The sequence below is a fragment of the Orcinus orca genome, chromosome 3 (assembly GCF_937001465.1).
Source record: "Orcinus orca chromosome 3, mOrcOrc1.1, whole genome shotgun sequence".
NCBI lineage: Eukaryota > Metazoa > Chordata > Mammalia > Artiodactyla > Delphinidae > Orcinus > Orcinus orca.
In genome coordinates this window covers 72283805-72354038 of record NC_064561.1, presented here as the reverse complement: position 1 = coordinate 72354038, position 70234 = coordinate 72283805, and the positions used below count along the sequence as shown (strand labels likewise).

General features: G+C 50.0%; 2 protein-coding genes and 1 long non-coding RNA gene across 12 annotated transcripts; 2 read left to right on the top strand and 1 right to left on the bottom strand.

Moving 5' to 3' along the window:
* The first annotated feature begins 2453 nt into the window (after positions 1–2453).
* LOC117197563 (uncharacterized) lies at positions 2454–8463 on the top strand. Its single transcript, XM_049708381.1, has 3 exons — positions 2454–3923; positions 6181–6624; positions 7309–8463. Exons 1-3 carry the CDS (start codon positions 3912–3914, stop codon positions 7822–7824), a joined length of 972 nt encoding a protein of 323 aa, XP_049564338.1. The 5' UTR covers positions 2454–3911; the 3' UTR covers positions 7825–8463.
* A 6867-nt stretch (positions 8464–15330) lies between these two features.
* Positions 15331–62557, top strand: SLC25A48 (solute carrier family 25 member 48). 10 transcript variants are annotated; one of them, XM_049708378.1, is made up of 8 exons: positions 18587–18945; positions 23385–23428; positions 26872–26943; positions 28927–29185; positions 45123–45380; positions 47909–48067; positions 58082–58211; positions 61352–62557. In XM_049708378.1, exons 1-8 carry the CDS (start codon positions 18900–18902, stop codon positions 61365–61367), a joined length of 984 nt encoding a protein of 327 aa, XP_049564335.1. In that variant the 5' UTR covers positions 18587–18899; the 3' UTR covers positions 61368–62557. The 10 variants fall into 10 exon arrangements, with proteins under 10 accessions (XP_033265748.1, XP_033265743.1, XP_033265746.1 ...); XM_004282099.3 differs by having other exon boundaries at positions 18593–18945; positions 47909–48042; XM_033409852.2 differs by lacking the exons at positions 58082–58211; positions 61352–62557 and adding an exon at positions 15362–16092 and having other exon boundaries at positions 18586–18980; positions 47909–53731.
* On the bottom strand, positions 38140–41269 carry LOC125964081 (uncharacterized). Its single transcript, XR_007476703.1, has 3 exons — positions 40727–41269; positions 39631–39718; positions 38140–38266 (listed from the first exon to the last, which is right to left on the bottom strand). It is a non-coding gene; the product is annotated as an uncharacterized LOC125964081 (long non-coding RNA).
* Positions 62558–70234: the final 7677 nt, after the last annotated feature.

Sequence of the window (70234 nt, the reverse complement as noted above, 5' to 3'; positions counted from 1 at the left end):
GCAGATGAAACAGGTTGTGGAGGAGAGTCAAAACTTGGACAAGTGATCCATGCAGGGGTAGTTTTACTAGGTTCCTTCTTTTTCTCTCTGTGTCTCTGTGTCTGTCTGTCTGTCTCTCTGCTTTGCCTAGAGGGCCAACTCCATGGCCACAGTATCAAAAGCAACAGTGAAAGGAAGGGGACCCTGGAAGGACAGAAAGTGTGGGGGAAATCCAGGAGGAGAGAGAGCCAGAAAAGAGGTCCCTTAACTCTTCAAACCTGCATACAAGTGTTGACCTAACCCCTGAGCTACACATGAGTGGGACAGACCCAAACCAGCACAGCCAAGCTTTGAGAACCAAAATCAGGTTTAAACCGTGTGCATAAAAACTTTTTTAAATGAGTTGTATGATTTCAGAGACCCATATTTTTAGCCTAATCACTAAATAATGTAAGTTCAGGACAGACCCAAACCACCACTACAACACAACACAGCAAAGGCTTAGAAAACTGAACTCAGATTTGAACCACTGCATACGGAAGGTAAGACAGAACGTGCAGCTTGAACCTAACAGAGTTGATTGCCTTCTAAAACAAAAACATCAACTGTCTCCAGAGGATGCTATACAGGACCCAAATCTACACAACATAATAGTCACGATGTCCAGGACATTTCAAAATTACCCAGCATACAAAGAACCAGAAAAATGTGGCCACTTCTCAAGGGAAAAAACAAGAGATGCCAGCTTCAAGGTAACCCATGTGTTGGAATTATCAAAGACTTCAAAGAAGCTTTTATAACCATGCTCCATCAGGTTAAAAAAAAAATTCAGAATGAATAAAAGGGTAGAAGTTCTCAGCAGAGAAATAAAAACTATAAAAAAGAACCAGATGGAATTATTAGAACTGAAAAATACAAAATCTGAAATTAAAAAGTTCACTGGATGATTTCAACAGCAGACTGGTGATGACCAGAGGAAAAACCTGTAAACTTGAAGAAATGAATAGAAATTACACAATCTGAGGATCAGAGAAAAAAGAAAATTAGAAAAAAAATGAGCAGAGCCCCAGGGATCTGTGGGAAAATATATATTTTAAAAATAACATATGTGTCATTGGAGTCCCAGAGGGAGAGGAGAAGTAAACTGGGAAAAAAATACTTGAAGAATATTTGGCCTAAAGCTCCCCAAATATGGTGAAAGACATAAATTGATATATTCAAGAGGCTCTACCAACTCCCCAAAGGGTAAGGATATGAAAAATAATCTCTAGTGACAGCAGGTCGTAGTTGCCTGGGGATGGACCTGGAGGGAAAGAGAGATTACAGAAGTGCCAGAGGAAATTTGGGGGGGTTGATAAAAATATTTGTTAACCTGACTGTGGTAATGGCTTCTCAGGTGTGGACATAAGTGAAGACTTATCAAATTGTACTTTGAATAGATGCAGTTTATAGTACTTTAATGATAATAAAGTTGTTAAAATTGGCAAAACATTTGGACGCTTGCAAATGAAGATACATAAATTGACAACATGCACGTGAAAAGATGCTAAGTGTCGTTAGTAATTAATGCAAATTAAAACCATAATAACATACCACTATATACCCACTAGAATGGCAAAAATTTTAAAGTGATGGCAAGAATGTGAAGCAACTAGAATGTTCATACATTGCTGTTGAGAATGTAAAAATGGTACAACCATTTTGGAAATAGTGTGGCAGTGTCTTATTTAGTTAAACATGCACTTACCATGTGATCAAGCTACGCGCATCCAAGGTATTTACCTAAGAGAAATGAAGACTATGCCCACATAAAGTCCTGTACCTATTCAGAGCATCTTTATAATGGAAATGACGGAAACGCCTCTACACAGATGACTGGATAAACACACTGTTATGCCGTACGATGGTGTACTGCTCATTGATAAAAAGGAGCGAACAGTGCCACAACAGGGATGAATCTTCAAATGTGGAATAAAAAGCTTCACACAAAAGAATATGTATTGTGTGATTCCAAAATGAATCAGTAGCATCAAAAAGCAAATCAGTGGTTGCTTGGGGTTGGGAAGCAGAGAGAGGATTACCTGAAAAGAAGTACTTCTGTATATTAATTCTGGGGTTGTTACATTAGTGTATAGATTGATTGGTATTGGTGAACCATATACTTTTTTTTTTTTTTTTTTTTTTGCGGTATGCGGGCCTCTCACTGTTGTGGCCTCTCCCGTTGCGGAGCACAGGCTCCGGCCGCTCCGCGGCATGTGGGATCTTCCCGGACCGCGGCACGAACCCGTGTCCCCTGCATCGGCAGGCGGACTCTCAACCACTGCGCCACCAGGGAAGCCCGAACCATATACTTTTTTAGTGTATGTAAATTAGACCTTGATAAAGTTGATGTTTTAAAAGATGACTGTATAACATGAATTGAAATTATGATAAAACTAAAGAGATCAAAACAATATGGTATTGGGACAAAGAGAGGGACAGAGCAATAAATTCGAGAAACTGACTTGTGTTTGAAATAGTTAAGAACTTAGAATGTAGGTTTACTTTGTTATTTCAAATCAGGTTGGGGGAGAAATAAATTATTCATAAATGATGTTGAGTCAACTGACTAACCATTCAAAAGATAAAATAAAATTAGAGCCTTATCTATTACCACTTACAAAAAATCACTTCCACATGGATTTGAGAGTTAAGTCTATTAAAAGAGAAAAGTGGGCTTAAATGGCCCAGCAGCCCATGGGTCCCAGGGCAGAGAGATGGGGGAGACCCGCCTGGGCCCCGGGGGGTCTGCTGGGTCACGCTTTGCCTGGAATCCTGCACTGCGGAAGCCTGAGGTCCTGGAGACGCCCAGACCTTGTGGCTTCCCCATGGTGGGCTGGGGCTGTCCTGTCTTGAGCCCTCAGGCTAAAGTGTAACTCTGAAGTCCTCTTCTCCAGGCTGTCCTAGTGCTGAGGCTCAACTCTCCAATCTGTAAAATGGCCTAACAGTGATGCACTTTCTGACTTGAAAGTCTGTAGTGAGGACTGCATGTGGGAATCACCCAGTGGGTGGGACACTTGGGAGGTGACCTGGGAGAGAAGCTGGGGCTGCTGGCTTCATGGGAGAAAGCAGGCATTTGGCGTAATCAGTCCTTCCACAGCCGTCTCACGTCGTGCTCACTGGTGACCAGGGAAGGACAACACAGGAGGGGCTGCTGGGATGGAGAGCAGAGATCCAGGTCTCGGCTGCATCCCCGAGGGGACTGGGGCCCCCAAGTAAGGAGACGTCCAGACGCTCTGGGCGGCAGTCCTTGGGACTCCTCCTCACCTCCTGCCAGAGGCCCTGGGGGACTCTACAAGTCTCGGGGCACAAGGCCCTGAGCAAGCTCACTGGCCCCGTCGTGGAGAACTGATCTGATTACAGAAGATGTCCGCCTTCCCTTTGTCCCCCTGAGTCTCTGGGGGAGAGCTGGATTAAGCTGAATTAAGAGGCAGGTGATGAGCCCAGGTGTTGGGCGCTTGGGCAGGAGTCTCCATGGTAACAGAGCCATCTGGCTTTCTTGCCTGGCACCAGGCCTTGTGACTTCACGATGGAATCTTCTCTGACAGGCAGAGGGGGATTTGCTAGGGGGAAGGGGAGGTCAGGAGGAAGGCACCTGCTGAGGAGGCTCTGTCTTTTCAGCCCGACTGTGAAGATGAGACTTGATCTTGTCATGAGTCGGGGCTACTGCTGACTCTGGAACGGCCTCTGGAGGCGGCGTCCCAGGGACAGGGCAAGCAGCATTGTGCGTGTGCCATTTTGCTGAGCCCCTCTGGGGACCTGGAGGCACACCTGGCCTCCTTCAATCCAGGCCTGGATGGTGAAGTGGAGCCAGGACCCAGGCGGGAAAGGCTGCGGTTCAGGAGAGCTGCTGGCCCCCGGCAGGGAGGTCCACGCTGGGCCAGCACTACCACATGGCAGGAAGGGTAAGGCCTAGGTGAGCCCAGCCCACAGAGGGGGCTGCCATCATGGCGATGGGCCTCTCCCCACAAGCTGCTCGCCAGGTGGGGCTGAGAGAGTGCTGCCAGTCTCCACCCTTAGGCCAGATCCCTTCATCCACGCAACCAGCCATCCAGCCAACCTGCGTGAACTAGTGTCCTAGGGCTGCAGAAGCAAGTCACCACAAGCTGGGTGGCTTCACACAACGCAGATTTATCCTCTCACAGTTCTGAGGTCTAGGAGCGAAAATCAAGGTGTGGGCGGGGTTCCTTCCTCGGGGCTCAGAGGGAGCACCTGCTCCTTGCCTCCCTCCTGGCTTCTGATGGCTGCTGGCGATCCTTGGCATTTCCTGGCTTGTGGCAGCGTCTCTTCAGTCTCTGCCTCCATTGTCACGTGACATTCTCCCTGTGTCTGTGTCCAAATTCCCCTCCTCTTATCAGGACACCAGTCATTGGATTTAGGGTCCACTCTAATCCAGGATGACCTCATCTTAACTGGGTTCCATCTGCAGAGAGCCTATTTCCAAATAAGGTGTCATTCACAGGCACCAGGGGTTAGGACCTCATTTCCTGTGGGGGACACGGTTCAACCCACGATACCGTGTAGGTCACAGTGAGAAGACCACAGGCTTCAGAGCAGGGCAGACTCGGGCTCAAACCCCAGCACTGCTGCTAGTCTCTCCTGTCTCTTTGGCACAACAGAGCTGGAAAGGCAAGTCTCTCCTCACAGGCCTCTTTAGGATTCCCGGAGAGAGAGGACTGCACAGCGCAGTGCCCATGGGGTGTCTGGGGAGTGGTAGAAACTCAGCAAAGGTGGCGTGAGCGAGACACGTGGAACTCAGAAGAGGGCCTGGTGCCCACTCTCCAGGAAGTTGCAGTCAGCAGGACAGCAGGCATTTAGCAAGGGTTAAGACTTACGATGGGGACCGTGGGCTCAAGCTGCCCACAGGAGTGTGTGCCACCACGTGGCCTCTGGTGAGGGAGGGGCACTCAGGCCCAGAGTCCCCATCAAGGATCAAGAAGGCCTCGGCCAGAACACAGTAGGTCCCTCCTATTGGGAGGGTCCTCCAATAGGGGCCCAGAGGCCACGCATATACCCCAGGGACCCCACCATGTACTCGTGGCCCTGACAGGCAAAGGTGGAGCATGGGCTGGCTTTTCACTGACAGGTGCTCTGGGTCCCTATGTTCCCTCAGGGCCTGGGAAGTAATTCCTCGTTCTCCACCCTACCCTCCCCACAAGAAATGGCTTCTCCCTCCTGTCGACATTGAGTCTGGCAAAGACTTTGTTCCTGGCCAAGCCCAGTTCAGTACTCTTTCTTTCTTCCTCTTTCCTTCCCTCCAACCTTCCTTTCATTTCTTCCAATATTTGGTATCTACTGTACGCCAGGGCTCTTCTAGGCTCCAGGGATATGGAAGACAGATGGGCTTTGCCTTGGTGGACTTTATAAATTGTAGGATGAAAGGCATTAATCAAGTAATCATGCAGACAAATGTTTCACAGCAGAGGACTGGGTGCCTTGAATGAGAGGAATCAGGATGGGGGGAGTCAATGGTAGAGTGATGCAACCAGACCAGGGGACTACAGGAAGAGACCTTAAGCCAAGAGCTGGAGAAGTTGTCAACTAGGAAGAAGGAGAGGGGAGAGATTCCAAGCAGGAGCATTAGCAAGTGCAAAGGCCCTGTGGCAAGAGGATGCTTGGCAAGTAAGAAGCACCTAGAGAAGGTCTATGTGGCTGAACTGGACAGAGGGAAGGGCCTATGAGATGCACTGAGAGCAGACTAGACTGATCATTTGTTGCAAAAGCATAGGCTGAGTGCCTACAATGAGCCAGGAACACCAGACAAAGACCACCGCACACACGGAGCAGGCAGACCACTGACTAAGAGAAATGCTTCAGTGCAGAAGTGAAGGGCGAAGTGATCCGGAGTCACGTGGGGGAGGCAGGGGCTGGGAAGGCTCCTCTGAGCTGAGAGTCTAAGAGAGTCTTTAGAGCACAGGCTCTAAAGCGGGACCTGCGTGGTGTGACTGACGAAGGGCAAGAAGGCTGGTGTGTCCCGCGGGGACCTTGCAGGTGAGGCTTGTGGGTAAGCCGACCCTGGATGGGAGCCACCCTGGGTTGTAACGAGGACAGCCGCATTTGGAAAACCCCTCTGGCCTCCAATGTAGGCAGGAGCTGGGGTGGGAGCTGGAGAGGCTGGGGGAGTTGGGTGCAGTGACAGATGGAACTCCCTTCTCTTCCCAGACGTCCCAGAAGAGCTGCGAGGCTGAGCCCAGAGTCTTGCCCTCTCAGAGCCTCCTGCAGGAGGACGACCCAGAGCCCCCGTCCCAGCAACTGCAGGCCACCGGTTCAAGGGGCAGTGAGCCCCGCAGCAACCTTGACCTCTCCCGTGGGCCCCTGGTGGCCTTGGAGTACCTGCCCTTCTTTCGCACCTACGGGCAGCTCCTGGCTGAGGAGGAGCTGGCCCCGCGGCCCGAGGTTTGCAGGGACCGAGGAGGAGACCAGAGTATCAGAGAGGAGGACTCAGAACCACCCAGTGGCTTCTTCCCTTACTACCGCTCCAAGGAGGAGCGTTTTCCCAGCCTGGCCCTTCCTGGCAGGTGGTGTGCAGGCTCCCGTGACCCGCCCGCCAGGAGGGAGCTGCAGGCTTGCTGCTACTGCAGGACGACAGTCAGCGGCAGGTGTTCCGTGAGTTGGGGAGGCCACAGAGGGTGCAGGGTGCAGGGTGCACTGTCCCAGGGCCCCACACCCCAGGAGGCTTGACCAGGCCCCCGAGGTCGGCTGGGGCTCCTGGAGCAGCGTGTTAGATAAGGGCACAGAGCCTGGAGGCAGGCTGCCTCAATCCCAGCTCGGCCACTTGCTCAGAGAATGTGTTTTAAGCCTCATGACCCTCAGTTTCCTTATAAAAGACAGAAAGTAATAGTAGCTACATTTGTTTAGTCCTTAGGCTCCCAGACAAATGATTCGTGTGTGTCATTTCACTTTTCCTAGTAATAGTCCTATGAGGTAGGTCTTGTTATTTATTCCCATTTTATGGAATGAGCCTTGGAGAAGTTAAGCGACTTGGCCAAAGACACTGCTAGCAAGAGCAATCCTGGGATTTGACCCAAAGCCCGTGCCCTCCAGAGTTCCTAAAGCCACTCCAGCCCCACAAAGCCGGCAACTTGCCCTGTGACTGCAGGATGGAGGAGGTGGGATGCGTGGGTTCTAATCCCAGCTGGGAGCCCTGGGAGGGCTGAGTGACATCACATCGCCGAGTGCTTCCCTTCTGTAGAAGGTACGGCCCTGGCTTCTTCCCCTACGCTACTGTGGAGTGGAGGCACAGGCCAATCCTGGGAGCCTGGCTGACCATCTTGTCTCCTGCTGACCCAGGCTGGCCCGGCAGGCCCAGACCTCATCTCTGGGCTCTCTCGCTCACCGACTCGCTGCCCCACCCTGCTGGTCTCGGCAGGGCACTCCCGTGACAGCGGCTTGGATGCGCTTGTCTCCAGCGACGTCGCCTTCGGGGGCCAGGCCCTGTGTGCTCCAGGATTCGTGCCTTACTACAGAAGCCCTGAGGAGTGTCTGCGCACGAGCCCTGGGCCTCCCGCCTGTCCAGTTTGGGGCCAGGAGTCCACAGGGAAGCTGCCCGGGCCTGGTGCAGCCTCACTGCGCCGGAGCAGGTGCTGGGGGCGGCAGGGACGACCGAAGAATGGCCCCCAGCACCTGATGATTAGCACACAGGCCGTGAAATGGCTGGCGGTGAGTTACCAGAGCTCAGTTCGCCCTGGACCTGGAGCTGGCCTGGGACTGCAGCCTTCAGGCCTTCATTTTCCCTCCCGGCGGGAGGACTCCAAGCCCCGGCAGGCTCCCCTGTTGGGCTGGAAAGAAGACCCTGCACCCTGCTAGCCAGTGGCTCTACCCTGGGGTGTGACTCAGCAGAGGGGAGACCTCAGCCTGTACCCTACGTTCAGCCCCACCCCCAGGAAGTGACCCTCCCACCCCAGCTGCTTCCACTCAGCTATCCTAGCTGGGAAACCTGCCCAGTGGAGAGCAGCTGCCCCAAAAGTGCCTCCACTAAGCAGAAGGGGCAGGGCTGGCTGGACACCTGGGAGGCGCAGAGACCAGAGACGAGTTTGTAAATAAATCATTCGACTACAAGGGTTGGCGTTGGTGCACTAATTTGATGCTTTGAAGTAATACCTGTGGCTTCTGTGTATTGAGCATTTACTATGGACTAGGCACCTCACAGAGACCGTCTCCATAATCCTTAGGGGCATACACTTGTGTCATCGCCATTCTACAGTTGAAAACACAGGCTCAGAGAGGTTAAGTAACATGCCCGAGCTCACACAGCTCACCAACAGAGGAGCTGGGAGTCACACCCAGGTCTGTCTGACCGGGGGTGGGTTGGGGGGGCTGAGTGCTTGAGCCCTTCCCCACATGCCCCTCCTCCGTGAGTCTTTACACGGCAAGGACAGAGCCAGCTGCTGCCTGCCAGGCTCCCTTGGACCCACCCCCAGCTCTCCTTTCCTCACTGCCCCTCTGCCTTTCCTTCCCCAGCTTCCTCCTCTTTGGAGCAGCAGGCAGGACACAGCGACACAGCACACATCTACCGAGGCCCTGCCTTCTTGGACTTCGCGCATGTGCTGTCTGGTGCCCCAACTCCAGGTTCCCCCCACGCACCACAGCAGAGGGCCCTGAGGCTGAAGCACGTGGGATGAGGACACATGGGTGTGTCCGCCCACCCCACCCACTCCTGGGACTGAGCACACGGACGTCAGCTTCTGTTTGACACTGTCCTCGAGTGCCCAGTCATACACGTCATGTCCCACCTTCACAGCCAGTCTGTCCCGCGGCGCTGATTCCATGACCCACACGCCCCTGATGGCTGATTCCTGTTCCTGTACCAGGGCAATGCCTGCACCTCCTCCCCACTCTTCCTGAGGATGAGGAAGTTGAGGAGGAGGGGAAATAAATCAGTCGGTCACACTTCAGGTACGTGGAAGAATTTCTTCTAAAAAAATCCACTTTTTGATTATTTCCTGCGACTTCCCTTTGGGCTGGGGGACTTGGGGTTGGGAGTATGATGGACGAAATCTAGGTGCCCTTGCTGGAAGACTCCTTGGCTTTGCTCTTGGAGTGGGGGAATTGGCCTGGTCCCTTGTGTGTTCCTCAGGGCCGAGTCTGGGCTGGGTCTGTGCTGGCTGGCATCCTTGAGCCCTCACTGCCCTCAAACAGTTGGGAGGTGTCTGGGTGTGAGTTAGAAACCAGGGCGGGGTGCCACTCTTTGTGTTCTCCGAGCTGAGTCCCAGGTACGGCTCCCTCGGTCCGTGTGTGGGGCTGGTAGAGAGCACAGGTAGGGCTGGGAGCCCTGCAGCCAAGTGCCAGGGCTGAAGAGACCCTGGAGCTTTTCAAGACCGAGAGCTCTCTTGAGGGAGTGGTTTGCAGGAAGGATCTGGGGCAGAGAGGTCCTGGGTAAGCGGATGGGCTTCTCTGCAAGAGCAATTTGCTTCTCATCCATTCATCTGGCACTGGCCAGGAGCTGCTCTGTGCCGACTCAGACGTGAGCACACGTGAGGACGCAGAGGCCGGAACAATGGTGAGAGTTAACTTCTGTTGAGCGTTTACTGTGCACCAACCACAGTGCTGAGCACTGTACATGATTTAACACACTGATTTTGACTTTGCTTAGGTACAGTTAGCAGCCCCATTTTACAGAGGAGGATGTCCAGGCACAGGGAGATTAAACGGCCAACCAAAGACTACAGAGATGGAAAGCTTTAGAGCTAGGATCTAAACACTATCTAGCTCTGGAGTCCATGCTCTTCACTATTATGCTTGTATTAGATGTCTATTTCCTTGTAATAAATTATCTCAAAACTTGGGGGCTTAACATAACAATGAACACAATTTCTCACAGCATTAAGGTTCAGGAATCTGGGAGCAGCTTGGCTGGGTGATTGTGGCTTGAGATCGCTCGTGAAGCTGCAGTTAAGGGGTTGGCCAGGGCTGCAGTCATCTGAAGGCTTGACTGGGCCTGGAGGATCTGCTTCCTCCCTCACATGGCTGGCAAATCGGTGCCGGTTCCTGGCAGGAGGCCTCAGCTCCTCACCTCGTGGGCCCCTCCACAAGGCTGCTTGAGCAGCCGCGCAACATGGTAACTGGCTTCCCCAGAGCAAGTGATCCCAGAGACCAAGACAGAAGCTGTAATGCCTATTAACAGCTGAGCCTCAGAAGTCACCTATTTCTACCTCTGCCATATTCTGTTGGCCACACAGGTGAGCTCTAATTCAGTATAGAAAGAGACCCCACAGGGCATGAATGGTGAGAAGCATTGGGGACCGTCCTGGAAGATGGGCTACCATATGCTCTAATATAAGGTATAGTGCCAAATTCTGGGGATTCGTGGGGAGAGAGGGCTCATTCACCAAAGCAGGCCCTGGAGTCGGGGTGCGGCATCAGAGGGAAGTGGCATTAACACTGTACTTGGGAGGGATGTGCTAAGATAACAGGGCTGTATCCCCAGAACCCAGCATTATGCCTAGTTCACGGGAGATACTCAAGCGTTCATGGTTGGATGAATGGATGAGGCATCAATAAGGGCAGAAAAGGGGGCACATTCTGGTTTTATGGGGCCTAAACTTAGGGGAGGAGTGGAGGAAGGGGGATGGAAGCCTCCTTGGTCATTCTGAGGCAACTTCGGAGGCTGCATGCAAGAGGAAAAAGGTGGAGCTCCTCAGGAGAAGGTGGAGAGGGGGCTGGAAGAAGTGACAGGCAGGGGCAGAGCCAGAGCTCGGCTGCTCTGCTGGGAGACCCGGCTGCAGCAGAACCGTGTAAGGCATGAGGCAGTGGGCAATTTCCCTTCTGCACGCCCCTCCCCAAGTGGACTGGTACCTCATTTAAGGCTGGTTCTCCTCAGCCTCTCCCTGGCTACAGATTTGTCACTTAGGAAATCTCTACTTTGGAGAAAATTGAATCCACATGGTTTTGAGATTTTGTTCTTTTAAGTTTTTGCTTTGTACTTGCATCAAAAATGAGATGTCCTTGGAGTCCTTTAAATCATCCCTCTCTTAAAAACAGGAAGTTCCTCTTTGCCATGTTCATACTGACCCTGGAGCAGAGAGCAGTGGTTTGGGGTGGGTTCCAAGCTGAGAGTTTTGTCACCCCGTCTCTTTCTTTGAGGTGTGGGGTCTTAAGTCTGGCCTTTCTTTTAATAGATGGAGAAACTGAGGTCGGGAAGGCAGAGTGCATCCAGAGACACAGAGCAAGTGGGAGGACCTGTGCCATCTCTGCGGACGGAACGTGTTGCTGGTTCTCGTGCCCACGCCCCACCCTCACCCAGAGGCTGATGAGTGTGCTGTGCGTGTGCTGGGTGAGGGGAGCGAAGGGACACCACAGCCCTTCTGAGAGGCTGGACCAGCACAGGCCTCAGCCTCCCCAGGCAAGCCCGCCAGGTTCCCAGAGAAAGCAAGGCTGGTGTGCAAGGAGCCCAGGCCTGCCTCGGGGTGGGCCAGGGAGGTCTGTCCAGGTGAGATGCAGCTAGCCCCCAGATGGGTCCTCCGTCCACTCACAGGGGCAGCAGGAGGACTGCGGACCGCCGATAGACAGCAGATGCCACCGCCCACAGAGGCACCTGGCCAGCCAGGGCCCTGGAGCTCAGACTCCAAGCCTTCAGCCTCCTCTCCCACAGCAGGCGAGCTCTTTTGGCTCCCGTGCTCTCCCCTGCCTGGGGTCACTCCGCTCTGCCCTCTGCCTGTGATGTGATGGATGCCCTCTCTACTGCCTCCGCAGGCCAAAATCCAGATCGTCTTTTTAGGACCAGCTCCTTCCTGAGACTTCAGAGTCTGGCTCCTTTTCTTTTCAGCTCAGGCATGAGAGGAGGTTTCCTGGTCTCCCTCAGAGTTCTGCCCCTGAAGTTTGAGCCGGCTGGTGGAGGAGACTCGCCACACAGCGGCAGAGATGGGGCCGCCATTCCCAACACAGACTCCTCTCTCACCATCCGAGTCACCAGCTCTCTGCACCCCAGGCAGTTCAGCACACAGCAGTGCTCAGCAGGGGCCGCCGGATGTGACCTCAAGAGCTGCAGTGGAGTCCCCCGGCCATCGCCCACCTCACGCCCCTCTTCTCCTGCGGAAATCCCTCAATCCCAGATTTCCTGGTCCCCGACTTGCCCGGCCTCCGCTTGTCCTCAGCACAAGCCCGCTTATGCCCATCAGCTGAGAAGGAAAGGGCAGGCTTGCCTTGTTCTCAGATGTGCACAGAGCCGTCTCAGCCCACAGGACCCTGGCAGGGAGGCAAGGACTGAGGGCAGCCCGGGGCGCTCCCCTTGATTCCTGAGACATCTGCTCCAGCAACTCTAAGAATGTGAGCGTAGTTGGCAAAGGTTAATACCATCTCCCTGATGGTGGAGAAGCTGAGTCAGAGAAGTTAGGACATTTATGCACAGGGGCCAGGGCAGGGAGGGGGCAGGGCTTTGGGGAAAGTCACCTCCACTTTCTGAGGCTTGACCAGGAGGCAGCACCTCGGTTATGCGCTGGGTCCTGGAGTCAAACAAAAGGTGTGAAGCCTTAATCCTCCACTCACGGAGGTTTTGTGTGGTTTTGGAGAAATTGCTTAACTAATCTGAACTTCATTCTTCTCACCTGCAAAGTGGGGAATTGCCTCACAGAATTTGATGAGCTAGTGTAGGAGGAACATATAGCACTGGCCCAGCTTGGAGCCCTGAGGTGGAAAAGAACCTGGTAAATCTGAGGCCTGGATGAGTCAAGGCAGGTGAAGAGATGGAGGTGTCACCTGTCCTTACTGGGGCCTCTCCCTCCAAGTACAGAGTCAGCTCCCAGGAAGCCTCAGATGGGTCCACATCAAGCCCCTCAGAGGTCCGCTCTGGCACCCTCAGACTCCTCCTGAGCCTCCCGTGTCAGCGCATCTTCCGTTGCCCAAGTGTATACTGGCTCTGACTCTGCCAGCCCAGTGCCAGGGAAACTGGGCCAGGAACCTCTCCCCCTACTGCAGCCAAGCCTGTCCTTTCCTCCTGGGAGTTCCAAGTGCTGTGCAGCAGCGCCCTCTGCTGACAGATCTTAAGAAGACGCCCACAGCCGGCATCTCCATGGCCCAGAATTTTAGACTTCTCTGGACACTGAGGAGGCCCGTCTCTACTCTACAAAAAGCAGAGGGGAAATTGAGCCCTGGACTTGCCCAAGGTGCCCAGTGAGCAGCAGCACCAGAAGCAGAGCCCAGGCAGCCCAGCCTCCCAGCCTCCCAGCAGCTGCTTTGCCCCCTCACTTCACAGCCACTCGCCTCTGTTACTTGACTTGGAGCATCAAATTGAAGGGGCACTGGACCAAATACAGAACATGCTCTGAACAGACTCTGTCAAAGAACTGTCAGTAAAAGAAGGAATCCTGCCCCAAATGAGAAACTCCAGTGGCACCTTCAAAATCACTCATCAGAGTCAGGGAAGGGACCCCAGAGCTCCCATTGTCTGAGGCCAGCACAGGAGTGATGCAGCAGGTACAAACACCCAAAGAAGAAAGACAAGACATGCATGTGTCCCACTTCATTCATTCATTCGCACTCAATCATTAGTCATTACCGTTCATCTGCTCTGCAGCAGAGGCTTAGAATGCAGCAGCAGTGGACAAGGCGGACAGCTCCTACCCTCCTGGGCCTCCCAGGCATTGCACAAAGACTGACCAACACGGTGAGGGCTGGAAGGAGAAGCAGGGAGCCTCGAGAGGGGCAATGAGAGAGCCCTCTCTGCAGAGGATGTTTCAGCTTAGTCCTGAGGGAGGTAGAGCTGGCCTTGAGGATGGCAAGAGGAGGGAGCTGCAAGCAGAGGGAGCGATTAGTGCAAAGGCCCTGAGCTGGAAAAGCATCTGGAACTTTTGAGGGCCTGCAAGGAGCCGGGCTTCTGTGACATGCCAAGAAAGACCCTGGTCTCTTCTGCTCTGCCTTGTATCTAGACTCCTTCTTTGACTGCCAGCAGTCAGCAGGCCCTTCAGACTTGGTCTCCATGGCCTCCCCTTTTAAGGCCCGCTGAGCAGTGATGTCCACCAGGCCTCTGCCAGGCTCTGCAGGTCCAGAGGAGAATAAGGCAGTGCCCTCTTCTCAGTGTGTCCACAGTCCTGATGGGAAGGCAGACTATAATCCGTAGAGCGTGACGGCAGTGCTATTCATATGCCTGGAATGTTCTGGAAATACAGTTGAAAGATAGCAGATCCAGCATGGAGTGGGCCGTGCTTCAAGGAAGGCCTATCAGGAGAAGCTGAGCTGAGTTTCAAAGGAGTAAGGTGTGAGGGTTAGCTAGAGAAGAAGTGGGGAAAAGGGCGTTCCCGGCAAGGGAACATGTGGGCGGGCACACATGTGAAAAGCATGTGGGGCGTGCAGCACATACTACGCAGCTGGGGCTTTGGCCCGAGGGGAGGGCTGGGGTGGTAGGAGGTGAGAAGTGGAAAGGCAGCCGGACCCAGGCCCACAGACCCTCACATGCCAAGCTAAGGAAGTGGAACTAGACTCAAGGCCGTGGGGAGTCATTGGAGGTCTGTCAGCCGGAGAGCAGGAACAGATTCAAGGTCTCAGAAGCTCACTGTGGCAGCTGCTGGAGGGACAGAGGATCGGGGCAGAGGGACCCAGGGGCTTCTGTCCACCATGATCCAGACAGGCAGAGGCACAGGGCTGGGCTGAGCCACATTGGGAGACATCAGAGAGGGATGGATGTTGGGGCCAGGGAGGAGATGGACCCTGGACTTCACAGCTGATGGAATGAGGCCTTGGGGGAGAGAGCTGAATCGAGGGTGATGCCCAGCGTCTGGTTTGGGTGGCCAGCTGGGTGGGGCACTGGAGGGATAGTTAGAGAGTTAGTTAAACAGAGAGTCCATAAAAGGATGTGCTGAGTTAGAGATGACATGGGGCCATCTACTCCTCAAGTAGAGGAGTTGAGGAGAGGAGAGACAGGTAGGAGATGAGGTGTCGAGGTTGTGATCTGAGAGGTGATGGGTGTGGCTGGGAGACGGTCCAGGTGAGGGCCCTGAGAGTCCCCAAACAGAACGAGGGGCAGGAAGTGAGTACTGCGGACAGAGAGAAGGAGGGAGAGCGCAGTAGTCAGGGAGAAAGGCCGCCCCACCGGGTGAGGGCAAGCTTCCAGAAGCCAGAGGAGAGCAGGGAGCAGGGCCGGGTCTCTGCCGTGGGGTGTCAGTTGGGAGCACCTGGCCCAGGTGTAGCAGGTGGGGGACCTGGGCTTGGCCAAGGAGGTGGAGCCATGGGGCTGGAGAGACTCAGGGTGCAGCCAGGAGGCTGCAGGCCGGGAGTCGGGGGCCGGGGGGAGTAGGGGGCCTTCCCTGACTGCTGACTGACACTTGACTCCCCTCAGTGCTCTCACAGCCGCCCCCATGTGGCATCTCAGGCAAAGGTCCCCTCGCTGCCAGAGCCCTTCCCAAGAGCAGAGACTGACACAGAGTAGGTGCTTGGGAAACTCTTTACCTGAAAGGGCAAATGAGAAATGGGAAATGCGCCACTCATCATCAAAGACTGTCAGCATCGCCCATCTGCCGATCCCAGCTGCGGCGGAAGATGCTCTGGGGGTTATCTTCGGGGAAGGAGCTGAAGGAGAAAGGAAATTGGGTTTCCTTCTGACCCTAGCAACCGAGGGAGTTGATCTCCTGTGCCTCAGTTGCTTTACCTGCTCTCTCCAAAGGGCGGAATACAAGTGTGCATGGCAGCACTACAAATGCTGCTCCAAAGCGGGGAAGCCAGGCACACGTAGCGGCTCAGAGCCCTCCCCAGAGCCAGCGTTCTGCTGGGTCTAGGATCCTCTGGCCGGGCCGTTGGCTGCCACGAGACCAGACCTGGGTCCTCCCCCTACCTCCCTTGTAGGTGTGCCTGCTGGGCAGATCTGTGGCCCACATTTGGGAATGGAGCCCAGAGATGCCTTCTGGAAAGGAGCCCACACCCTCCGCTCTGCTGCAGCTCATTAGCAGTTCAAGCAGCCGCTCTCTGGGCCCAGGAGGCTGTCCCAGGGCTCCGGAGCCTCTGCCTGCCAACTCAAGGCTTTCTTACTTGGTGCCAACACAGGACTGAGGGAACGACAGTCCGCCTGGCACCCTCTAGGTGGTCCTCCAAAAGAGCAGGCAGGCCTTGGTGAACTGGCAGACTCTCCACCTGTGGACTGGCTTCAAGGTGAGTTCACACAATGACCTCTCTCTGGAGACCTTTCATTTCTCATAACTGTCCTGGCACACGTCCCAAGCATGGCAGGGCACAGCATGGTGAGGGGGGAGAGGTGCTGCTGGTAGCCCCACTCCTCTCAGCCCTTTTCGGATCAAGCCTCAGTGGCAAACTTTGTCTTGCTTTGGAAGAAGGAGCCCTGGGCAGCTTCCACACCATGATGGTCTTGATGATGTGACATAAATGTGCCAGTGGGAGAGGCCCCTTCCTTCAGACATTACCCCTCACCATTTTTTGCAATCCCAGGTGCTAAGGCTGGGTCCCTGCTGGAAACTAGCAGGACACTGAGGTACACCAGTCCTCCTCCTTCTTGGAGGGAGGCCAGGGAGCTCTCACTGGACCAAAAGCACCTCCATGTAGCCAGGTCACATTTCCCAGCAAGCATGGACCTCCAGCTGGGACCTGGCTGGGTGCAGGGCTGCCTACAGAGAGGAAGTCTGAGAGAGAGGTGACCGCCCCTCTGCCTTCCTTCCGGGCTGGCTCAGGCTGAGCCTGGGCCTGGAGGGAGCTGGGCCCCTGCAGAGTCAGACCCTGGCCTTCCAGGTCTTGCCTGCTCTGGGGCCAGGGCCTAGGATGTGGCTGGAATGTCAATAAGCATCACTGCCTGGGGGTGAGACAGGGAAGAGAGAGCCCGTGGCTGACGGGGGTCAGCACAGGCTCAGGGAGACATGGGCACACCGTGAAGCACCATTTCAGGACAAGGGGCGGGATAGGAAAGTGGAGGGCGGGCTGAGAAGTGTGTGGAGAGAGGTCCAGAGCAAGGCTGTCCCTAGAATTCCTCCACCAGCTCACAGCTGGGGGGCATGAGACCCCCTGACTGGTTAGGGTTTCATGAAACCTCCCTGAGTCTCCTACGAGCCGCCTCGTCTCTATTTTACAGGTGTACACAGTTAGGGTTCTACCAGAGAAACAGAAGCAGAGGGAGATTCTATGTTACATAATTGTAGGGTCCGGCTGGGCAAGTGTGACATCTGGAGGGCAGGCTGGCAGGCTGGAAATGCTCATCCCACAGGTGGCATTTCTTTCTCAGGGAAACGTCCATTTTGCTCTAAAGGCTTTCGGCTGACTGGACGAAGCTGACCCAGATTATCAAGGATGAGCTCCCAGACTTAAAATCAGTTGGTCGTCACCTCCACAGAATCCCTTCCCGGCAACACCTGGATGAGCGTTTGATCAAATCACTGGGTAGTGTCACGCAGCCAAGTTGACACATAAAAGTGACCATCGCCGGGATGACCCCCAGTGCCTGCTCACAGCTGCTGTTAGGGGGAGTGAGGAAGTAAGACTTTGCACAGACTCTGGCTTGAAAACATCCTCAGGGCAAGGCAGCTCTGGCTCCCTGTGCTTGTCTGGGGCGTGCGGGGAGTGCGTTTGCAGGCTGGTCAGAAGTGTTCGAGCCAAGGAGGCTGAGCTGGGTTTGGCTCTGCTTGTCCTCAGGGGGTGGGGACTGGCTCAGAGAGCCCTGGGGGCTTTGTGGGTGGGGCATCAGCGGCTTCGGGGAGCTTCAAGGCAGGCACTTCCAGAGGCACAGCGTGCTGCCTGGCCACCCAGACCTCACGCCCAGGCAGCTCTCAGAGGAAATTTCCAGGCTAGCCTCATCCCTCCTGAAAGCCTGGCCAGGGGCAGGCTGAGAGTTTTCAGGGCTCTGGAAATTCCCACCTGGCCCGGGGTGCTCTCAGCAGGGGGCTGGGTGCCCTCAGCCGGGGGTGCTGCAGGACCTTCAAGTCTGGGTGGGGTCTCCCCTGGGCTCTCCACCGTGGCAGCTGGATCTCCTGGGAAAAAGCTCAAAACTGTCCTCACACAGCTAAACCTACAACTCAGGTGCGACAAGTTTCGTCTCCTAATCTGGACCAGTTTTCTAAAAGATTAAAATCTATTGTCATGCAATCATTTCCCTAGGAATGAGGATAATAATAACACCCATCTCACAGGGCTGCTGTGAGGGGTAAGCCCAGGTACAGTGAAGGGGGCCCGATGTCAGTGCCCAGGAAATGTGGCACATTATTAAGAGCGAGTACTTAGCGCTGATTTGGAGACTGCCCCTGGGCTAGGTGCTTTCCACACATTATTTCAGTAATTCAGGAATAGATAGGGTTTTGAAACCTGGGGGCTAGAGAAAGGTGTGGAGTGCAGGCGGAAGAAGAGCCCCTGACCACTAAAGTTGTTATGGAAGATTGTGTGTCCTTTGTATTTTATAGAGAAACTGTCCATGGCTTTCAATCAGCTCAAAGAATTAAGAACTTCTGGTTTAGTTGATAGTTGGACATTCAATTATAATTATTTCAGCTCTGTTTTCGCTAAAAAGAGGATGTGTCCACCCAGCTAAATAATCCTATCACAGAGAGACCTTGGTGTTTGTAATCAAATACTTCTGGACTTCGGATAAAGCCTTCCTCTGTACCTCTTGTCATGAACTTTGAGAAATGTCCCTGAAATCATTTCCAGTGTCTCGGAGGAGATGTGAAGAACTACCATAACTACCGGTGGACACTCCCTCGCCCGGCCCGCGCGCTGCGCCTTTAAGGTCTACTGGGGGCGTGATGTCAGCTGCCCGCGGGCACTTGGAGCGCGAGCCCGGCGGCCCGCGCGCTTCGGCGATTCCGAGCCATTCCGAACCCGTTGTGGAGAAGGACCTGCCTGCCGGTAGCTCCGCGTCCCTGACTTCGCCCGTCCGGCGCGCTCGCCCGTGGGCCATGACCAGCAGACCCTGAACGGGCACCGACCCGGCTCCGGGAACGCGAGGCTCCGCGGCCCCGGCCATGGGCAACTTCCAGCTGGAAGACTTTGTGGCGGGCTGGATCGGAGGTGAGCGCATCCCCGGATGGGAGGGACCCCCAGAGGTGAGTGCGCTGACGGGACAGCCCGGCCCGAGAGGAAGAGAGCGAGTCAGCCGGGAGTTGCGCAGGCGGAGTTTCCACGCTGTGCCGGGTCAGGGAGCTCCGCGCCCGGGCGCTGCCCACACGCGCCCTGGGTGCTCGCTGCCCGCCGCCCGGCTGGTCTTGCCGCTCCTCGCCTGCTGCCGCGACCCCGGGGGAGATTCATCCCGAGCCTGCGATTTGCCTCAAAGTTTGGGTCCGCGGAACTTGATCCTGTAATGATTAAACCAATGGTCAAAGCGGACAGCCAATGGAACGTCCCGGCGCGTACACACCCTTCGGCGCCCTGGTGCGCACTTGAGTCTGGGGACTCTGGGCTCACAGGAACTCGTGTGTGAGGGTGGCGTTTGACCGCCGCCCGCCCCCGCGCGCGGGATGCGGAGCCCGGCCTGGCGCTCAGGCCGGCCCTTGTGGCGTCCGGCTGCGGGGAGCGGAGCGCAGAGCTGGGAGCCCAGCACCGGCTGCAGGTGTCCGCTGCCAGATAGGAGGAACCCTTCACGTTTTCAGCCACAGCCAACTGTCATGCCTCTCCTCGGGCACTGTTGGGCCCGCCGGTCCCTTCCTACCACTCCTGGAGACGCTCTCTGCTGAGCCTGGGGTGTGTTTGCTTGGGCAATAGTCGCATCCATTGCCTTGCTTCTCCATTATTCTCTTTCCAATAGGTCTGTCCCTCCTCTTTGCTCAGCTATTGGGGGGGGCGGGGGTGAGGGACTTTGCTTATTGTCAGATATAGCCTTTCTTTTGGCTCCATCTAAGAGGACCATCAGAAAAGAGCTGTTGGCGAATGCAGTCCCTCCCCAATGTAAAATCCTGAGACGCTCGCTCAGGTAGAGGCTATGGCTAGCATGTTTGTGCCCCACTAAGTGTTCTAGGTATGGAGACCAGGAGATTTGTAGGAAAGGAAAAAAAAACAAAAAAAGCAACTAACCAGCTAGGATCCCGGGTGGTTCCCCTTCTGGTGGCACCCTCCCACCTCCTAGCAGGAGTCCATGTCTGTCCCCCACAGGTGACAGGTGGCTGCAGGGCCCCTGCTTCTCACCCTCCCAAGCAAAGGTGATTCCTCTCCCTGGGGGCAGTTCCGTTGCACAGGCTCCCTTGGGTAGGGCTGAGACCTGCCTCTCCTAACTTTGCCAGTCAGGGGACTGTGCCCAGGGACCTACCAGGCACATCCAGACGCTCTTCGGACAACCTTTCAGCCGTCCGGAGGGAGAGGCTTTCCCCGGCTGCCCTTTAAATAGTCAGACCAACTTCAGTAGGGCTGCCAGGGGCTTGGTTTGAGAAATGTCCTGGAGGGTAAGACTGTCAGAGCAGCTCAAAATCTCTGATGACACAGAGACCCTCCCCAACTCACACAGCAAGTAGTGGGTTGTCCTTTATTCTGAGATTGCCCTTACTTTGTTGATGTCAACATGGTTTTGTTTGTTTTTGTTTTCGCTTCCATGAAATGAACACGAATGTAGTAGCAGTGAATGCTTCATAAGTGTCAGGTGCTGTTTAAATGCTACATGGATACTTCTAAAGCAACTTTATTGAGGTTATTTTACATATCATAAAATCCACTCATTTCAAGTGTACAATTTAGGGATTTTTAGTAATTTTACCAAGTGTTGCAACCATTACCATAAACTAGTTTTAAAACATTTCATCCCCCAGTAAGATCCCTCATGCCCATTTACAATTAAACCCCATCCCCTCCCTCTCTCTCTGGGCAACCACTTTCAGGCTCTATAAATTAGTGTTTTCTGGACACTTTATATAAACAGAATCATACAATATGTGGTCTCATGTCTACGTATATTTCTTTATAGCTCTAATGAGGTAGCTACTATCATTACATCCCCATTTGACAGATGAGGAAATGGATACTCAGAGAAATTCAATGACTTTCCCCAAACCATACATCTAGGATGAACACGAGGATTCCAACCCAGACAGTCTGGTACCAGGGCCATTTTAAGCCCTGCACTCATCTATAGCTGTTTTCTCTCTCAGTGACCTGTCATGATAAACTTTCACCATTACATCCTTCACATTTTGCTTGAAATTTTACTGGTCTGTAATATCCCAAGGTCTGGAAACCACTGACCTGATAATTCTGTTTCTTATCTTGTATCCCTGCTTTCAGATGCGTGGACTAATGAGTGTGCAGGGAGATAATGGCCCAAGGCTGGGTCTGGGGCTGCTGCCCTGGGCTGAGGGATACAGCCAGAGCCTGAGGACCAGAGCTCCTTCCTTCCCCTGCAGGGAGGGGTTCCTGTAGAGTGAATGGCCCGGCTTTCCGCCGCCCACCATCTTTCTGCCTCTGCCCCGTTCTGTGGGAAGGAGGGGTTGAGAGGGGCCTGGAGGTTCTAGACCAAGGGAACATTTGTTCCGGAATAGCTGGTTTCTCTGCCCTGTAGATATCTAATGTTCCAGGACCCCTGATCTGCCCTACCTGGTGCAGTCACTCCTGCTGGCAGAGACACTGCTTCCTCATCAGCATGATGGGGAATGGGTCTCAGAAGGATGGCTCCTGCTTCAATCTCACAATCATTGCCTTCTGCGGTACGGCCTCAGGGCAATCTTGCTTGCCTCCAAAATCATTCTGGCCTTGTGAAGGTGTGTGTGGATGGGCATTTTTCATTGAAAAGATCCGGAGTATCCATCACCTTTCCAAAGAGGCCTTCTTAAAAAAAAATCAATAGGGATGGCAGCCCCTCTGAGCATCCTGTAAGTGCCAAGCTCTGCTGGCCCTTTACCTTTTCTACTTCAGTTCATTCTTAAAATGGAACCGTGAGGTAGGTGCTAATGTTATTCCCACTACACATGCTACAAGGGAGGCGTAGAAAAGCTAAATAACCTGCAGGTACCTGAAAAGTTTCTGGGTTTTCTCTTCATACCCTCCCTCTTTTTTTTTGAGGTGAGAGTCACATAACAAAATGAATCATTTGAAAGTATACAATTCAGTGACATTTAGTACATTCACGGTGTTGTGCAACCATCTATCTAGTTCCAAAACATTTTTCTCACGCCCAAAGAAGTTTCTGGACCCATTAAGCAGGTACCCCCATTTCCCCTCCTCCAAACCCTGGCGATCACTAACCTGCTCTCTGTCTCTACGGATTTACCTATCCTGGATAATTCCTATAAATGGAATCACACAGGATGTGACCTTTTGTGTCTGGCCTCTTTCGCTTTGCACAATGTTTTCCACGTTCATCCACACTGCAGCACGTATCAGTACTTCATTCCTATTTATGTCTAGGAATATTCCATCGTATGGATACACCACATTTTATTTAGCCATTCATCCAGCAGTGGACATTGGGCTGTTTTTACCTTTTGGCTTTTTTGCATAGTGCTGCTATAAACATGTGTGAACATGTACTTGTTTGAGTGCCTGTTTTCAGTTCTTTTAGGTATATTTCTAACAGTGGAATCCCTGGGTTATAGGGTAATCCTATGTTTAACTTTGTAATAAGCCAAACCGTTTTCTACGGCAGCTGCACCATTTTACATTTCCACCAGCAATATATACGAGTTCCAATTTCTCTATATCATCACGAATACTTGTTATTTTCCTTTCCTTTTCTTTTTTTTTTTTTATTATAACCATCCTAGTGGGTGTGAAGCAGAATCTCACTGTGCTTTTGACTTGCATTTCCTTAATGACCAATAATGTTGAGCATCTTTTCATGTACTTGGCCGTTTGTATATCTTCTTTGGAAAAATGTCTATTCAAGTCCTTTGCCCTTAAAAAAGTTTTTTTTTTTCTTTTTAGTTGTTAGAGTTCTTTACATATTCTGGATATTTGACCCTTATCAAATGTTCGATTTGCAAATATTCCCCCCCCCCGTAGGTTTCTGTACCTTCCTGAGAGTGTTCTTTTATGCACAAACGTTTTTAATTTTTATGACATCCAGTTTATCCAATTTTTCTTATGTTGCTTGTACTTTTGTTGTCATATGTAAGAATCTGTTGCAAATCTCCATTCGTGGAGATTTCCCCCTATATTTTAGCGTATGATTTCTGTAGTTGCAGTGCTTCCATTCAGGTCTTTGGTTTCTTTTAACTTTTGTATATAGTATGAGGTAGAGGTCTATTTATTCTTTTGCATGTGGGTACCCAGTTATCCCAGCACCTTTACCTCCCTTTTTTTAGGGTACTTGTTTCCTGAGGCAGGGCCCAGGTTTTACTCCATTTTCTTGCCTTCCTCCATGCGTGAGCCTGTGCCTAACACACTGGGTGGGGGTTGTCCCCTCTGGTGACTGGGCATTGACTGAATAAGTGAATGTAAGTGTCTGAGTCCTCTGTTCTGTCCTAAGAACCAGCCAGTACAAGCGAGGAGTCCAGGGACTGAGTAACCAGGACATCCTCTTTGATCCACAGGTGCAGCGAGCGTCATCGTCGGCCACCCTCTGGACACAGTCAAGGTACGGTAGCCATGTTGCCATTACCTTTTGGAAAGGGGCCTGGAGTGAGTCTGACTCCGGGAATGTGCCTGCTGTTTCTGACCCCCAGAAAGCCACCAGCGCAGGGCAGGCTCTCTGTGCCAGTCCACGGGGGCGGAGCGCTAGGAGGCCCAGTTGGAATGCTCCCCCGTCCTTGCTGGGCAGTGATTTTGTTTTTGTGAAGCTCCATTTCTGCCTCCAGGCTCTCATGAGCTGCAGGGGAGGGATGGGGCACTGTGAGTGCTCTCCTGCAAGCCTCTATGGAGCGAAGGAACCAGAATCTGGGCCCATAATCTAAGGTTGGGCCATTGGAAAAGATACTCCAGGCACAGAGAACGGCACAGGCAAAGACAGTGAGGTGGGGACACCACCGGGGGGGCCATGCTTTGGAAGGGCCAACACGGCCACTTCTGCTGATGCATCAGGTTTCTGAAAGCAGCTACGGATCAGAATCCAGGACTGGTAGGTCGGCACTCAGTCCTTGGAGGCCTTGACCTTCAGGTTAGGACTCTAGACTTAGGTTGGGAATGGGAAGCCGTTATAACTTGACGGAGCCAGCAAAGCCACCTGGCATTGGGGTCATCCACGCTTCTTGTTCTACACGTGTGGAAACTGGCCCAGAAAGGGGAAGGGTGTCACCTCAGGTCATACAACAAATCGAAGCATTGAGGAGTGAGATGTTACAAAGGGACATTCTTTGGGTCCACCCCTACCCCTGCCACCTGTCCCCATGGTGACCAGCACTCACAGCTGTACCCTGAGAACGTGGCTGCAAATGGCGCCTCCTCACCCTGACTTCCACATTTGTATCTAACGCTGTGCCAGGATCGTGCGCAAAGAGGACCTGCCAGGCCCTTCTCCAGTGGTCACTGTGGTCCCCTTTCTCCCCATCTTCCTCCCTGCATGGCCGTGGGCCCCTCCTCAGTCAGAGCCCACGCCTGCTCTCTTCTTGATGGGGAGGTCAGCCTATGTGTCTAAATAGTTAAAGGTACTTCCTGGCCCCTCACACAGGCCCAGCCTTCTGCTCATACCTCAGATGCATCTTGGATGCTTTCTCTGTGCAGGCACTGTGGGGCTGGCAGGGCAGCAGCGGTGGACAAAGCAAGTCCAGTCCTTGCCCCGGCAGGCCTAACAGCCACATTTCTGACCCAGGCAACCAGTGTCTCTCCCTGGTAGAGCATCCTTCCCTCACCTGCAGCTTGGTTAGGGGAGGGTAGAGCTTGTTGGAACCCCCATCCTCGTCCCCTGCCCCTGGCACAGGCAAGCCTGGCCGCTCTTTGCCTGGCCACATGTCACCTGTAAAGACCAGGACTCTCCTTCTTTTCTCCACTCTGCCCCCTGAGCCTCTGCAGGGAACCTTTCCTGATACATAAAATCTTGTCTCTGTTCAGCCTGAGAACCTCTCTGCTGAGGGTCCCAGCCTAAAGCTGCTGGCTTACATGGCTGGCCTCTGGGTCCAGCTCGGGGCTGTGGCCTGGGGCCCTTGTTTCTCTCCAGAACATCCTCCTTCATTCTGGCTGGCATTTTCTCTAGAGTTCCTGTTCACTGAGAAAGGTCTGGGCAAGAGCCTCAGAGTCAGAATAACCTGGAGTACAGCTCCAGCCTCCCACATACTCTCCTATGCCTAGGGCACAGCACTTAACCTCCCCAAGCCTCGGTTTCCTCGTCTGTAAAATGGGCAAAGAGCACCTCCCTGGTGGGGCTGTCATGAGGATTGTCAAGTGGCAGTGAGGATAGAGCAGTGAGCGATCCCCTCCTGTCCTGAAGAATACACACATTAGAGTGTGGGGAGGCAGATGAGTGACTTGTTCCTGGTTCCCAGGCTCGCCCCTGGGAGAGCCAATCTAGAAGGATCTGGGCTGCTGACCTGGGTCAAAGACTCATTCCCTGCCTGCAGCTGCCTCACCACAGGTGGGAGAGCCAGCACTGGCTACTTGGTGGCAGTAGAGCTGGGGTCAGGATGCACTGCTGGCTCCAGGCACAGCTGGTGCATTTAAAGTTTATGTTTGATGCAATGTGACCAGGGTTTTCCACTCAGGGCTCAGCTCTCTACAGCCCAGCTAGAGCACTATAAGAGAATACATTTGCATTGTTTTAAGCCACTGAATTTATCGTAATTTGTTACAGCAGCAATCGGAAACATGTACAGGGAATCAGCTTTCTTCATCTGTGAAGTGGGGATAGTATCCATGCCTCAGAGCATTTGTGGGATTCTGTGAGAAAAGTTCCATAAGATTTCCAGTGTTTTCCCAAGTATGCAGTTGGTGCATACTAAATGCTAGCTCCTGTTGCAATTGGAGTCCTTAGAGGCTTGAGCTGTGCTGCTGGCCTCGGTGGCAGCTTCCTCAAGAGCTGACAGACTTTTGCTCTGGTCTAGACCCAGAGTGAGGTGTGCCCTGGGCTCTTCTGTGGCTTTTCTCAGACCCTCTGCCTGTCTACGGATGCCCCCAGTCACCAGAGCCAGCCTCCATTAGAGGATGCCACAGTTTCACCTTCCGGCCCCTCGGTTAGCCAGTGCAAAGGGCCGAGTGCCACAGCCACGCTCGGCTCCGGGGACGAGAGGGAAATACAAGACGGCCCTGCCCTAGAGGGGGAGCCCAAATAAACCCTAAGTAAACAGACAAACAGATCACATCATTGCAGCATGTAAGCTCAGACCCAAGAGATGAGCAGAAGCTGGAGAAAGAGCCTTCCAGGGGAGGAAAGCAGGTGGAACGTTCTGGAAGTGAGAAGCAACGGATGCTCCAGGGTCCAGGAACGTGCCACGTGGCAGGCCCAACGGGTGTGGAGGAAATGACCTGCGGGTGGTGAAAGCCACGCTTCTGGGTGCTGGTTAAGGGTGGAATTTATTCTGAGTTTGGTGGGAGGCCACTGGAGAGCTTGAAACAGCAGTGACAAACATTCATCGTTGTTTGGAAAAGATTAGTCTGACTGTTGTGTAGACACAGGCAGAGGAGTTGGGGTGGGGGAAGCAGGAGGCCAGCGAGGGGCCCAGCCCATCATCAGGGTGAGAGATGCAGGGGTTCTGGAGATGAGAAGAGCAGGTTGCTCCTGGGAGTATTTAGGAGGGCAGACTGACGGACAGCAGGTGGGCCAGAGCCACGGGTTAGCTTTTTGTACTCAAGATGCAGCAGCATCATGTGTCCCCACACAAGCGTTGTTTTTGCACACCAAACTGGCCTTTGTTCTTCTCTCAGACCGAGGGGACTCCTGCTGCATTCAGCAAGGTGAGAACGGGACTTGGTGCAGGGAGAGGATGCAAGGCCAGCCAGGCCGGGACTGAAGTCCAGGCCTCCTTCCTGACGGGGTCACTGGGGCAGGGCCTTCCCTTCTCTGGGCTTCAGTGCTGGGAGCCCAGCGCCGTGAGGGAGGTGGGGATGTAACCTGTCTCCGGCTGGCCCTCACGCCCTTGCCTTTCTCCGCAGGCTCGCCTGCAGGCCGGCACTGGCTACGGGAGCACCCTTAGCTGCATCCGCACTGTGTACAGGAGGGAGAGTGTAAGTGCTCCCGGGGTGGGGTCTCCTCCTGGGGACCGAGGTCACAGCCCCTCACACCGGCACGCCCAGCAGGAGGCCTGTTTATTCCGCTCATCACCTTCGGCTCAATTTTCTCTCTTCATCTCACACCATCCTCAAATATTATGTGTTACCTAAACTTAACCCTGCCCCCAAGTGGGATGTTATTGAGGAAAAAAACTGGTTTGGCGTCACCTCTCTGGAGAAATTCGGAGGCATTTAGAACCACAATGTGGAAAATTCCTACAAAAACAGGAGGACCTGCCAGGTTTTCAAAACCTAATGTGTGGCGGTAAACCATGTGTTCACAGGCTCCCTTTATCCCAGCATGGGGCGGCGGGTGCGGGGAGCAGGCTCTTCTGATCCCAGACACCCCTAACGGGCTTGCACCCCAGGTCGCTCCAGACCATGGACCCAGGGGTTTTCTCTGCGAAGGGGAAATTCTGAATAGCATTTTGTAGAAGAAGCATCAGGTGACCTTCTTGAGAATGAGTATGTGCTTTTGGAAGACTCCAAGGCTCCTCCTTGGGGAATTTAAAATAAATTTTAAAATTTAGAATGAAATGACCTGTTGGTTTAAAGAAATAGTCGGGTGTAAGCCCTGTGGCAGCCCTGGGCTTCTCCTTGAGTCACTGGAAATGTGGCCCCGTTATTGACTGCTGTCCCCGCCCAGGCTCCATCCTAGGAAGTGCCCTGGAGCTCGGGAGCCTCCTGCCTGCACCTGGAGGTTCTTCTCTTCAGTCAGAATATGTCTTGTGTCCTGGTGTTGTTCTGACTCTCTTGATCGTCTGCTTTAAAATCAGGGGGAGCGCTGTAAACCCAGCACTCGTTGCTCCGGGGTAATGTTGTCCGATTCCTGTGTCCCCTGAACGGCAGCTGTTGAGCCTCCTTTTTGGCACATGTTCTCCGCAGTGTCTGCCAGCCTGCATCTCCGCTCTGGGGTTTCTGTGGGGACTGTGGGTGTTCCTCTGACACACAGCAGCTCAGAGCTAAGTGATGTCTCAAGTTATCTGAGGGACCTTGTTGTAGAGGAAGAGGCTGAAGCATGGTGCGTGCGTGCATATGTGTTTGCGTGCACATGCGTGTGTGGACGCCTGTGTGAGGAGGTGTCCTGCCCCTTGCAAACAGGGGGCATGCGTTCAGGTCGGGATTAGTGGGTTTGAGCACAGCCTGGAGTTTTTACAATGGCTTCCTGGTGCTTCTTCATCTTTGGTGCCATGTGTGCTGCACTGACTCCTCGAAGAGCCTGTGGAATTTTCCAGGTTCAGTGGAGCATCTGTGGTGTTTGCTGAGAACGCAGTGTGTATGGACAGAAGCCACATCGTGCTGTTCATCCGGGGACTCCCCCTCTGGCTTTTTTCCAATAGACTCCCATGCTCGGGGCACCCAGCTACATGCTGGCCCAGGTGCCCCTGGGATGCTGGGGGACCCTTCTTACCCCATCACTACAGGCTTAGCACATTATATTTTAATTGCCTGTCAGTTTGTCTGGGTCCCCCCTCCCCTGCCCCCAGACTGTGAGCTCAGTGAGAGCGGAGAGTGTGTCTTTCTTGTTGTCCTCCAGGGCCTGGCACGTGCCCAGAGAATGCTTTTGTTGGAGTGACACATGAGGAAAGAGTGTGTGGTGCTTGGTAAGCCCACTACCCACTGGGGCTCCATGGGCTGCCCTCAGCCACAGCCCAAGAACACTGCCACTCCAGTGACAAATGCAGATTCCAGGCCCAGCACATCACGGCTCAGGAACCAAAGCTTCATGCAGAAGCCGGTTCCTCCTCGGGTTAAGGATGCTCTCGCCCTCCCCTGTCTCTCCCCTCACATCAGCATCCTCTTTTATTCTTTCCACCAACGTACTGGTTTGCTTCTCCTATGGTGTCTCCCCTGCCAGCCCGCAGGCTCCAGGAGGGCAAGGTCTCTGCCAAGGGCAGCATAGGCCCTCATGCTTCCTCCCCCTGGGTCTCCCCACAGGTGTTTGGCTTCTTCAAGGGCATGGCCTTCCCCCTCACCAGCATCGCTGTCTACAACTCAGTGGTGTTTGGGGTCTTCAGCAACACACAGAGGTTCCTCAGCCACCACCGGTGCCAGGAGCCCGAGGCCGGCTCACCCCGCGTGCTGTCTGACCTGCTCCTGGCCAGCATGGTGGCTGGCGTGGTCTCTGTGGGGCTGGGTGCGCCCGTGGACCTCATCAAGATCCGGCTGCAGATGCAAACACAGCCATTTCGGGAAGGTAAGCGGCCAGGGGAAGTGGGCTGGTGTCTGGGGACCTGTGACCCTTTCCTGGTTTCCCAGGTCTGGGATTTGATTAATAATCTTTTTATGGAGCAGGGCATCTATGTTGAATCATTTTATCTGTAGTGGTAACTCTCACTGGTTAAGGATTTTCTACGCGCCCGGTGCCTGCAAAGAGCCCCGCATGGGTTCTCTTAATTCGTCTTCAGCACAATTCTCTGAGGCAGGTGCTGTGATTTTTTCCATTTTACAGATGAGAAAACTGAAGTTTCCAGAGGTTAAGATGCTTATTCAAGGACACACAGTTAATGACTGGGCAGTCAGGACCAGCTACATAACTTGCAGCCCCCCAGGGTGAAATGAAAATGCGATCTTTTGATCACAAATTAGTAAGAATTTTAAAAGGGCGACAGCAGAGCATTGAGGGGCCCTGTGTGACTGCCCAGGTCTCAGACCCACACCTGCCCCCCCCACACCAGGGAGTGCAGCCAGGGAGGCCTCAAGCTGAACTGGCTGCAGGGCCATGAAGCGGGCCGCCCCTCCCTCACCCTTGGTGTTCCATTAGAGCTTCATTTCTTTTTTTCTTTTTTTTTTTTTTTGCGGTACGCGGGGCTCTCACTGTTGTGGCCTCTCCCGTTGCGGAGCATAGGCTCCAGACGTGCAGGCTCAGCGGCCATGGCTCACGGGCCCAGCCGCTCCGCGGCATGTGGGATCTTCCTGGACCGGGACATGAACCCGTGTCCCCTGCATCGGCAGGCAGACTCTCAACCACTGCGCCACCAGGGAAGCCCAGAGCTTCATTTCTTATGTGCTGCGTAGCTACTCCTGCGCCGCGAGCTGGAGCTCTCATCTCCTCCCTGCTGGGAAAGAGGTTTCTGACTCCTCCTGGAGCAGTTTTGATAAAGGAGGATGGAAAGAGTGGGAAGGTACTTGCTGTGCAGAGTAGATAGCGCCAGCTCCAGAGGAGGGATGAGCTGGGGGTCTTGGACAAATTTCAGTACCTTGGGGTTTGGTCCTTGGCTCTCATTTTACTCTGTCTCCTCAGGGAAGATATTATCCCTTCCTGGGCCTCAGTCTCTTTTCTGTATAATGGAAGGATTGCATCCCAGGTCCCTCCTTCACCTCAGATATATACCTGACAGATCTCATGGGTAAGACCCCTCTCCTCGGCAGCCTCCTGAACGGCCTCCGTGTGAACCCTCTGCCCACAGAGGCGGGGGGGTCGGCTCTGCCCCATGGCTGAAGCCCCAAAAGCTCGCTCAGGAGCATCCCAGGCCAGTGCCTCTCCTGCCCCCAACCCAGGTTCCTCGATTCAGCCTGCACTCCCTGCTCAGCCGGGGAGGGGTCTAGGGCAGGTCTGCACACACTCTGAGCACAATGCTAATACTCCTCACAGGGGTCCCTGCTACCCCAAGAACATGAGTCACACCTGCTGGGTGCTCAGGGCCCCTGTCAGCATGAGGGGAGATGCAGGGCGACAAGCGGGTTGGCTCACCCAGAGGGTCACAGAGCATACTCCCATGGGGGCCGCCCAGGGAGACACGGGGCAGGCAGGTCCTTACCTCCATCCACCTGACATACTGAATCGTGTCTTGGTACAGCTCAGTTTGACCAAAGAGGTCACACCTCTGAGAAGAGTTTGGAGCTCGCTGATCTGGTCCTATCCCAGAGGCAAAAGCAAAGATGTAGAGAAATGAAGGGCGTCGTGGACAGGCCTAGAACCCAGGAGTCCTGGCCCCCAGGCTGGTTTTTTGCGCTATCCTGTCTACTTCCAAAAAGCTGTGTTAGTCTAGGGTGCAGAGGAAATCTCTCCATAAGCCTTAAAGCTCTTTGGGGTCCAGATGTTGCAAGAGTCTCGGTGATGAGGCTCCTGGGGGCAGCCCCACCTCCTTCACAACCAGGGCACCTTGTCCATGGAAGGGGAAGAGAGAGGAGTAGGCATGCTTTGTACGTGTGAGGGGGCCCTCAGCCAGCCTAGACACCAAGGAAGGTGTTTCTCAATAAATGCCGGGACGTTTGGAGGCAAGTTAATGGGTAAACTTTCTTCACCGTGTTTGCTTCCATTCTCTGTTCTGTCCTCGCCCACCTACACTTTTTCTGCAGAGGGTTCTAGAATGGTGGCTGACTTGGCAGGCTAAGGCCTGAGCTGCAGGGGTCCTGAGGCCAGGCTAGAAGCCTCCGGAGACTGGAGGAAGGATAGGAGCAGAACAGCCAGGGCAGGAGCCTCACTTTTAGGGAGCTGAGCAGCCTCCATGAGCAGCTGCCTAAGTGTTCATCGTGTCCTGACACTGTGTTAAGCGCTGTGTGTGCATCATCTCATTTAATATCCACCCGACAGTGGGAGGTCAGCATGACTGTTAGCCCTGTTCATCTACCCAACGCACAATAGTTATGTACCTGCTGTGTGCCAGGCTCAGGGCTAGGTGCTGGGGACACAGCGATGAACAGAAGGCTCCGTGCCTCTTGTAGTGCTCTGTCCAGCAGACGGGCAGACAGGAATTGGGCCACTCCAAATAGGGTGGGTGGCAGGGAGTGGGTTGGGCTCTCAGCCAGGCTGGGGGTCAGGAAGGGCTCCGGGGCAGGTGGTGGGAGGGGTGGAAGGAGAGCGTAGAGGTCAGGACGGTACACCTGGTTAGGGCAGCACCGAGGGCCACCCATGCCTGCTCTCCTGGGCCATGGGAGCCTGAGGCACAGCCCACCTGGGCTGGGACTCTCTAGAACTGCCCGTCCAGGAAGTCGGGACCCTTCTGGAGCCTTGTTTCCGGGAGAAGCCCGCTGAGCAGGGAGAACATGGGGATGGTGTGCCCCCCCCCTCCTCCAGCATCTGGGCGGGAGGTGGTTCCGTGACCCTACTCCTGTCCAGACGGGACCATGGCCTCAGGCTGTAAGTTCATCCGCGTGGCGCAAGAAGGAAACCGGTTCTTAAGTAAACCGCTTGAGGCAGCGACAGAAAACGAAAATGTGTTTGTTCTGTCTTCCCCAGTGTGTGCCAGGAAGCTGATCTTTGGGGAGCTCAGGGAAGGCTCTTAATAAGAGACCAAGGGAGGTCCTGCACACAGATTTTTCTCAGCCCTGCAAAGCTCCAAGTCATTAGCGCCTGATCCCAGGGGCTTAGCTGGCAGTGCGGACACAAAACGGTTGACCTGAGTGGGCGGAGGGAAGGTAGAAACCGAGACTGGAGGGTCCGCCTCAGCTGTGCTCCTAGAGCCTCTGATCTGGACTAACCCAGAAGAGTCACAGCCATGGGGGCCGAGCAGCCAGTATTTACTTAGCCCTCACCACGTGCCAGGCACTGTGCGAAGAACTTGGTGTGTGTTTAATCTTCACGACAACCCAATTCCTAGACATTTACAAAGGGGAGACTGAGGCACAGAGAGATTCCATCACCCGCCTGAGGTCACTGCCCTAGTGGAAGGTGGAGCTGGGATACAGACCCAGGCAACTGACTCAGAGCCCACTGATGCTGTTTCTGCTTCTGCCCCAGGGTTCTGTAGAAGCTGAGGCTACAACAACTTTGGTAATATCTGGGCCTTTGCACAAAATCATCATGTACAAAACCAGTTGCAAACTTTGCGGGAGGAAAGGGGACTTGGAGGATGTCTCCAAAATGACAGTGTTCAAGTAGTGGACATAGCTTGTGGGCTTCGAGGGATGGGTCTGAATTCTGTGGCTTTGGGCAGCTCCGCTCTGCGTGGCCCACTCTTCCTTACCTTCCCCTGTCCCCCAGATGCATGGGGAAAGGGCTTTGGCGACTACAGGTGCTGGTCAGGATCAACTATTGGGGATAAAGCATGGGAGGCAGGCAGTGGGTCATCAGGCAGTACTTTCTGCCAGGAATCTCTCCAGAAGATGAGGAAGGGTGTAGTTATCTTTCACTTGTTCCTCGGGAACCCTCTTGGCCAGAGATAGAAAACTCAAAGACTCGCTGGGACCAGGGAGGTAACATAAGTAAGCACAGGTACCTGGAAAATGTACCCTTTTCCATTTTTTGGACACCTACAGCCCTCCTAACCTGTGTTTCGTTTTTCCTCTTTTTATTGAAACACAGAACATACTTCACTTTCCATATCACTCTGCTGTTAGAAACACAGCAGTTCAAGCACATGTGTCAGCCTTGGTTCTGGGAAGGCAGTCGGGAGTGGTGCGCACAGTTGCAAGCTGCCCAGATCCTGTGGGAGGGGTGGCTGCAACCCGGCTCTGGCTGACTGTTGCCATGTGGCCTGGATCTTCCTTTTTAAGAGAAGGCAGAAAGCTAGATTTCCCCAGGATCTTCCAACTGGAAATTGTCAGATAATTCAAGTAAAAACAAAACCAAACACAAACCAATGTAACACCATGCAGCCGAAAGCATTGTGTGGGCTGGACAGTGTGGGGCTGTGGTTGGCTGCGAGCTTGTGGTCTCTGCTCTGAGTCAGGCCCGCTCTCCGTGATAACTGGGCTGAGATGGGTAATTGCAGGCTACCCTGTGCAGGGCTTGTGGGATTGCTCATGGCTTGTGGCTTTACCCCAGAATTGCCAGTCCACTTCCCCGGGTGGTGACAACGGGCTATGAGAGACTACGCCACGTTGGAGACGTGCAAATATAAAGCCATTGAGTTCATCCTCACTGTCTGAATGTGGAGGGAGAAAGCGCCCACCCACCCAAATACAGTCACCGTTAACACATTAATATGTTTCCTTTTTCTGTTCTATATGCATGGATTAAATGTTTTAAGAGGTTGTACTAATGTTATATAGACAGTTTCACATCCTGTTCTTAATTCAACGTAAAACAGAAGCATCTTCCATGTTACTAAAATAGAATTATAAAATTAAAATAGATGGATAATATTTAAAATAGATGTACAATATTCCATCAAATAAACACACGCACACACGCACACACACACTTTGAGAGGGATGATACAGTGTAGTGAGAATTCAGTTTCTGGAGTTAGGCCACCTGTTTCTAATCTTACCCCCACCTGTTGTCGCCAAGCCTCAGTTTACTCATATGCATAAAAGGCGTAACAGGAGTAGCTCCTTCATAACTGGGATGGGATGGGATAACATGTAACACAGGAAGATCTTAGCACAATGTCTGGTACGTTGAAAACACGAAATAAATGTTAGCTATGCAACTAAACTTATTAGTTAGAAGTCTTCCTACTAGTGAACATTTAGGTTGTTTACAGATTTTCCTCTTCTAAAAATAGTGATGTGATCAGCAAATTTGTCCATAAAGAGTTGCCTTCATTTACAGTCATTTCCCCAAATGTGTGGGCTCTTTGATTCGTGACTGGGCCAAAGAGTACAGTCATTTTTAAGATTCTTGGTACATATTGTGAAATTTGTTATACAGAGGGGTTTTACCAAATTACATAGGCAGTTGCTAAAGTTTAAAGGGAGTGTCCGTTGGGCGCTGCCTACCAGTACATGCTAGACGGCAGTTATCCTCGTGAAAACTCTTCCAACTTCACGGAGGTTTTCTCCTGGGGCCTCTGTCATTTGGCCTGAACTAATTCAGGTCTGGCCTTGACAGTAAGGTGCCTGTAAAGGTGCCGTTTTCAAGTTATCATTACCCTTCGCCCAGTCATGAGCCTCACTAGGCACCCTGCTGGGCCCAAGCTGGAATTCAGGGGTGAGGTCCCTCTGCTGCCTGGGCCAAGTCACATCCTGGAGCCCGGTGGCCAATGACATTCACTCCTCCCCCATCTGGGAGCTTTCAGGTCTGTGTTTTCATTAAGAGCCTAATTAATGTGCAGATCACAAAGCCCTCAACACCACAGGAGGCCAGAGTTTGCGGAATCAGAGGAGGACTCAGCATTAACTCTGTGCTGACCATCATAGTAATTTCACCAGGCCCAGCTGGAGGCAAAGGGCTGAGGGTTACACTTGATTGAATTCACTCTTTGATTCATTCATTCACTAGCGTTTCCCGAGGCCCTGCTCTGAGCCAAGCAGAGTAGGTAAACCAGGTATCAGACACGCACAGCCCCTGCCTTCATAGAGCACTCAGTCTGGTGGGGAATCAGCTGTGCACCAGAATGAGAAGGGCCCCAGGAAGGCTCTGGAACCTCAGAATCTGGCTCTGCAGACCGGGAAGGCTCCAGAGAGGAAGTGGCTATTCATTGGGTGTTTGAATACTGGCTAGGATTTGGAGGTGGGGATGTAGGGAGGGAGAGCTGTTTCAGACTGAGAAACGATGTAAGGAAAGAGTCAGTGGCAAGGGACTTCCCTGGTGGTCCAGTGGTTAAGACTTCACCTTCCAGTGCAGGGGGTGCGGGTTCGATCCCTGGTCGGGGAGCTAAGATCCCACATGTCTTGCAACCAAAAAGCCAAAACATAAAACAGAAGCAATATTGTAACAAATTCAATAAAGACTTTAAAACTGGTCCACATTTGAAGTGAGAGAGTGGCATGGACTTATATATACTACTAAATGTAAAATAGACAGCTAGTGGGAAGCAGCCATATAGCACAGGGAGATCAGCTCAGTGCTTTGCGACCACATAGAGGGGCAGGATAGGGAGGGTGGGAGGGAGATGCAAGAGGGAGGAGAGATGGGGATATATGTGTATGTATAGCTGATTCACTTTGTTATAAAGCAGAAACTAACACACCATTGTAAAGCAATTATACTGCAATAAAGATGCTAAAAAAAAATGGTCCACATTAAAAAAAAAATCTTAAAAAAAATAGAGTCAGCGGCAGGAAAGGCAAGCATGTGGCAGGATGAGCGGGGAGGGGTGGAAGATGCAGGGTCAGTTGTGAAGAGCTTGGATTTTTAGCCGAGTATGGGTTTCCTTTCTGTTCTGCAGGCAGTGGAGCGTCTTGGACAGCAGCATGACCTGAGCACAGCTGTGTGGTAGGAAGTGTACCTGGCCTTCAGAAGGGATGGGAGGGGGTGGGAATAGTAGAGGTGAGGAGTCTGATTTGGAGGCTGCTCCACAGACCAGGCGAGAGGCTGGGAACGCCAGACCCGGGGCCGTGGGCTTTGGGAGTAGAGGGGAGCGGCAGATGGAAAAGGCATTGATGACGTAGAACCAACAGGCCCAGCAGGAGAGAGGAAAGTGTCGAAAATGACCCAGGATTTCAAAGTTGGGTGGCAATGAGGGAGGTGGTACCTCCCACGCAGGGAATTCACCAGCAGATGAAGCATGCAAGACAGAGCTTGGCGTGGAGTGGAGCACACATACTCATCGTTGCTGCTGCTGGTTTGGACCCTGGCTGGAGGGGTAGGCTCGAGTGAGAACTGTGGGGACTTGACCTTGGTTCCTGTCGAGGGAGGGACTGCAAATGGAATGTCAGGGCTGGAGGTCTAGACAGGGGTGCGACAGACATAGAAGTGACAGCTGAAGTCATGGCGTTAGATGCAAATGCCAAGGTGAGCTGCAATAAGACCTGGGTAGACGTCAGTGAGAAAACGCTGTAAAGGAGTTCAGGAGGGAACTATACTGATGCTAATAGCTGTAGTTAACAAGTATTGCGCCCCAGCCATGTGCTCTGTGCTAACACAAATCCCGTGATTCAGTCACCACAGCAACTCTATGAAATCCGCACATTCTCCATTTGACAGGTGGGGAAACTGAAGCTGGGCTTAAGTGACTGGTCCATGCTCCCTGGGCTCTTCCGCCCCGGGCCATGCAGCTCCACACCCTGGGAACACAGTCCTGAGAGACTCGTGTCACCAACGTGGGGAAGGAGAGGGTAGAAGGGAGAGTTGCTGAAGTCAGGGTGACAGTGGGGACGGAGACCAATGGGCAAAGAAGGAAAAAGACTTTCTTTTCCAAGTTGGGAGGGGAGAAGGCAAGAGACGATTGCGAGAGAATTTTGAGGCAAGAGGAAGGAAGTTGAGGAAGCCTGACTCTACCATACTTAAGATAATCTGATGGAATGAAAGGGACAGAGTGTGGCCAGGATTCGAGGAGGAGAAGGTCCTAATATCTGGACATGCCGAGAGGAGACAAGCTGGACTGGATGGTCACAGTGGGAGTGCCAGCTGAGGGGTGATCTGGGCAAGTAAGATCGTCAGCCACACACCTGAACACAAAGCCCGTTTGAGCTCAAGAATCTGCATGATGACAGAATGGGGCAAAACCATTTCTCCCTGGATCTTCTGAAATGTCTGGCTGAGAAGGTCAACAGCTGTGCCTCAGAGGCCCTGACTACATCAGTTTGTCTCTTTGGCAACACAGTTTTATTGCTCCCATAAAGATGTGTGGCTGCCAAGAAGCATACTTATCTCCAGGCAGGTTAGCCTTTTGATACAGTGGACTTTCTAAGAATTTCCCAGTTCAGGGCAGGAATTATTGATGCTAAGCTCCGTAAAGAGATACACATTGCTCCATTCAGTTCCTAAAGAAGGAAGCCTCTGGGAAGGCAGGAACCCTTGGAATGTGATAAGGGGCACAAAAACCTGGAGACTAGCCAGGACCGTACAGTCGGGGCCTTCTTCTCAAGTAGGCTGTGTGCCTGTAGGAAGTGAGGGCTGGAGCAATGGCAGCCCAAAAGTGGAGGGAGGGGCTTCCCTGGTGGCGCAGTGGTTGAGCGTCCGCCTGCCAATGCAGGGGACACGGGTTCGTGCCCCGGTCCGGGAAGATCCCATATGCTGCGGAGTGGCTGGGCCCGTGAGCCATGGCCGCTGAGCCTGTGCGTCTGGAGCCTGTGCTCCGCAACGGGAGAGGCCACAGCAGTGAGAGACCAGCATACTCAAAAAAAAAAAAAAAAAAGTGGAGGGAGGAGGTTTGTGAAGAGGCCAGGCATATAGCCATGCAGTTCAAGAGGTGCCCTTGAGTTCTGGGCAGTGTGACTGAATATTTTTCAAACTGTGGTCCCACATAGCTTGCCAAGATTAATGAAGGTGTACACAACATAACACACCGTTGTGTAAGTTACATACAGTGGGGATACATCCATTTGTTCTTTCAATCAATTGACAAGGGCAAATATTGTCCTGATTTCTAGACTTGACACTAGTGTTGGTAGTTCTCAGAGCTGGGTCGGTATCTACAATCTTTCCACAATAGGCTTGGCAGGTCATGGCAGGTGACAGCAGGGCATGGCTGCCTGAGATTAGCAAGTCCAGCACTTCCAGAATCTGAAGTCCCATCAGGGCAAGGTAATAAAGACAGGAATGATAACTATTTGCCTCAAGTAAAGTACATTTGCACAACACACATTTTAGTAAAGTACATTTGCCAACATTCTCAGTTAATTTTCACAAAAGCCGAATGATGTGGACAGGCCACTGATTCTTCCCCTTTTGTGTATGATGAGGAAACTGCAGCCCGGTGTGGTTGGGTCCTTTGCACCGGGTTGTACAGTAAATAGAAACTGAGAAACAGAGCAAATCCCAGCTGCTCCTAATCCAGGGCTCTTTCTACTAAACCATCTGCCTATCATGGACTCTTTAGATCATGAGAAAACTGCTGGACTCTTTAGAAACAGGAACTGGGCCAGAGCTTCCCAGTTGGTAATACCCTGGGGAAGTGAACTGAGGGGTCCCTCAGCTTGTTGAAACCCAAACCACAGAGGTTATACCCAACCTGTTTGTTGGAGGATGTCCATCCACATTACTGGATGCTTCCATAACATCTTCGACAAGTGTGGCAGCTTATGATTTGGAAGTTTCTTTTAGCATCTGTAGTCTCTGGCACAAGGACCAGACAGGGCTGGGCTTGGAGGAATGCCGAGCACAGGAGGTGAAGCTTTGGGAGGCCCCGGTGCTAGAGCTGCCGATCAGATGCTCAAGTGTTCACTGAACGGATGTTGAGGCACATACGGCCCACAGTGTCAGGCACAGGGCCACAGTGCCTGGGACAGGCCACAGTGTGTGATTCCTATCATCAGGAAACTCACTGAACTCACGGTTAAGGCAAAACAACGTGCTCAGGAAACAGCAGCAGCCAGGACAGACCACGGCAGGGGCATGGACTAGGGGTCCCAGCTTTTTCTACGAGTACCTTTTACATATATACGATGGAGACCAACCCATAGAACGGCTGTTCACTTTGTGTCCACAGATTAAGAAAACACATATGACAAGAAGCTACCATGGATCATCAGTGTACTTAAGTAATTGTTATTGTGTTCCCACAATAGCACCTACACATATGAGAAAAATGGCCAGACATGTATGTGAGATATTTCAGGAATTCTGTCAATCTATAATGCTTGTGGATGGGTGGGTCCCTTGAAATAACCCCATGCTGCCCCCTTCCATTTGAGAGCCTGCTGGCCCAGAGGCATTCGAGCACAGAACACTTGGTGAGCCTGCATGTCGTTAACTGGGGACCAGCAGGACCTCATCAGTGGGTGGCGGACTTGTTAAGGATTTTCTGGAGAAAGTGACCTGTTGAGAAATGATGTTGTATTTCCACCCCACCCTAACATAGGCACACAGAGGAGGATTGGTGGCGCTCTCCCTTCCAGAGAGGCTCCTGAGGCCTGAGCCCTCCTTACCTCAGTGGATCAGTGACCAGTCACTGTGTTTCAGCTGACTTTCCTGTTTCCAAGGTCATGACCCACTGAAGAAATTGAACAGCATTGCCTGAAAAAGGAAAGAAATGAAACTTGTTCGTGTTTGTGTCTGGGAAGGGTACAGCGGGAGGCAGTGACAGGACCCTGGGTTCTGAGAAGAGGGGCACTAGTGGCAGATCTGTGGGGACCTCAGCCTGCATCTGGGCCAGTGCAGCCTCTCTGAGGTAGGAGGACCCCCCCAAGGAGTGGCTGCATGTGTACCTGTTAGAACTGACCAAACTGGACACCTGTACTCTCTGCAGAGCTCCCTGCAGAGGCACCTGCCTACAGAGGGACCTCCTGGCCCAGGCAGGAGCCAGCAAGCAAGGCAGCAGACACTGCTGCTGAGCGGTGGAGCCAGACTGCCACAGTGTGTGCTCCGAGGAGCGATGGCGGGGACTGAGCTGGACAAGGCAGGGGAGCCCAGAGGAGGGGTCTTTTTAGAACTGTGTAGGCCTTCCTAAGCTCCTAGGTGAAGGTTAGGAGCAGGGTGGGGGGCAATTTTATCAACTTTGAAAATCCTGCTTGTCTCGGTGTAGGGCGCTTGAGTTGACCCTAAATGAATTTGGGAAAACAAAGAAAACCACAGGCATCCTGAGTGTAACTCTACCTATCATAGTAAAAGACTCTTGATTTAGAGAGTACAGCAAAAAATGGCCTTAATGACAAAGTGCTCATGATAAGAAATAATCAGAATTTGATTCATCATCTTATCCTCATTTTAGAACAAAAAATTCTCATTAGAGAAACTAAATACATTTCATTCTAGAAGGAAATATACCTAATGTGAACCCTTCCCTTGCATGTGTGCACCCCAAGCCAAAGCCCTGAAGGTTCTAGAACAACAGGCTGAGGGGCAATGGTTCAGTGTGAGCAGGGTGCCTACTTCCTTCCTTGGGTTCCTTGCACAAAGACAAATCCACATGTATCAGATGTGCATATTTCCAAGAGCTGCTTGCCAGCAACCTCCCAAGTCAGTTCTTAAGGGTCACCAAAATTTGTTTTACACAAACTAAATTTGGTCCACTGCTAGAGTTACCAGAAGCTCTGATTCGGTGCTTTTCTAAGTCTAGCTGCCAAGACTCCTGGGCAACTCCTTCCCCAGCTGAGCCACAGAGCATCTTGTGGTCTGAGCAACTGATCAGAATCCCAGCGGTCTTCTGCCTTGTGGTCCCTTATGAATTGTCCATACCACTATTGCTAAAGTAGGTGGGCCCATAACAGAGATTTGCTTCTCATTGAGTGACACGTCATTGATGTCACAGAATCCTTTTGCCTTGAAAAGCAGGAGAGGCTAGGTAGGCTTCTTTGCTCTGCCTGAGGAACCAAAACAGTTTATTTCAAGTCTAAGACGTCATTTTCTCAGTAGGATATGGTGTCTGGTGCATGCCATGGTCAAAACTCACCAACTGTGCACTTACAAGCTACACCTTTTATGGAATGTAAATTATACCTCAGTTAAAAAAACAAACTAATAACAACAGGCAGAGGAGGCCAGAGGAGAAGACAAGGGCTATTAAGAGTGACTGGTCTTCATGGGAAAAAAGGTGAGACTTAAGAACAGGGAAGAAGTCCAGCCAAGAATGCATCATCTCAATGTAATAACAAGGACACATCAAACAAGCCTCAGATAAGGAAAGTTCTGTTAACAAGAAAGGGGGTGGTGTGGTCTTGAAAAGTGGCAGTGTCATAAAAACAAAACCCAAGAAAGGCTGTGGAAATGCTCCAAATGAAAGGAAGCTAAAGAGACCTGACAACTAAATATAATACATGATAGACTAGATCCTGTCCTGGGGGTTGGGGAGGAACACTCTAAAGGTCAGCACGAGATCACAGGAAGGTATGAGCATAGACAGTACATTAGATTCAAGTATTGTCCATGTAGATTATGAACCCGGCTGTTGTCCCACAGTATGTAGAATGGTATCCCGAGTCTTAGGAAACACAGACTGAAGTATTTAGGGGTAAAGGACCATTTTGTATGTAACTCACCCTGAAATGGGTCAGAGAATAAAATTATGTATGCATGTGTGTGCAAAAGAATTTCCTTATTGCTTATTTTGGGAGAAAAAAATGAAAGTACAGATTTGGTTCTGGTTTGGGTCTTGATGTCAAGGCCGGTTCTCGTTTGGCCAAGTGTTTTTCCAATTTTATCAGATTCTCTCCTTCTATCAGTAACTCCTGAAAGCCACATTGTACCCACAGCTGATTCATGAAAACCCTGACTCCAAGTCAGGTCACTGTTACCTGGAGATGAGCATGGCCCAGGCAAAGTTTAGGCACTGGGACAAAGGCATCTGTTCAGTTTAATTGCACACACGTGTTTGAGTGAAAAGTGAGGGGGCGGAGTGGGAGAAGAGGGGGAGGGAGGGAGAGAGCATACAAACCATAAAAAAAAATAAGGTAAAATGTTAACAATAGGTGAATCTGGGTAAAGGTGTTCTGTGTACAGTTTTCCTTTTTTGTACTTTTTTTTTTTTTTTTGCAAATTTGAAATTATTTCCAAATAAAAAGTTTCTTTAAATATATTGGGGTTGAGGGAGCTGGAAGGAGTTCCAAGGGCTTCACAGTATCAACTTGTGTCCAGAAGGCCTTGGCCACCAGTTCAGACTCATGTCAGTATTCCAGGTCACCATGACAATTCTTTTGCTGTAATAATTGTAAATGGATCATTTTCAAGCAATAAAAGCTAGATCACTTATGTTACAACCCTGGGAGAATGTGAGAGAATTTCCTTATTGATTATCCTGAAAAGAAAAGGAAAAAAGTACAGGTTTTTTGTTGACAAAGTCAGTTGGAGGTTAGACAAGTTTTTTTTTCAACATCTGTCCCCCACACAAGCAGAATGTTATCAGGACATTCTCTTTCAATCAGTAACTTCTGAAAGCTACATCATACCCACAGTTGATTCATGAAAACCTTGACTCCTGGGACAGATCACTGTTACTTCGACATGAGCATGGCCCAGGCAAAGTTTATATGTTGGGACAATTAACATCTATGTGGGCTAATGTCAGAATTTCCCAGGATGACCCTGGTGGTATCATAGTGGATTTGGGAGAGAAAGGGGTGTTCAGTGACCTCTCAGTGGATTCTCAAAGACCACAGTGTCTGATCTTGCTCTGAGCTCAGCGGGCCATGTGCCCCTAAAATTGGCCACCACTCCTGCTCACTCCCTGCTATAGACTATAGCATGAGACTCAGCCTCCTGCCCACGCTGTAGTTGGCCTAATGTACGTGACCAGGATGCCTCTGTTCCCCCAACATAGAAAGAAAATACGGGATTAGTTTATTCAAGCATACTTTCCAGGCAAATAGGAACCTCCCCCTGGACCTCGCCTACTTCTGGGTTGAGTGAAAAGGACAGGTTGTACTTTACTCCTAAATCTCCGGTTTGGGCTGTGGCATCATGAAGCTGAGTATTTTTTCCTAATCTTCATTTGATAAAGATGGGGCTCTGTAGGGGGCTTGGATGTTCACCTATATAGCAAAAGTGATCTGTCTCTTAGCCAGCATGTGTAAAACCCCATTGAGAGGGTGATTACAGGGCATTAAACCCAGGTGGCAAAATACGCATGTGGTCACAGGCAAGCTTCATTCTGTTTCTGTCCTGGCCATGTCATGTTAGTTCTTCAAGAAGGGAAAGTTGAGAACATGAGTCCGCTTTATCTGCACTGGGACTAGGAGGTCTCTCTGGCCATGAGTCAAAGCTGTGCTAAAAGGTCCGTAGCAGGGGCCTCCCTGGTGGCGCAATGGTTGAGATTCCGCCTGCCGATGCAGGGGACACGGGTTCGTGCCCTGGTCCGGGAGGATCCCACATGCCGCGGAGTGGCTGGGCCTGTGAGCCATGGCCGCTGAGCCTGTGCGTCCGGAGCCTGTGCTCTGCAACGGGAGAGGCTGCAGCAGTGAGAGGCCTGCGTACCGCAATAAATAAATAAATAAATAAATAAATAAAAGGTCCGTAGCAGAGTAGACAGGCATGAGGCAGGGAGATGGAAGAAGCCCGATGGAAGAATTAGAGGGACAGACAGAGTCACTACTTGCTGTCTACACACGTCCTGTAAAGAAGCTACTGATATAACAACTGATGATCTGCCAGCAGAGACCCCAGAGGTCAGCTAAGGAGACAGCACCCTGTGCCCCTGGACTTTGAGGGCCAATGGCACCAGTACCGCCCTACAGCTGTTTCAGGGCACAGCCTGGCCAGGGCTGGAGAGAGTCAGTGAGAACATGTCCAGCTCTCCAGCCAGTGCATCCTGCACCCAACTCACACCAGTCAACTTGGTCTCAGTAATAATCTGGTGATAACATTGCGCCCCTACAGTGTTCCTAGCGCCATGCTGAGCTCTTTATAGGTATTACCTTGTTGATACTCACAACAGCCTGTTCTCTTTTTTATTTAAAAAATACAATTTTCCAACTTTATTGAGACACAGTTGACATATAGCCTTGTGTAAGTTTAGGGTGCACAATGTGATGATTTGGTACACGTATGTATAGTGAAACGATTACCAAGATGAGGTCAGTTTACACATCCATCACCTCGCATAGTTACCATTTTGTGTGTGTATGTGGTGAGAATGTTTAAGCCCTGCTCTCTTAGCAACTTTCAAGTATACAATACGGTATTGGCCTGTCCCCTTTTCAAAGGTAAGGAAACAAAGGCTAAACAGGTGCCTACCAAGGTCAGAAAGTTGGTAAGCAGGGCCAGGATTTGGAACCAGGACAGTCTGCGTCCAAATCTCATACACTTTTTACCACACTATGCATGAGTACACACACACATACACACACACACACACACACACACACACACACACACAGGGTGTTGGATTTTCCAGCCTCTGCTTCAAGAAGGAGCTTGGTATGCCTCAGCATATTTGATCCAAGGCATCGTGCAGTCACATTTACTTAAAAAGACATAGTGATGGTTGACCGAGAACCTCTGGGCATTCTAAGGCAACAGGTGCTTTATCACCTGGCTGGGATTTTGTCCAGTCTGGCTGAACATGCTGGCAGGAGCTCCCTGCTGGGACTTCAGAATACCCATTTGAGGGCTTCCCTGGTGGCGCAGTGGTTGAGAGTCCGCCTGCGATGCAGGGGACGCGGGTTCGTACCCCGGTCCGGGAAGATCCCACATGCCGCGGACCGGCTGGGCCCGTGAGCCATGGCCGCTGAGCCTGCGCGTCCGGAGCCTGTGCTCCGCAACGGGAGAGGCCACAGCAGTGAGAGGTCCGCGTACCGCAAAAAAAAAAAAAAAAAAAAAAAAAAAAAAAGAATACCCATTTGAGTTGCCAAGACGGTCAGAAGTTTTGGTAAAAATCAGTTGGTGACGTGAGTGGGAACTGCCGATGGGCTGGGCTGACTCCAATGCCAGACAGTGGCCATTCTCTTGCCCCCAGGCCACTTGCTATCTGTTTGCACTGTCTTTGCAGCCAACCTCGGTTTGAAGCCCAGGGTGGCAGCTCTTGGGGAGCAGCCAGCCTACCAGGGGCCTGTGCATTGCATCATAACCATCGTGCGGACTGAAGGCCTGGCAGGGCTGTACCGGGGCGCCAGTGCCATGCTGCTGCGGGACATCCCGGGCTACTGCCTCTACTTCATCCCTTATCTGTTCCTGAGTGACTGGATCACGCCCGAGGCCCACACAGGCCCCAGCCCCTGTGCTGTGTGGCTGGCGGGAGGCATGGCAGGTAAGGGCGGCATGGCTGATCCCTGCCCCCGTGCTGACCGTGGCAGCAAGACAGCTGGGGAGCCTACCATACCCTTCTCAGCCCTGGGGAAGGGCAGGCTTCATCCAGCCACTCATCCAACAATTCTTTGTTAAGTACCTGCTATGGCCAGACCTAGCCAGGCAGACAAAGGGCTAGGAATGGGGAATGGTCCCCCCTCTTTCTCCCATCCCCTTCTCTCTGAGTCCCTATTTGGACTCTTACAGCTTTCAGCTGGAAGGTATATTTTGAGCACTTACTCTGTGTCAGGTATCACTGAGCTTTGAAAAGAAACTCTGTTATCATGGCTCACCTTTTTTGAATACTGGACCCTGCAAACCTTTCCAATGTGAGATTTTCATTGGCCCCAGAAGGTAGGAATAAGTCTCCCTATTTTTCAGGTGAGAAAACAGGTTCAGCGTGACCAACTCAAGGTCACACAGCTAATGCAGACAGTATAGTAGGGACTCTGCAGTCAGAAAGATCCAAGTTCAAATCCACACTTAGTCATTTTGTGACCATGGACTGGTTACTTAACCTCCTTACTCAGAACCCACGCTGCATGCCCATTTCACCGTGGGTAAAAGTCAATGACCTTGCAATGGTTTCAAGACCATCAGCATTCCAGCTGCCTGTTACCCTTCCGCACTCATTTTTTTTGCTACCGTCCCCTTACTTTGCTCTGCTCCAGCCACGCTGGTCTCTTTCCTGAAACCTGACTGTGCCTGGCTCTCTCCCCACCACAGGGCCTTTGCATTTGCTATTCCCACTGCTTGGACTTAGCAATGCAGTAGGTCACCAGGGACTTTGACAAGACCCATTTTGATGAAGAGAAGGGTGTGAAAACCTGATTGAAGTGGGATCAAGAGAGAATGGGATGAAAGAAACTGGAGAACCCAAGGACAAAAAACACTTCTGAGAGATTTGAATGTGCTGTATCGGGAGAGAGAGAAACACAGCTGTAGTCAGAGAGGGGTATGGAAGTCAAGAGAGGATTGCTTCTCAAGAAGGCGGATAACTGATGAGAACGTACTGTATAGCACAGGGAACTCTATCTGATGCACGGTGGTAATCTAAATGTGAGGGAAGTCCAAAAGGGAGGGAATGTCTGTATGTGTATGGCTGATTCATTTTGTTCTGCAGTGGAGGCTAACACAACCTTGTAAAGCAACCAAACTCCAATAAAAAAAAAAAGGCAGATAACATGGTATGTTTGATGCTGATGGGAAGGATCCACTGGACAGAAGAAAATTGTCATCCCTCCTCCTCATTATCTAATCAGCTGTGCTTGAAACTTAGGAAACACATAACAGAGCCCACATCTTAGCCACCAGACCCCAGTGTTCCCATTCCCCGCCTTGTGCCTGAGGCCTGGCCTGTGCCAGCTCCCAGTAAGTGCTCAGTAAGTACTTCTTGACTGAGAACGCAGACAGGCCCCGGCTGCTCTCATTTCTGGTGAGAGCAGATGCGTGTAGCCTGGCAGTCAAACCTGGTTTTGTAATACCCTCGCCCATGGGCTGAGAACAGGGGAGTGTGCCAGGGCAGCACCTGGGCTGACTCCAGGGGAAAAGCGGCCCCATTTATCCTGGAAGCAGGCAGGAGGGACGAGAGGTCCAGAGGGCTCCCAGAGGACCAAGGGCAGGAGGCTGGGATGGGCAGGGGGCTGGGGACAGGCTAAGGCCTCTTTTGGGAGCCGCTGGGCCGCAGTTACAAAACCTTGCAAACCAGCTGCCTTGGACTTTGGCATCGGTTTGTTTTTCTCTCCCCATCAAAGAATGTGCCAATTTCTCTGTTTATACAATAACCTGGCGTTGTTTTCTTAGAGTCTGTTAAAGTCACAAAGTACTCAAACCAGGACACCTGAACTTATCCAATGAAGATGACCCAGCGGCCCATGGTCCTAAGGCTTCTATTCCACATCACTGGAAAAGATAAGAGCTTTTTAAAGACCTGACCCTGCTCTTCTCTGCAATCCCTAAGCTGACCCTTCCTTGGCAAGCAGGCTATGGGAAAGTGTTTGTTTAGCGTCTTCTTCATGTTCAGAGTAAATCCTGCCTCTGGGGAGCTGCCAGCCTTCAGCCTCAGGCCTCACCCTGATCTCCCTCCCCTGTGCCCGGAAAGTACTATGGGGCCTGTTCCTGTTCCTCCAATAGAAGCTGCTGATAAATCCTTCTGCTTAGGAAGCACTAGCGATGGACCTGGCCCTGTGCTACATGCTTCACATGCCTCAGGTTATTGGTCCTCATAGCAGCCCCACGAAGATAGGTGCTGCTGGCCCATTTTACAGAAGACAAACTCAAGGCCTAGAGGTGGCAGGAGACTTCTGCAAAGTCCCACAGCCAGTGGCGAGGGAGGATCAAGAACCCCCTTCATAGGTCCTGACCTTGAGCTGTTTCCACGTCCCCCAGCAGCATATGAAGCCTCTGAATGGTGGAAATCTGCAGGGAGCCGGGTCCCCTCCAGACCCCAACCAGCCAGCCCCTGATACCTATTTGTCTCTCTCTTAACAGGAGCAATTTCTTGGGGGACAGCAACTCCTATGGATGTCGTGAAGAGTCGACTGCAAGCTGACGGGGTTTATATAAACAAATACAAAGGTGTCCTGGACTGTATCTCCCAGAGTTACCAGAAGGAAGGTCTTAAAGTAAGCCCCACAGCAGTCATGCAGGGTCAGTGTCAGTCCCTGGAAGGTAGGGTCAGAGATTTTGGAAGATGTGAGACTACAGAGAAGAGAATCAGGAAAACGAGGTGCTGGCTTTTAAATTATGAAGCACTTGTTTCATCCAGTCCTTGCCCCGGCCTGGAGGAGGAAGTGGGTGTGCACCCAGCTGATGGGTTCAGAGAGGACTGGTAACCTACCTGAGGTCACACAGCTGGTATGTGGCAGAGCCGGGGTCTGGACGCACATCTGTGTTACCAAAGCTGGCCTCCTCATCCAGAAAGGCTAGGAGCTCCTTCGTCACTCCCTGCTTAGCACCTCAGCCTCACCCCTCCTATAAGTGGGAATTCCCAGAACCACCTCAATCATCACATCTTGCAGGTTCCAATTCCCTGATCTGTCTTCTGCTTTCCACCCCACACAAGTCCAGACCCCATCACCTCTGGTCTCGGCTACTGAGGCAGCCTCCAGCCTGGCCTTGTCTTCCTTCTCCTGAACCTAAAGGGCTTATCCTAAACCCAAGCCTCTACTTGCCTCTAAACTATCTCAGAATGAAGATCAGTTTTCCACATCTAGTGTCCAAAGTTATAAACATCCCCATCTTTCTTGCCTCCCACTATACCCCCTAGTACCCTCATGCTTGCTCTTCCTTGAATGGGCCCCTGGCTTTCTTGGCATGCCTCTTAGTCAGCAGACTTAAGTGCAAAGCCAGGTCTGGCTACTTGTGAACTGGGGGAATCCAGGCAAGCTTCCCCTCTCTGGGCCTCAATTTCTCCAATGATAATCACCCCTACCATGAGCAGCAGAGATATTTGTAGGTTAAATTAAATTAGGCATATAAAAAGTGCTCAGTTTAATGTATAACACATAGAGAACATTTAGAAAGGGTCATCTGTTTATCATTAGCATTAGTATTCGTAGTTTTATTAGTGTTAATGTTACTATTGACCTATGAGGCCTTGCCTCATCCCAAGCCCTCCAATCCTTACTAACTGCCACTCCAGTGTGTCCAAACTTCTGCTTTTTCGCTCCAATGGAGTGCCAGAGCTTGTCCTCTGGAAAACTGGACTTCCACAAAGGCTCTCTCATCTGTGTGTGACCTCCCAAGTCAGTGTTCTCCAGCTGCTCCTGGACTACAGCCAAGAGTGGCTGGAGCCAATTCACAGGCTACTGCAGGTTTCGCTGCCAGTACTGAGGTCTGTCTGCCTATTAGCTGATGCACAGGTGGGAAAGACTCCTCTCGGGTCCCTTGGTGTATGGTGCTGGATCCCACAACTCCCACAGAGGCACTTTTGTTCATGGATGGATGCTGAATTTTTGTTGTTGAACTGAGGACAAAATAAGGGACATTTGGGGCTGCCATGATGCTAGTGTCACTCTCCCCATGTATTTACCTTTTGTGAGATTTTTACAATATCTCTTCATACAGCTGCAAGTTAACTGTCTAGTGATTTTATTTCAGCCTGCAGGGCTCTCTTGAGAATTTCTTACCAGGTAGGTCTAGTGGTAATGAACTCCTTCAGCTTTTGTTTATCTGGGAATGTCTTGATTTCTCTCTCACTCTTGAAGGATAGTTTTTCTGGATATAGAATCCTTTCTTGACAGTTTTGTTCTTTTTCTTTCAGCACTTTGGATATATTCGCCCATTGTCTTCTGGCTGCTAAAGTTTCTGATGAGTAATCTGCTGAAAGTCTTACAGAGGATACTTTTTATCTGCTTTCAAGATTCTCTCTTTGTCTTTCAAAAGTTTATTATAATGTGTCTTCTTGTAGGTCTCTTTGAATTCATCTTGCTTGGAGTTCATTGAGCTTCTTTGATGTTTATATTCATGTCTTTCATCATATTTGGGAAGTTTTTGGCCCTATTACTTCATATATTCTCTCTCTCTCTCTGTCTCTCTCTCTGTCTCTGTCTCTCTCTCTCTCTCTTCTCCTTGGACTCCCACAATGAATATGTTGCTCTGTTTGATAGTTTCCCACAAGTCCCTTAGGCTCTGTTTACTTTTCTTCAGTGTTATTTCTTTCTGTCACTCAGACCCAATAATTTCTCTTATCCTATCTTTAAGTTTGCTGATTCTTTCCTCTGCCTGTTCAAATAAACCTTTGAATCATTCTAGTAAATTTTTCATTTCAGTTATTCATTCATTCATTCAGTGCTTTTCAGCTCCAGAATTTGTTTGCTTTCTCTCTGGGTTTTCTATTTCTTTATTGATATTTCTATTTTGTTCACATATCATTTTCTTGACTCTCTTCACATCTTTCTTTAGTTCTTCAAGCATCTTCAAGAAGGATATTTTAAAGTCTTTGTCAAGTAGGTATGCTATCAGGTCTTTTTCAGGGACATTTTATTTTGATTTTTTTTCTTTGAGTGGACCACACTTTCCTGTTTCTTATATGCCTTGTGATTTTTTATTGAAAACTAGACATTTGAATCTAATAATGTGGTAACTCTAGAAGTCCAATTCTCCCTCTTCCCCAGGGTGTGGTGGGTTTTGTTATTATTTTTGATTGCTGTAGACTATCTCTGTGCCAATGATCAATCTGAGGTGTAAACTTAAGGTTTTCTCAGTGTTTTTCTGAGGCTGTGCCTTTCCCTGGGCATACACAGTCACTTTCTAATTTTCCTCATACATGCAGTCGCTTTTGAATGTCCTAGTCTGGCTCCCAAAAGAGGAAAAAGAGAGAAATGAAGGGAAGGGAAAGGGGCACCATCCCTTTAGACTCCCTGGAAGTCACTTCAGCCAGTGAACAAGGGGGTTGCAAGATGGAGGGGGAGGTTAAACAAGAATGACTGCCCTCCTCTTTGCACCTCATGATCAGAAACAGCAATCAGTGACCAGAACACAGATGTCCAGTATTTGGAGGACAAGGTTCTCATTGCCCACCCTGGTTCCCACAAGCTGTGTGCAGGTTACTCCAGGAACATGTGCATAGATGCCTGCCAAAGGGCTTGGGATGGGGGATGGGTAGCTGCTACTGTGCTAAATGCTGACATTGACTGAAATTAACCACTGCCCAAACCCTCTCCTGGAAGTTGGAAGCCTTCGGTAAACTCCAGAGTTCTAAAGTAGTTACATCAGACAAATTTTGTCTGTGTAATAGTTATCTAGGTGAGGAGACAGAGTCCTGGTATTTTCTACTCTGCCATGTTCCTAGAATTCTCACCTCAGTTGTTTTTTTTTCTTTTCCAGTTTTATTGAGATATAATGGACATATAGCACTGTAGATGTTTAAGGTGTACAGCATAATGATTTGACTTACATATATCATGAAATGATGACCACAATAAATTTAGCGAACATCTATCACCTCATATAGATACAACTTAAAGAAATAGAAAAATACTTTTTTCCTTGTGATGAGAACTCAGGATCTACTCTCTTAACCACTTTCATACATAATGTACAGCAGTGTTCATCATATTTATCATGTTGTACATTACATGTTGTACATCCCCTCCCACCACCCCTCACTTCTGGTAACCACAAATCTGATCTCTTTTTCTCTATTTGTTTGTTTTAGAAGTATAATTGACCTACAACACTTTGTTAGTTCCTGGTACACAACATAGTGATTTGATGTCCCTATGCATTTCAAAATGATCACCATGATAAGTCTAATTACCGTCTGTCACCATACAAAGATATTACATAATTATTGACTATATTCCTCACACAGTACATTTCATACCGATTACTCATTTAGTTTGTAACTGCAAGTTTGTACCTGTTAATTTCCCTCACCTATTTCTCTCCTCCTCAACATCCTTCCCCTTTGGCAACAACCTGTTTGTTCTCTGTATCTATGACTCTGTTTCTGGTTAGTTATGTTTGTTCATTTGTTTTGTTTTTTAGATCCCACATATAAGTGAGATCATACAGTATTTGTCTTTCTCTGACTTATTTCACTTAGCATAATACCTTCTAGGTCCATCCATGTTTTCACAAATGTCAATATTTAATTCAGTCTTGGCTATTGTAAATAATGCTGCAATGAACATAGGAGTGCATGTATCTTTTCTAATTAGCGTTTTTATTTTCTTTAGGTAAATACCCAGGAGTGGAATTGCTGGATTGTATGGTAGTTCTATTTTTAATTTTTTTTGAGGAACCTCCATACTATTTTCCATAGTGCTGCACCAATTTACATTCCCACCAACAGTGTGCAAGGGCTCCCTTTTCTCCACATCCTCACCAACACATGTTATTTCTTGTCTTTTTGATAATAGCCATTCTGACTGGGGTGAGGTGCTATCTCATTGTGGTTTTGATTTGCATTTCCCTGATGATTAGTGATTTTCAGCATCTTTTCATATGTATGTTGGCCATCTGTGTGTCTTCTTTGGAAAAATGTCTTTGCAGGTCCTCTGCCCAGTTTTTAATTGGGTTGTTTGGTTTTTTGATGTTGAGTTATATGAGTTCTTTGTATATTTTGGATATTAACCCCTTATCAGATATATCATTTGCAAATATCTTCTGTCATTCAGTAGGCAGCGTTTTCATTTTGCTGGTAGTTTCCTTCACTGTGAAAAACCTTTTTAGTTTGATATAGTCCCATTTGTTTATTTTTGTTTTTGTTTCCCTTACCTGAGGAGACTGATCTCAAAAAATATTGCTAAGATTGATGTCAAAGAATGTATAGCCTATGTCTTCTTCTAGAAGTTTTATGGTTTCAGGTCTTAGTTTAAGTCTTTAATCCACTTTGCATTTATATAGGGTGTGAGAAAGTAGTCCAGTTTTTCCAACACCATTATTGAAGCGGCTTTATTTTCCCCATTTTATATTCTTGCCTCCTTTGTCATAGATCAATTGCCCATATAAGCATGGGTTCATCTCTGGGTCGTCCATTCTATTCCATTGATCTATGTGTCTGTTTTTGTGCCAGTATCATACTGTTTTGATTACTGTAGCTTTGTAGTATAGTTTGAAATCAGGGAGCATGGTACCTCTAGCTTTGTTCTTTGTTCTTAAGATTGTTTTGGCTATTCAAGGTCTTTTGTTTTTCCATCCAAATTTTAGAATTATTTGTTCTAGTTCCATGAAAAATGCCATTGATATTTTGATAGGGGTTGCATTTCATCTGTAGATTGCCTTGGGGAGTATGGTCTTTTTAATAATATTAATTCTTCCAATCCATGAGCATGGTATATCTTTCCAACTGTTTGTGTCATCTTCAGTGTCTTTCATTGATGTCTTATAGTTTACCAAGTACCTTTTACCTCCTTAGTTAGATTTATTCCTAGGTATTTTTTATGCAGTTGTAAATGGGACTGTTTTCTTAATTTCTCTTTCTGATAGTTCATTGTTAGCAACAAATTTCTGTGTATTAATTTTGTATCCTGAAACTTTACTAAATTCATTGAAGAGTTCTGGTAGTTTTTTGGGGGCATCTTTAGGATTTTCTATGTATAGTATCATGTCATCTGCAAACAGTGACAGTTTTACATCTTCTTTTCTAATTCAGATTCCTTTTATTTCTTTTTCTTCTCTGATTGCTGTGGCTAGGGCTCCCAATACTATGCTAAATAAAAGTGGCAAGAGTGGATCTTCTTAGAGGAAATGCTTTCTGATCTTAGAGGAAATGCTTTCAGCCTTTCACCATTGATTAAGAAGTTAGCTGTGGGCTTGTCATATATGGCCTTTATTATTTTTATCATAAATACATGTTGAATCAATTGTCTTTTGTATTTTTTTAGCAGAAGCACAGTTTGTGATTCAACCAACAAATACAGAGTGACACATAAGAGAGATTCAAAAGAGATGCTCAGTTTTTATTTGAGATTTTTTTTCTATTTCCCCATATATTAATGTATCATTTTTCCAAAAAGTCCTGTAGAAGCAAAATATATTGCTGATATTATTTCCTCCAAAAATTTACTGTGTTCTGTTAAAAGCAAAGTCCTAGAAAACAACTGAGGTCAGATGATTGATTTCTTAACCTCAAAAGTGTCTGACCCAAAGTTTATAGTCAGAGACAGGTTTTAAGCAGAGATAGCAATATTCAACTTGATTAACCACATCATTGACTGAAATTATTTTTTATTAGTTGCTTAAAAAATGTGTAGTATGTAGGGCTTCCCTGGTGGCGCAGTGGTTGAGAGTCCGCCTGCCAATGCAGGGCATGTGGGTTCGTGCCCCGGTCCGGGAAGATCCCACATACGGTGAAGCAGCTGGGCCCGTGAGCCATGGCCGCTGAGCCTGCGCGTCCGGAGCCTGTGCTCTGCAACGGGAGAGGCCACAAGAGTGAGAGGCCCGCGTACCGCAAAAAAAAAAAAAAAAAAAAAAAAAGGTAGTATGTGAACATAGGAAGCTTCAAAAGGTATAAGAGGATATACTGTCTAAATGTCCCTCCTGTGACCCCCTGCCAGTCTTCTCTCAAAGGCAATCACTGTTATAAGTTTCTTGTGATATATTTTCAAAATATTCACAGCCTATGCAAGCATATATGTGTGTATGTATATTTATGTATGTTTGTATATGTGCTTGCATATAAACATACATAGTAACATGATTAAAAAAATAATCTTATACAGCCCTGGAAAGTTGGGTGGTCTCACAGTCAGATCCCCAGCTGCGGCAGGTGGAGCATCTTTTCCCAAGGCCGAGGGATGGCTCCAATCCTAGTGAGCTTGAGTGCTGGCTTTGTGGAGTACGCATTCCCAAACAGTTTTACTGCAGCTCACTGAGGCTGCAACCTATTCTCACTTCCCTATGGAAGAAGAACTCAGTGATAGTAAAGAACTGGAAAGGAGTGAAATAATGGCAGTGGTACCCAATCTTAGTAGCCCCTTGTAACTCAGTGATTACCAGTAAAGCAGTCTTTATGGTAGGGGAACTAGTAAGTCCATGGACTTCTGGGGCATTCCCAAGTCAGAACGGAAGAAAGGTGGGGTAGTTTTGGATCCATTCTCTGCCTGTTGCGAGGATCGTCCTAAACCACATGAGCCATGGCTCACACCTGGAGAGCTGTCGTCTGCAATAAGGAGGCTGGAGGAGTGACTTGATGTCCTCTAGCTCCACAGAGGTGACTGTTGTGAGGGGGTTTGTGACAGTGGGATGAGACTGGATGACTCTAAGGAGAGATGGAGGGGACCATTTGTAAGTAGGCACCAGTGTTGGTTACTCTTTGGTTCTGCCACTTGGGGGATCTGAAGGCCTCCCTCTACTCCAGGAATCCCCCACTACCACCAGGATGCTTTCAGCCCAGAGACCATGTTTTTTTTTTCACATCAAGGAGTTTGTTCGTTCATGCATTCATTCATTCATTCACTCCTTCATTCATCTGCCTGTCCATCCATCCATTGATTCATTTAATAAGATTTATAGAGGATCCTCTAGTCCAAGCACCGTGCAGATGCTGGGGATTCAGATGTGAGCCACACACACAGCCCTGTTGTCACTACTCTGACTGGGACTTTTTTTTTTTTTTTTTGCGGTACGCGGGCCTCTCACTGTTGTGGCCTCTCCCATTGCGGAGCACAGGCTCCGGACGCGCAGGCTCATCGGCCATGGCTCACGGGCCTAGCCGCTCCACGAACCTGCGTCCCCTGCATCGGCAGGCGGACTCTCAACCACTGCGCCACCAGGGAAGTTCTGACTGGGACTATTAATGAAGGGATAGACAAGTCATAGGTGATTGGAGGATGGTGTGAGAAGTGCTGTGATGGCAGAGATACTGAGGGCACAGAAGACAGCGGGCCATAATCCTACTTGGGGTGGCCACGGCAGGGCTACCAGAGGGTATAGCCGAGTCTGGGGAGGATTCCAGCAGAGGGGACCAGAAGAGGCTCAGTGGTGAGAGAGAGCTGGCCTGTTAGGAGGAATGAATGGCAGGCCAATATACTGCCCACAGTGTCAAGTGTAAGAGGCAGCTCAGAGCAGTGCAAGGAGAGAGCATGTGGGTCCTGGCAGGCCAGGGAAGGGTATGGACTTGACCTTGGGAAGTGGGGAGCCATTGAGGATTCATGAGGAAAGACTCTGTCTACTGTTTTTGTGTTCCAAAAGCCAAGGTGATAGCCAGTAGCTCTGCACTATTTTTGCCATCTTTGGGCCTCACAGCAGAGCAGGCCATAGCTAGGGGTAAGTAGGCACCAGTGTTGGTTACTCTTTGGTTCTGCCACTCGGGGGATCTGAAGGCCTCCCTCCACTCCAGAAATCCCCCACTACCACAACCACCACCAGGATGCTTTCAGCCCCAGAGACCATTCTTTTTTCACATCAAGGAGTTCGTTCGTTCATGCATTCATGAACTCTGGCTGCCTGAAGTGGCCCACGGCTCCTGCACGGCCCAGTGCTATGGGAGAGGAGGGTCACATTCCAAGCTGCGTCCTGCCTGGTTTGCCTCGCCTTGCAGAGCCAAACCCCGGTGCACACGGGAGCCTCTCTGTGCACCCGGCATGGAATTTTCCTCTCAGAGGCTGACCCAGTTCCTTGCTGCTATTCAGTCACCCTGGCTGAGCCTGTGGAATTCCATAAAGGTTAGACATTAGAGAGGAGTCCTAATGTTACAAGGAGCCTTCCTGCCCCCTACCTGAATTGCTCCAGGGTTAGGCTGGGCCACTTGCTCACCTCTGGGGATCTTAAGCTCCCTTCCCTAGGGCCAAGGCTCCCTCACCCCCCAAGGTACACTGAGGGCCTTCTCTCTCCTTCCTGACAAAGCTGCATGTCCCAGGCTGCCACGAGTGCCATGGTGCAGGCTCCTCTCCTGAAGGGATGTCTGTCACCTGATGTCCTGGCCCATGACAGTGGCCTGCACCTACCCTGACATCACAGTGTCCAACAACTAAGAAAACTGGGGACATGTAAGGGATTTCTACCTTCTGAAAATTATAGTACCAGGTCTAGTCCGTAAACAGTAAATTATACAGGCATCAATAAACAAGTTTACATCTTACACCTGACAGTTCTCAGGTCATTCACACTTGGGTAGTGATTTGCCTTCAGACACGTGATCTCTTCCCAGAGAAGACATTTAATGACAGCTCCTCCCCATTCCACCCCTCACCAAGGCCTTTATTTATTCTCATCATGTTCTAGGTTATGCAGTAGTTACTCCGGAATGGGGCTTATCTTCCCTAGTAGGTTATCAACTTCCCAAGGGCTGGAACCACATCACAGAGATCAGTGTCTACCCAGCACCAGGCAGGAAGATTCAGGGTGGAAGGAAAGCATCTTACCATATTCCCTAGGGGTGAAGACAAATACAGTCTTCTTGTACTAAAGGCCGGGTTTAGGCCACTGGTACTAACACACCTCAGCACTAATGAGCAAAGTGGAGTGCTTACTCTGTATGAAGTGGTGACTGCTGATAATAAGGATGGTGGTGTGATTGTCAACAGTTAAGGAGTGCTTTACTGCTGGACAGGCACTGTGAAAATGCCTTTAAAAGCAACGTCTCATCTATTCCCTCAAAAACTGTAGGAGGTCAATGGTATTATCACCCCCATCTGACAGTTGGGAAAATTGACTTCTAGAGACTTTGCTATTTTCCCAAGTAACACAGCTACTAACTGGCAAACTGTACCTGGACTCCAGGTGTGTCACCTTGAGCAGGGCCTGAGTTCCCCCTACCCTGCCCCTTTGGGGACATCCTGTGAAGCACCTGTCACAGATGTTGGTCATGGCCGGGTGCTCTACCACTGCAAAGCGTGTGGAGCTCTGACTTGCAGAGTCCCGAGAACCGAGCATGTGTGCGCATGCTCACGAGAGAGCACAACAATTAAGCGGAGCGTATGTGGTGTTCGCGGGACTCACCTGTGGGCGCATAGTATGTAGCGCATGCGTACCGGGCCTGCGAAGGAACGCGCCTTCAGAAGTGACGTGGCTGAGGGCGGGGAAGTGGCTGGGGTGTGTGTGTGCTGAGCGGGGAGGGTCTCCACCTTCCCCGTCCTTTGGGCTCTGTAGGGTCCAGCCTGGGACAGGGGGCTACGTGGGTGGGCAGCAGCGCCGGCCCTGGCTCTGCCCTCGGTGGCAGCCCTGCGGAAGGTGCAGGTCAGTGCCCTGTGATAACGCCGCCTCCTGCCAAAGGTGTTTTTCAGAGGCATCACGGTCAATGCCGTGCGGGGCTTCCCCATGAGCGCGGCCATGTTCCTTGGGTACGAGCTCTCGCTGCAGGCGATCCGCGGGGACCACGTGGCGACCAGCCCCTGAGCGCAAGGTCAGTGCACCTCCTTCCCAGCCACTTGTGCCCTCCTGGAGCTTAAAACTTTGTTCTTTGAGGTGAAAATGGTGTGGCCTTCTGAAATATCCCTCTGTCATTTGTTTCCTGTTTAATCTGTGTTAATTCTGGGCTAGAATTGCCACCCTTCTTGTCATCAAAAAGCCCTTCTGAAATGCCCACCTGTGGCTGATGGTGAGCTGGACGCTCAGTAACTGAGGTCGACACAGAACTTACCTGTTTATAGTGAGCTTCAACAGCCCTTGAAGAGACGCGTGTTTAGCTTCACTGTACAATTTAAATAACCCAGGCTCAAGACTGAGGACTTGAACCAGGGTACCCACAGCCTGTTACACAGGCAGCATCTCCCCACCTCCCTACTGAACTCAGTCTAGGTCTGAGGACAGGCTCCCAGAGCTCTAGAGGACAGCCTCTGCTATACCATCCCTGCCTCCCTCACCCTCTCCTTTTCCTGTTCTCATTGTAGAAAGGTCACTGCAGCCAAAGGGATCTAAAAACAGAAATCTGAACAAGTGACTCCCTTGCTCCAGTGTCCTCAATGGCTTCCCATTGCCCTCTAGGTTATGTTTCAGTCCTTAACAACCTCGTTCTCACCAGCATCTTAAACATACCATCCTCACTCTCGCCTCTGGGTCTTTGCGCATGCCGCCCTTGCCTAACACCCTCTTCTCAGGCCTTCCTCTTGTTTTTGGCCTCACCAACTCCTCTTTGTTGTCCAAGCCTTGGTGTAGAGGTCTCCTCCTCCAGGAAGCCTGCCCTGATGTCTCAGCCAGGAGGATGTGTGCCTGCTATAGGCTCTGCTGTGTCCCTACCACGTGCCCTTGCATTATAACTGCCTGCCAACTTTCCTCACTCCCCAGCCAGCACGAAGGTCCCAGGAGAGCTGTAACTATATTTTCACCTCTGTATCACTAGTGGTTCTCACGAAGCCTGGCACACAAATGGCCACTCAGAAACACCGTTGAGTAGACGGATGATCAACTTCCAATATCCCCTCAATTCCTCCCCTTCTTTTCCTCCCCCATTTCTCCTTCTCTAGCCCCAAACTAGTTGTGTGCAGAGCTCAGAAGACAAAGTGGGATGAGTCACTGAATTTTCTAGAAAACAAGAGACCATTTTGCTTCAGTCGTGGTGACTGCAAATTCTCTCAGAAAGGATTGTCTTCATTAGGAAGGTCTAGCCAACCTCCCTGTTGACTGCCCTGGGGCATCAGAGTCTGGCTAGGATGCATGGATGGGACCAGACCCTAGAGCCAAGGGAAGGATGGATGAGAATGAGCCCAGGCCCAGCCCTGGACGCTGGCTTTAAATCCCATGCTTGAGCTTTTCACTAAAGCACCTATATCCGCAGCTCTCTGGCGTTTTGCCCTCTCTTACTAAAGGAAAAGGGCAGCAACACATTTTGCATAATTAAATATCCTGGGTAAAGAGTCACTGAACTTGGGTTATGTCCAAGACAGGGAAGAGAAGTCTGGTTCTTAAAGCTGTGCTCAGATACTGGCCACATCCCCCTTTTAACAGATGAAAGTGACTTTAAAACAATCCTATCATAAAGTCAATGCATTTTTATTGTAGGAAAAAATAGAAAATACAAATAAACAGAAAGAACAAAATAAAAATACCTGTAATCTCATGACCTTGTTAATATTCTTCCAACTTTTTTATCCCCCAAATGGGATCCAACTTTACTCAGTATTTTATAACTCACTCCTCCCATTTACTAGTTCAGGACCATTTTTCCATGTCATTAAATCTTCAGCCGCAAAGCAGGTTTAATGCCAAGGCTTCACAGATCCCAGAGTCACTGGACGCTTGCCTGAGCCGTGGCACCCTGCCACTTGTGGCCACCCTGGTGATTGGCTGCTTCAGGAGGGAAGAAGGCGTTGCTAGCAAGCCCCATCCTGATTGTCCTGGATTTGACCTTTCAGAGCAGTGCCCCAACTGGAAGCTTTTCCTTCTGAAAGCGCTCTGATAGGACAAGGGGCACAGTTGTCTGTGTGCCTTTTCTTTGCTGGGGTGGCAAGGGGGCTGGTGCCTCTCAGGTGGAGGAGGGCGTTCCCAGTGACTCTTCCGGAGCCTCGTCTTGAGCAAGCCTCACCCAAGGAGTTCAACTTCCTCATCTAATCCAAGAACACCAAAGCCCTTTAATGAGTCCTGGATCTGAATTTATCAAGTCGCGCTGAGGTCTCGGGCAGGTCATGCCCCAGGCAGCAGTAAAACCCACTCTTTGAAGACAAGGCAGCCAGTGCCCGCCTCGTAACCTAGACTGAGGACAGAGTGGGATGAGGTAGTTAGAGAATTAGGGAGCCTAAAAAGTGGTTGGACGCTGTCTATCACGATTGCTGGGCACAGGTGGTGGGAACGGCGTGGAATTGTTTCCAGGTGCCTGCGGGGAATAGAGTCCAGCCCCAAACAGCTCCAGCCCCCTTCCAACCACCGGATACAGAGCCCTCCCCCGCCGCCCCCGCCCCGCCCCGCTCCCACGAAGTCCTGGGAAGGAAGAGCACTTCCCTCTCACTCATCCACTCAGTTATCTCGCTCCCAGATCACACATATGAGTGACCCAAGGATCATTTGAAACCCAGTAAATACCGCACAAGGTGGTGGTTTTGTGATGTGGTTAGTTTTGTCTGTTCACATGGAGAAACCAGGATCAGACTGTACGAGGAAGATGACCTTTGGTGGTAGAAGTGGGGTCCCAGCCACTGCTCAGTGGTCAGCGCTTGTGAATCCAAGCCCTGACCTGAATTCTCAGGTCCGAGACCTGTGAATCCAACTGCACCATCCCTCGCGGCCCGCCAGCGTCCCCTGCCCCCAGAACTTTCCTGGAATGATGCTGGCCCGCCCTCTGCTGTGATATTCAAACTTCATTGGCCCACTTTCAACTTCAGGAAAATTCATCTTTCAAGGCAGGAAGATACATGTTTTCCTACAATATCTTTTATCGAACTTGTACAGATAACCCCGGACAACCTCATAGCCTTTCCCCAGTCTGTTCTCATGGCGATACTTTGCCCAGTGTTGCTTCACTAAAACAGTTTTCAGATGGATTGACTCCTGGATCTCGCTGACTGATAACCCCAGTTAGATGAAAGTCTCACCTTTCCTCTTTCTTCCCAGAGCCAGCATCACCTGACCAGGGCCTCATTCTGCTACAGCTGATACTGATGGCGGCATCTCTAGAACCTGCGGTAGCGAATTTACTGAAGAGAAAGAACGCCTCCCCGCCGACCCTCAGCCAACCGGTCTCACCTCCGGAATCCCTGCTTTCCCAGTTGCAAGCACTCTTCCTCACCTCTGGGCTGGGGCCGCTGAGCTGCTGCCTTGGAAGGACCTTTGATTCATGACCATCTATTGCAGATCCTCACTGGCACCTGATATCAAGCAGGATCAAATGGACCCTGCCCCCAAGACTGCTGTAAACTCACTGGGAATTCACAGAGGAGCTGGAGTTGTCTCGAAGCTCCCAAATAAAAACATTTCTGTATCAGATGCTTCCGCCTGGCTTCCAAGAGACTGACCACCCTCATTCTTCCCTCTGCTTAGACCCCTGTGGATGTCACCGGCCCAGAGGGGAGCCCGCTCAACACAGGTGAGGAGAGGAACTCAGATGGCGAGCTCGCTTCTTTTTCCCCAGCTGCCTCAGGTGGGCAGGGCGGCGGGGAAGCCTTGTAGCAGGTTTCTCTTCCCCGGACAGTGACATGCGCGGCTGCAACACCTCCGGGATGGCGGCGTTGAGCGCAGGTCGGGTGGGCGTTCTCTGGGCCTTATTTTCACATGGAGGACAAAACAGAACAAAGTGAACTCTTTGTCTACTGTCTGATTTCCATTATGATGTCATTAATCTAAATTTTACTTCTCCCTGGGACCGCGTGGGGAGGCCACTGCTCTTTTGCTGTTATGTGTCCATGATGTCACTGCCACTTCCACGCCCCCAAGAGCGTCCCTAATCAGTCATACAGCCCCTTCCTCGTGAGCTGAATGCAGCTCCCGAATCATTCTCAACACAGGGCCCTGGGAAGCCGCCACCAGCCAGCGTGATGCATCTATTCCCGGCTTAAATCCTGGTGGGGAAAGTATCCTTAGATCCCCCCCCCCCACCACCCCTTTTTTCCCCCTTGAAAGGGTCTTCCTTGATTTTTCCACTGTCTCCCATCCCCCTTGAGTGATTTGGAGAATGTCTCTGAAAATCCCCTCCCCCAGCAGACCCAGCACCAACACAAAGCATGGCTCCGGCACCGAGTTGAAAGTGTTCAGTCTCCTCAGCTTATGCTGTTACTGTAGCAAAGGGTTCCCTGCTTGAAATAAAACCCTCAGTGTGGTCTCCTTGATTTTTCTCCTTTACTATCCCTGGCACTGCGGGGTCCCCGGGCAGCTCTGTAGGCTGTGGTCTGAACTCTTCACCCCGCTAGCAGCAGGATGTTTGCTCATTCCTTCGGTCATCAAACATTTTTGAGCATTTACGACGTGCAGACGCTGTCCTTGATGTTGGGGACAGCCATGAAGGGCCCCTGTGGTACTTCCATTCTGGCGTGTTAGAGACGGTTCTGTTTACATGAGAGATGGGTCTGCATGCATCGCTGGGCCCGGCGGGCACTATGGATGCTGGTGAAGAGAGGCTGACTAGCATCTGGTTCATTCCCGGGGGAACCTGAGATGTTTTGTATAGCACAACCCAGACATGTTTCTTAAGTCCTCCTCAGCTAGACCATTTCCTGGCGCTGCTGCTGGTTGCCAGTTTGTTCAGAAGAGTGTTGTATTCACGAGGCCAGGTGGGGTCTTCTGCTGGGTGCTCCTGATGAGCTGAGATCCACAACAACCTTCTGCAGGTGTCAGAACCTGTCCCAGTTTCTTTTGATCATCTTGGCTCCTCTGCGTGATTTAAGGAGGTAAGTTAACATGGAAATACGATGCTGGCCGTATATTAAGTGCAAAAATGAAGTGGAAGGGTAAAATGTGTGATGTTACTCCTTTAAAAATATACATGTTGGGGCTTCCCTGGTGGCGCAGTGGTTAAGAATCAGCCTGCCAATGCAGGGGACACGGGTTCGAGCCCTGGCCCGGGAAGACCCCATATGCCGCGGAGCAACTAAACCTGTGCGCCACAACTACTGAGCCTGCATGCCACAACTACTGAGCCCGTGAGCCACAACTACTGAAGCCCGCATGCCTAGAGCCCATGCTCTGCAACAAGAGAAGGCACCGTGAAGCCCACACACTGCAACGAAGTGTAGCCCCCTCTCGCCGCAACTAAAGAAAGCCCGTGCACAGCAACACAACACAGCCAAAAATAAAAATAAATTAATTTTTAAAATATATATATGTTATATAAATATATTCTAATTATGCATAATTATATAGATATTGAAAAGAATCTGGAAGGATACACACCAAACTTAATAGTGGCTATTTTGGGAATGATGGAATTGGGGGAAGGCTTTCAATTTCTACTTTGATGATGGTGGTGATTTCTCTGTGCACCACTATAGTGTTTCAATCTTTTATAGTGAGCATATATTGATTTTATAATTTTAAAAATAAAGCCACATCTATTTGCAGAGCTGGGTTCCATGCTGGGCACTTATTTCTCGGGCTCCTGCTGGCTCAGCTGCACAGGCCAACTTCAGGCTCTAAGTAACAGCCCTTCCTCTGCCTGCCCTGCCCACCCCCGTGCCAGTTATACACAGCCTGCAGCACACTTTCTGCACACACACACACACACACACACACACAGGAACACCTGGACAGCACAAGGATGGGCCTCAACCTTAATGAAGGCACTCGACCCCAACCCAGACAAACCTCATGTGTAGCCAGTACTGGGAGGGGTCAACCAGCAATGGCCCCACTTCCTGTTAGATTCTCCTGGAGGAGATAATCTTGTGGAATAATTGGGACCAACAGTTTGGGGGTTTTCCTTAGTCCACACGTCATACACTCAACCCAAAAGATGTGTGTTGAATCTGACTCTGTATCAGGTGCTTGTGCTAGGCATGCTGGGTGACCACGGGAACCTTAGTACAGGCTGATCTGTGTCATCATCAGGAATACGTTTACAGATGGAATTCCATTTGTTTTTCTTTTTTTTTTTGGCTGAGCCTTGCGGCAGGTGGGATCTTAGTTCCCCGACTAGGGATCAAACCTGTGCCCCCTGCATTGGGACTGCAGAGTCTTAACCACTGGACTGCCAGGGAAGTCCCAGAATTCCATTTTTCAGAGCGGCTGAAGACAGAACAGAATTTCACGCTAAGCACCAGGTTAGGTGCCTGTATCCTGGTCTTGGAGAACTTCAGACTTGCCCTTTTGCCTTTCTGGGGACGGCAAAAAGAATACCAATAACCATTATTCTACAGCAGAGGCTCTCCACAGCAGTCCTTTCACTCTGTAAAATTACGGAGGGCCGCGAGGAATTTTTGTTTATGTAGATTATAACATTTACAGAAATTAAAACAGAAGTTTTACAATGTTGTGTTAGTTTCAGGTGTACAGCAAAGTGAATCAGTTATATGAATACATATATCCACTCTTTTAGATTCTTTTTCCATATAGGTCATTACAGAGTATTGAGTTCCCTGTGCTATACAATAGGTCCTTATTAGTTATCAGTTTTATATATAGTAGTGTGTAGATGTCAATCCCTAGCTCCCAATTTATTCCTCCCCCCCTTCCCCCCGGTAACCATAAGTTTGTTTTCTACATCTGTAACTCTATTTCTCTTTTGTAAATAAGTTCATTTGTACTATTTTTTTAGATTCCACATATAAGTGATATCATATGATATTTGTCTTTCTCTGTCTGACTTATCAGTACTTCACTCAGTATTACAATCTCTAGGTCCATCCATGTTGCTGCAGATGGCATTATTTCGTTCTTTTTTGTGGCTGAGTAATACTCCAGTGTATGTATGTACCACATCTTCTTTATGCACTCCTCTGTCAATGGACATTTAGATTGCTTCCATGTCTTGGCTATTGTAAACAGCACTGCAGTTGGGATGCATGTATCCTTTTGAACTATGTTTTTTTTTCCAGATATATTCCCAGAAATGGGATTACTGGATCATATGGTAGCTCTATTTTTAGTTTTTTAAGGAACCTCCTTGCTGTTCTCCATAGTGGTTGTACCAATTTACATTCCCACCAACGATGCAGGAGGGTCCCCTTTTCTCCACACCCTCTCCAGCAGTTATTGTTTGTAGACTTTTTGAAGATGACCATTCTGACTGGTGTGAGGTGATACCTCATTGTAGTTTTGATTTGCATTTCTCTGATAATTAGTAATGTTAAGCATCTTTTAGCCATCTAAAAACTGAGAATTTTTAAAGTATTTGTTTAAAGTATAATAAGCCCACTACATTTTAGCACACATATTTTAATGAAAACAGTTATTCTTTCCAAACAAAAATAAATAATGAGAAAAGTTGCACTGCTTTACAGTTTTGCAAATCTCCTAATGTCTGGCTTAAACAGAGGACAGTTGGATTCCCATATTTGCTTCTGCTTTCGGTCGGCTGCGATATCCCTTGCCATGTAGTTTTCTGAAAACTCCATTGTTAGCTTGTGATAATGTGAGGATAAAAAAGGCAGATAATCTCGGTGTCATATGAAAATAGTTTTGAGCACGGGTCTCCCTTTGAGAACTCCTGCTCTACAAAACAAAATCAGTCACCCAAAAGCGCTCTCGGCTGATGAACTGTAGAATAGCCACTAGGTGGCAGCAGAGGTCAACTAAATGCACCGCAGGTCGGGGCTTCTGTTACCTAGTGACATTGGTTTCAGTGGTTAGAGCATCTGGGCCCCATGACACTTCTCTTCCTGTTTTTTTGGGTCTCATCATCTTCGTTGTTGTCATTGTTCTTTTACTTCTCTGTGGTGGAACTAACTTCAGACCAGGGAAACCTTGCCTTGGGTTCCAGCTCCGGGTCTGTAATCAGCTACCTGCATGAACTTGGCAAGATTTGGCCCTCCTGGACCTCAGTTTCCTCATCTGTAAAGTGGCCACACTGGGTGGACCTCCCTTACCTATCTTCCAGGGATTCGGTAAGACTCTATTGCTAAAGTGGTTTTCTAAACTGTGAAGTGCTAAACATAGGTGTCAGAGGAACGTGGTGGAGGTTGGGTACTCTGTGATTTTTCCTGTTTCAGTTTCAGGCTGTCTTCCTCTCTCTGAGTCTGGGTTGTTGACGTTTTTCATGGGGTGACACAGAGTGGCTGCATCACCGGTCCCTGAGCCTTGTCTCTGCCTCTAAAACTCTGACTTCTACAGATGCTTGGCTCCTAGGCCTCTGGACCCCCAAGTAGACCTCCGATATGCATGCTTGGGGGGGTGGTGGATGCAGATGCTGATGTGACCTTTCTGATGCCCAGGATATCTGTCGAATCATTGATTCAAGTCCTCCAGGGTTCTGACTCCCAGTGCCTCTCTCTGACAGGCTGATATCAATGAAGTTTCCAGGAAACATTTGGTCAAGCAGAGGAGTCCAACCTGTGAGCACCTGGGAGCGAGAAAAAACATCCAGAGAATGTCTGCTTTTTCCAGCTGCTGGTGGAGAGTGGGGAGAGGCCAGCGTGCTCTGGGCCCAGTCACCCTCACCAGTCACAGGACCCACCCCTAACTGCCTTGTGCCGGGTGTCACTCTCCTCCACACCTGTAGATTATGAAGACACCACTGTGTCTTACTCACCGCTGTGCCAAGCCCAGCACCTGGCACTCCTTGCGTGCTTTACTGGTGTTTGTTGATTGACTCGGCCACATCCTCAGGTGTACAAAAAATAAAAGAAGCTTGCTTTTTTTTTTTTAATTTAGTTTTTTTCAAGCTTCCATTCTACCTGGTGGCAGAAAAAGTAATTTTGCCATTTCAGATGTAAAACTCAGAAATTCCAAGTTAAATACAGCCAGTTCAGGATTTTCTCCTTCTTCGCCCCTCCTGGGGTGACTTTAGATTCTCAGGGTTTGGGGTATAGGGAGAGGCTTCTTTCTCTTGGGAGATGCTCCATCCTGTGCTAGCATTCTTCCTGTCTAGTCCTGGGGCATGGCCTTCCCTCCATGGTGGCTTCTGTGGAAGCATCTTCATTCCCATCTGGTCCTGGCCATATGGTTCCTGTCTGCCATATCTGCCAACCCCAAGGCCCCTCTGTCCTTACTGTGCTCCATGACACATCCATGCCCCTCTCTGTCCTATGGGAAAAGCCTTGCCTTCCACACTGGAACTACTCAAGGGCCTGCATCAGGCCCACCTTCCTAGGGCTCCCTATGCCACACCATGTAATGGGAGGCAGGAGACAATTTCTTTTCCAATTGTCATCTCCCAGGGTACACAGGACATGTGGCTCAGGAGCCCTCCCTTCTCAGGTCCTCAAGCCTCCCTGGAGTTCTGCCACCACCACTCCAAGCTCAGCTGGGGGAGAAGCACTCACCAGTGTCTGCTATCATCTTCTCTAACTTCTCTTCCACGGTCCATACGATATTACTTCCTCCCCCTAGAGCTAGGAGCTCTACCTTTGGAAATTCAAAAGCCAAGAATTAACATTTATATTAATAAGTAAAGGACAGTCACCTCAGTCGATGCAGAAAAAGCATTTGACAAACTCCAGTACTTGTTCATGATAAAAACACTCAATGAACTGAGAACAGAAGAGAGCTTCCTCAACCTGATACAGGGCATCTACAAAAAGTCCACAGCCAACATCAAACTTACAGTGAAAGGATAGGTGCTTTCCTACTAAGATCAGGAACAAGACTCTGACCACTTCTATCCAACATTGCACTGGATGTTGTAGCCAAGGTAATTAGGCAAGAAAATGAAATATAAGGCATCCACATTGGAAAGGAGAGCTAAGCTACTTCTATTTACAGATGATATGATCTGGTATATAGAAAATCCTAAGGAATCCACTAAAACCTATTAGAACAAATAAACAAGTTCAGCAAGGTTTCAGGATATAAGATCAACCTACAAAAATCAATTGTATTTCCATATCTTAGCAATGAACATACCAGAAATGAAATTAAGAAAATAATTCTGTTTACAATAGTATTTGAATAATGAAATATTTAGGCACATTTTAATAAAAGTACAGGATTTTTACACTAAAAACTACAAAACCTTACTGAAAGAAATTTTAAAAGATCTAAATAAATAGAAAGATACTCTATGTCATGGATCAGAAGACTAAATATTGTTAAGATAGCAGTACTTCCCAAATTGACTTACAGATTTAATGAAATCTCTCTCAAAAGCCCAGATAGCTTTAAAAAACAAACAAACAAAACTGAAACGCTAATCTTAAAACTCATATGGAAATGCAAAGGACCCAGAGTAGCCAAAGCAATCTTGATATGGAAGAGTCAACTTGGAGGACTCACTCTTGCCTATGACAAGGTTACAGTGATCAAGATAGCGTGGTGCTGGCATAAGGATAGACTCGTAGAGCAACGGGATAAAATTGAGAGTCCAGAAATAAACCCTTATATTCATGGTCAATTGGTTTTTGATGTGGGTGCCAAGATAATTCAATGGAGAAAGAATAGTCTTTTCAACAAATGGTGTTGGGACAACTGAGTATCCACATGCCAGAAGAGTGAAGTTGGAACCTTATCTCACACCATATATGAAAATTAACCCAAGATGGATCATAGACCTAGATGTAAGAAGTAAAACTATGAAACTCATAGAAGAAAACAAACAAATAAATCTTGTGACCTTGAGTTAGGCAAAGATTTCTTAGAATACCAAAAGTGTAAGTGACAAAATAGAAAATAGACAAATTGGATGATAACTTAAAACTTTTGTGCTACCAATACCATGAAGAAAAGGAAAAAGACAACCCACAAAATGGGAGAAAATATTTACAAATCTTATATCAAATAAGGGACTTTTATCCAGAAGTACAAAGAACTCTTACAACTCAACTATAAAAAGACAAATAACTGAATTTAAAAATGGGCAAAGGCAGGACAGACAGCAGAAGCAAGCAGAACTACAATCCTGCAGCCTGTTGAACAAAAACCACATTCACAGAAAGAGAGACAAGATGAAAAGGCAGAGGGCTATGTACCAGATGAAGGAACAAGATAAAACCCCAGAAAAACAACTAAATGAAGTGGAGATAGGCAACCTTTCAGAAAAAGAATTCAGAATAATGATACTGAAGATGATCCAGGACCTGGGAAAAAGAATGGAGGCAAAGATCGAGAAGATGCAAGAAATGTTTAACAAAGACCTAGAAGAATTAAAGAACAAACAAACAGGGCTTCCCTGGTGGCACAGTGGTTGGGAGTCCACCTGCCGACGCGGGGGACGCGGGTCCATGCCCCGGTCCGGGAGGATCCCGCATGCCACAGAGTGGCTGGGCCCGTGAGCCAAGGCCTCTGGGCCTGCGCGTCTGGAGCCTGTGCTCCGCGGTGGGAGAGGCCACAGCGGTGAGAGGCCCGCGTACCACAAAAAAAATAAAATAAAAAGAACAAACAGAGATGAACAATACAATAACTGAAATGAAAACTACACTAGAAGGAATCAATAGCAGAATAACTGAGGCAGAAGAACGGATAAGTGACCTGGAAGACAGAATGGTGGAATTCACTGCTGTGGTACAGAATAAAGAAAAAAGAATGAAAAGAAATGAAGACAGCCTAAGAGACCCCTGGGACAACATTAAACGCAACAACATTCGCATTATAGGGGTCCCAGAAGGAGAAGACAGAGAGAAAGGACCTGAGAAAATATTTGAAGAGATTATAGTCGAAAACTTCCCTAACATTGGAAAGGAAATAGCCTCCCAAGTCCAGAAAGTGCAGAGAGTCCCATACAGGATAAACCCAAGGAGAAACACACCGAGACACACAGTAATCAAATTGGCAAAAATTAAAGAGAAAGAAAAATTATTGAAAGCAGCAAGGGAAAAACGACAAATAACATACAAGGGAATCCCCATAAGGTTAACAGCTGATTTCTCAGCAGAAACTCTACAAGCCAGAAGGGAGTGGCATGATATACTTAAAGTG

Bases quoted from the DNA above. Each gene is read 5' to 3' on its own strand.
- LOC117197563 (XM_049708381.1), top strand. The intron at 6,625-7,308 runs GTGAGTTGGGGA...CTGCTGACCCAG, and splicing joins CAGTCAGCGGCAGGTGTTCC to GCTGGCCCGGCAGGCCCAGA.
- SLC25A48 (XM_033409851.2), top strand. From the start codon at position 18,900: ATGGGCAACTTCCAGCTGGAAGACTTTGTGGCGGGCTGGATCGGAG. The intron at 18,946-23,384 runs GTGAGCGCATCC...TTTGATCCACAG, and splicing joins TGTGGCGGGCTGGATCGGAG to GTGCAGCGAGCGTCATCGTC. The intron at 23,429-26,871 runs GTACGGTAGCCA...CTTTCTCCGCAG, and splicing joins ACCCTCTGGACACAGTCAAG to GCTCGCCTGCAGGCCGGCAC.